The following is a 60,948-nucleotide window of genomic DNA, read 5'->3' as shown; positions in this document are numbered from 1 at the left end:
CTTTGCATTAACATTTGAATAAACGTTAACCCTAGTTTGATCGGATCGGATTTTTTTTATCGGAAACGTTAACCGTTTTTGGTTGAGAAGCAAACTAAACAACATATGTTAGCGTGAGTGTCATTTTGTGTCCGTGTCTTTTTGTTTTTCTTTTCTTTTTTTTCCTGTGCGTGACCATGGAAGCTTTTGGGGATCACAGTTCAGTTGGCAGGAGCCAGGAAGGCAATACACACATAGCCCACTCGTGAGATTGGGTCATAGTAAAAAGAACTCGGCAACACACACGGTGGTGGCGGAACGTCTTGACCTTAACACTGATCGCAACTTTGATGAACCGAGCTCTATAATAATAATAACTTCGAAATGGTAACAGCCCAAAACTTTTAAGCTGCATGAATCATACATATGCATCATTTGTAGCATCTCTGAAAAATATTGGCTTTATTTGAATGCTTTGGACTAGGATTTAGATTAGAAACTTGAATTTTTGCCATGAAGATTGTGAAGGAACTTATGGTGTGTGTTGGTTTGAGAAATGAGGTGATGGATCTTCTCACTCCTTACTTTTTTGTTTAGTTTGTGGAATAGTATGGGTCGATCTATCATCGTTTCATTCCTCACAGGTGAATATATAGTTGACGAATGAGGAATCGTCCCATTCCTCACAAGTGAATATATAGTTGAATGAGGAATGGAGTCATTCCACCAATTTTTGTGGACTGAGGTCATGATGGACCACCTCGTAGAGGGATAAGATGATTCCTCAAACAAAACACACCATTAGATTTTATATGATTTTTCTCCGTACTTTAGAAATCATCCTGTGGGTCAACAACTTAATGTTGTGTTTGGATGCAAGAGTATTGCAGTGGATTAGAAAAAATTAGAGTGTGTTACTTTTCCCTAGAGTCAAAATCTCTTAATTCCCTCATCTTCACCCTTGCCAGCAGACAAATAGATCAGCTCAGAGTTAACGCTACAAAGCATGTTGCGAACACAAGGTTGACAAGTACCCTTGTGTGTTCGTTTTGTGATGAGTGATTGTCAATGTGATCCACGAAGTAGGTTGAGTGGTGACTAACCCTACCATGGCGAAAGCTATGTGTGCGACATGTCTTTTGGCTTGTGTTGTGCAGGTATGGAGCTCGGATGCGGTGGTCGACGGCGAGGTGAAGGTCAAGGAGGACGTGCCGTGCCGACAGACCGGGAGCGGTGAAGGACGGACGTGAGGCTTGGACCGAGGGACCCAGAGGCTGGGTGACTAGCCACGGTGGCTGACACTTGGGACATCGACAAGTGCAAGAAGACATGGAGTGACGGTGTTGAGCGGGTCAAGACGGCAGACGCGTGAGTCGAGCAAGGCTCAGGAGGACTTGGCGGGCCGGCCGGTCGAGGACGGCGGTGACACGCGTCGGATGGTGGGGGACGCGTATGGAGTACGCTACTCGCGGACGGTTTGATGGTTTGGACCTCAAAACCATCGGATGGACGGTTTATGGGTTTGGGCCTCAAAACCCGGGCGGAGGTTCCGAGGAGGGACGGATGGCACGTGGCGGCATCGGGGAGTTCGCGTCGAGGCGAAGCTACCGGTGAGAAGGCGCGGTGGCCGTCGGATCAAGATTACACCGGGTTGGACAACAACGCCCTTGGGCTTAGCGGTTCAACTCATTTGTATCCAGGGGCAAAACTGGGAATGTGTAATAGCCCTGTTAAATAGGATGAGGGAGCCCCCATCTCCCTCACCTCTCTCCCACTTTCATTTTCCCCTCTTCCACCTAGGGTTTCATTTCTTTCTAGTGTTCATGAGAGAGGTCACATGAACTGAAAAATTCGTGGTGTAATTCTTGTGTTTTGGAGTGGGAATGGAGGCCCAAATCCTCCTCTTGCCCTCTGGGGTTCTTATCTTGAAGCTGTGATTTTCGCTCAATTTTTTTTCGTTCTTCCTACGATCTGATTTTCCCGGAGTTTGGGTCAATCCCAGGCGATGAACTTTTGGGGATAAATTTGTATCTAGGTGAATTTGGTCTGTGCGAAGTTTGAGAACGAATCATTTTGATTTGGTCGAGTTTTTCTTCGATTTTGTGGTCAGCGCCTCTTCTCTGTTCTTTCCTGTTCGTCGTGTGGAGGTGCTGTTATGAGGACCCAGCAGCACAGAGGTGCTTCTGCGCCGTGCGTCCAGGCCGGTTTGGTCCCGTGCCCTCGCGTGGCTCTGCAGCTGCTCCTGATGCCGGTCGCCGTTTGCTTGTTGAGCAGAGCAGCGTTTCCTGTGCTTCGATCTTGGCTCTCTGGTTTCCCTTGGCGTGTGCAGTCCCGCGCCGTGCGTCTCTGTGTTCTAGTGCTGTTGCAGGAACCGGACTCCAGGGGCAGCCAATCGTCTTCAGCTGCCTGGTCCATCTCCGATCCCATCTCCCTGTGAAGTCTGTCGTTGCTCAGTGTTCGTCGTTCTCTGTTCCCTATGTTTGTTCTCGGTCCGTGTACAGAGCAGGGTCGCTCCAGTGCCGTGCGGTCTCAGTACCAGTGCTTCTAGCACCAATCAATGCTCATCCAGGAACCACCTGTGCACGCACAGTACCAATAGCAGGAGCAGCAGCTCTCGTGTTTTTCAGTCTTGGTTATTGGAATTGTCTCAATCAAGCAATAGTGTGTGTGAACTAAATTCCTTCCCTCCTGTGTGATTTGAGCAGAGAAGAGGCAGCCAAACTACCATAAGCTCCTAGCTGTATAGGCCCGAGAGGCCCAGGCCTACGTGCTACCTCTTCACTCTCTACTGTGTGATGAACGAATTTTTAGGGGATTTTTCGGTTAATTTTCTCTAGCTCTGGTTTTCTGTTTTGCGTGCAGCTTGGTCGTCTGTGCCCCGAATCGAGTTCCGTCTATTGCGTTGGGTTTCTACTGTTCTGAGGAATTTTTGTAGATACTCTTATCACTAGTTGGCTTGGGTATTTTAGTTCATGAACTCGCTTGTGCTTGACGGTGATTTTGGGACAGCGGCCTAAAAATTTTGTGAGAAATTTTACGGCTCCCATTCACCCCCCCCTCTGGTCACCGTTTTCGGTCCTTCAATTGGTATCAGAGCCGGTTAAGGATCATTCCACCTTAATCGGTTCGTGATCCACGAAGGCGACATGGAGCGTGGTTCTGGCAAACCACCGCACTTCGATGGGTCAAACTATCCTTATTGGAAGATCCGCATGTCTGCGCATCTCTAGGGGATTGATTGGCTCGTCTGGGAAATTTGCGAGGATGCTACTTACGTTGTGCTCCCTACCGCGGCCCGTACCACCCAGGATCACAAGGATCGGCACAACGCAAATAGCAAAGCTCACAGTGTGCTTTTCTCGAGTCTTTCGCTTTCTGAGTTCGAGCGTGTCTCCAATTGTACTACAGCTCGAGAGATCTGGGTGAGGCTTCAGAGCTATCATGAGGGGACCGCACAGGTCAAGACCAGACTCTACGAGACGTACAAGCGCGAGTACGAGAACTTCTCTCAGCTTGATGGTGAGTCCATCGATGCCATGTTTTCCCGCTTTCAGACTATCGTCAACAAAATGAAAGCGAACAAGGCCAACCTACCTTATAGTGATCATGAGAGGGCGCTCAAGCTTCTCTATGCCCTTGATCGAAAGGTATGGGATGTGAAGGTGTCGGCGATCATCGAGTCCGCCAACTACGACACCCTCACCGTTGACGAGCTTTTCAGCAAGCTCAAGTCCACAGAGATCGACTACCAAACCCAAGCCAAGCTCAAGAATCCTTCTGCACCAACCATGGCTTTGGTCTCAGGTAGTGGTTCAAGTTCATTGACTAACCCTTCACAAGCTTCTTTCTCTTTGTCGTGCTTGATGTCAGTCACAGAGGAGTAGCTGGAGTCTCTTGGGGATGATGAGTTGGCACTCGTCATCAGTCGGTTCTCTCGGTTTCACAACAACCGTTTGAATCGCCAACGCAGTGGTGGCCCGAAGGAGGGATGCTATGGATGTGGAGATCCGGACCACTTCGTCGCGCACTGCCCCAAGAAGAAGCCCTTCATCAACAAGTACGACTCCGGCAAGTGCAAGGATAAGCGCGACTACACCTCTGGCAAGCACAAGGCCAAGGGCGGTTTCGACAAGGAGGCGATCAAGAAGGCGTACCGTAGGAAGGCCAAAGCTCAAGAACGCGCCTTCCTCGCCTCTCTCAGCGACCTCGACGATGACTCCGACGATGATCACTCTTCTTGTCCCTCGACCGACGATGAGTCTGAGAAGAAGCGCGAGGACAAGCTCAACGGTCTCTGCTTTGTCGCCGGTGCAAACCGTGGTGGGTTTTGCACTATGGCGGTTGACGGTGGAGCAAAGCTCAAAAAGGACATCGACGTCGACAACGACGAAAATGAGGTACCGCCCACACTTGACTCACTTATGCTTGAGCTTGATACTATGAATGATACATTGATGAGTCAAGATAAGTTGCTTAAGCGTGCTGCCCACGAGAGAAAAGAGTTTAAGGACCAGCTAGAGGTTGCTTTGAAGGAGTTGGAGCTTGCCAAGAGTGGTGTAGTGGTGTCAGAGGAGGAGGAGTGCGATGAGTGTGCTATACACATGTCTAACCTCTCTGACTTGCAATCCAAGTATGCTGTTTTGCTTGATGAATGTGATGAGTTGAAGTCTCGTTCTGGGTTGCTCGGTGCGTGCAAGTCCTGCTCAGGCTTGCAATCTGAGTTGGCAGAGAAGGTTGCCAAACTTGCTGAGTTTGAGAAGGCCAACTTAGATAGCACCACCACTACATGTGTTTGATGTGAAGCTTTGGTGTTGGAGCTTGAGTCCTGTAGGCACGACAAGATGGGAACCGAGGAAGAAAACACACAACTTCGGTCCATCTTGAGCTGGGTGTCGTGCAGTGAGCCCTAGTTGGGCATGATGGTGAGCCAGTTCAAGAGGGGAACTGACTCATCGGGAGTAGGCTTTGCTATAGGTGGGAAGGGTGAGCATGTCTATGGCAAGGTTGGTGAACATAGTGGTTTGAACCCAAGTGAGAAACCCACCAACACTCCCAAATTGATCAAGATTCCTCCACCAGAGCCTACCAAGCCTATGATCAAAGATGGTGTGTTTGAAGAACCACCAAAAGCTCCACCATCCAAGCAAGTTTGGGTTCCCAAACCGAACCACTTTCAGAACTCACTCAATACTCTACCCAACATCTCTAGTGCACCCCTTCCTAAAGCCAAAAAGCCTCAGAGAGTGAACCACACCCACAAAAGAGTGAGTCAACCACCACCCAAGAGAGAGGTGAGGTACCACTGTGACTATTGCCATAGAGATGGTCATTTGGCTGAGTTTTGCTTTAGGAGGAAGAGAGATGAGCGGCGCGAGTACGAGTTGAACAACCGGAACATGTACCGTCCTCCACTTGGCGTACATGTACCACCTGTTCAGAGGCACAGTGTTAGGCCTAGAGGTGCAATGCCTCAAGGTGCTAGGCCTCAGGTGGCGAGACCACGAGGTGGTCGTGCCCGGCGTGGCCCTAGTCATGATCAATATGACTCTGGATCTCGTGATCGTGGCTTTCAGTCCCGCACTCCTAGCGGACCACGTTTCCCCCCACGTGGTGATCGCTTCTCTCAAATGGGACATGGCATGTATGGTGTTTTTCCTAACACTTTTCCAGGGCAAATGACTCAACACTGGTATTCTCCTCATTTCACTAACCCCAGTGTTGTGCCATTTGCTCACCCCCTGTCTTTCTATTGATGCAGAGCGGAGGCCTGGAGAACACATGGCTTGTTGATTCCGGCTGTTCGCGCCACATGACCGGAAGTTCCAAATGGTTCTCCAGCCTCGACCCCATGCAATACAAGGAGTACATCACATTTGGGGACAATAGCAAAGGTAAGGTGCTGTCTCGTGGGACCATTCGGGTCAATGAGTCTTTTATCTTGAAGGACGTTGCTTTGGTTTCAAGCCTGCATTTCAATTTGCTCTCTGTTTCGCAACTCCTTCAAGATGGGTTTGAGGTGCGCTTTAAGACTGGACTTTCTCGTGTGCTTGATTCTCAGGGACATCTAGTTTGTCAGATCATTCCTTTCGGCCGAGTTTTTAGAGCTGATTTCTCTCAGTGTTTCGGTTCTTCTCGCTGTTTGGTTGCCGGATCTTCTTCTGATTTGTGGAAGTGGCATAGGAGACTTGGTCACTTGAGCTTCGATCTCCTAGTGAGGTTGAGTTCTCTTGACATGATCCGAGGATTGCCCAAACTTAAGTTTGAGAAGGATCTGGTATGCCATCCCTGTCGCCATGGGAAGATGGTGGCTGCTTCCCATCCTCCAGTGACTCAGGTCATGACCACGAGACCCGGTGAGCTACTCCATATGGACACTGTTGGTCCGGCTCGGGTTCGGTCAGAGGGAGGGAAGTGGTATGTTCTTGTGATCGTGGATGATTTTTCTCGCTATTCTTGGGTGTTTTTCATGGAGGGCAAGGACGAAGCGTTTTCTCATGCTCGTGACTTGATCTTGAGGTTGCAAACTGAGTTACCAAAGAATGCCATACGAGCTATCCGCAGTGACAATGGCACTGAGTTCAAAAACTCACAGTTTGACACCTTCTGTGCTTCTTTGGGTCTTGAACATCAGTTTTCTTCGCCCTATGTCCCTCAGCAGAATGGTGTTGTTGAGCGCAAAAATCGGACTTTGGTTGAAATGGCCAGGACGATGCTCGATGAGCATAGGACTCCTAGGCGTTACTGGGCCGAAGCCATCAACACCGCCTGCTATGTTTCAAACCGCATTTTTCTTCGTGCTTTCTTGAAGAAGACATCCTACGAGTTGTGGTTTGGGCGTCCACCCAAGGTGAGTCATTTTTGAGTCTTTGGTTGCAGGTGTTTCATTCTTAAGCAAAGTAATCTTGACAAGTTTGAATCTAGATCTTCGGACGGTATATTTCTCGGTTACACTTCTCATTCACATGCGTACCGTGTGCTTAATCTTGAGACTAACCGTGTCGTGGAGACTTGTGAAGTCACCTTCGACGAAACCATGCCCTCTTCTGTTTCCGTCTTTGAGCGTGCAGGTGATGAAGAGATGGGTGACAGCATTTTCGTTGAGGACGACGACGACGCCGATTGGGATGATCCCAAGCCATCTCAACTAGCTGCACCGATTGAGCCAACTTCAACTACCTCGACTCACGGCCCCGAGCCCTCCACCTCTACTTCATGGGGTCCGTGCGAGCCGCTTCCTCAATTGACTAAGGAGGCCCCAGCTATGGATGAGGGGGAGGCGTCTTTGTCTTTGGGTGCACCTCGACACATCCAGCGACGCCATCCTCCTCAGACCATGATTGGTGACATCGACGAAAGGGTAACGCGTTCCAAGTCTTATCATATTTCCCATTTCGCTCATTCAGCTTTCGTAGCTTCTTTTGAGCCTCGAGATATTGGACACGCACTATCTAATGCTGATTGGGTTAATGCTATGCATGAGGAGTTAGAGAACTTTGAGCGGAACCAAGTGTGGGTTTTAGTTCCACCTCCACCAGAGTGTCACCCCATAGGTACAAAGTGGGTTTACAAGAACAAGCAGAGTGAGGATGGGGTGGTTGTGAGAAACAAGGCGAGATTAGTGGCTCAGGGTTTTTGCCAAAAAGAGGGAATAGACTATGAAGAAACCTTTGCTCCTATTGCCCGTCTAGAAGCCATTAGGATTCTTTTAGCATTTGTAGCTTCGAAAGGGTTCAAGCTGTATCAGATGGATGTAAAGAGTGCCTTCTTGAATGGGTACATAGAGGAAGAGGTTTATGTGAGGCAACCCCCTGGCTTTGAACATCCAAAGTACCCCAACCATGTTTTTAAACTCCACAAAGCCTTGTATGGTTTGAAACAAGCCCCGAGAACCTGGTATGAGCGTTGGAAAGCTTTCTTGCTTGATAAGGGTTTTAGGATGGGTTCCGTAGATAAGACTTTGTTCCTCCTCAAGCAAGGCACAGACATCCTTTTGGTTCAGATATACGTGGATGATATAATCTTTGGTGGCTCTTCTCATGCTCTTGTTGCCAAGTTTTCAGATACTATGAGCAGGGAATTTGAGATGAGCATGATGGGCGAATTGACTTTCTTCCTCGGGCTGCAAATCAAGCAAACTCGTGAGGGGACGTTCGTGCACCAAGGCAAGTACGCCAAGGACGTGCTCAAGAAATTTGATATGGGTGAGGCCAAGCCTCTTTCGACGCCCATGTCAACCACGACGGCCCTAGATGAGGACAAGGAGGGAGAAGCCATGGACCAGAAGGAATATCAAAGCATGATCGGGTCCCTGCTGTACCTAACGGCGACAAGACCGGACATCCAGTTCGCAGTCTGCTTGTGCGCGCGCTTTCAGTCTTCTCCGCGCACGTCTCATCGTCAAGCCATCAAGCGGATCCTCAGGTACCTTCGTTTCACACCCAAGTTTGGTCTTTGGTTTTCAGCCTCCTCCTCTCTTTCTCTTTGTGGGTATTCTGATGCGGATTATGCTGGTTGTCGTGTTGAGAGGAAGTCCACTTCGGGGACTTGTCAGTTTCTTAGATCTTCTCTTGTGTCTTGGTCTTCTCGCAAGTAGTCTAGCGTCGCCCAATCCACCACAGAAGCTGAGTATGTTGCTGCTGCTGCTTGTTGTTCCTAGTTGCTTTGGATGATAGCTACTCTGAGAGACTTTGGGTTAGAGTTTAGGCGAGTGCCTTTGTTTTGTGACAGCACTAGTGCCATAAGTGTAGCCAAAAACCCAGTCCTTCACTCAAAGACAAAGCACATAGAAGTTCGCTTTCACTTCTTGCGTGACCACTATGAGAAAGGTGATATCGATCTGCACCACATTGATACCCAAAACCAGCTCGCAGATATCTTCACCAAACCACTTGACCAAGCCCAGTTTGCTCGCTTGCGAGGGGAGCTTGGAGTTTGTTTCCCTTTTTAGAGGAGGGAAACTTTGGTTGTTGTATTCTAGTTTTGCTTTTCTTTGTAGTTTAGCCTTTGTTTTTGTTTTTATATCATACTTGCATATCATATCATCATGTATCATATTGCATTCTGAGCTTCATCATTATAGTAGCTAGATTGACACTATGCTCTTGTTGGGGATGTTATGGATATACATGATGTGCTTTTGGCTTAGGCTCCTCTTGATCAATTGATGCATGTTATGAGCTAAGCTTGTTTTCCAAACTGTGAACTTGATTAAAACTTGTTGAAACATGAAATGTGTTCACCACTACTTGTGGCACTAGCATGTGTAGAATGTGTTGAGATCTTTTTCTTGCTTCATGTATATGCTTAGTTGCTACGGCTCATACTTTGAGTTACACACTTGCTTGAGAAACTTGAATTTGTGCTAAAACTTGAAAATCAAACTCAGTGATTTGAAAAGATCGGGATGGGTCTGTACTATCCTATGTCAGAGTATCGAGACAGCTCCAAATTGCACTTATTGGTGAACTTGAGCTCTGTAATGGATACCAAGATCATTGTCTTAAGCTTCTGATTGCCTTTGGCATAGGCTTGACATGGTCGCTAAGTCAGGTTTTGATGGCACAGATAACCTCCCGCACACACTTGTCTGACAAACTTTGGTAATAAGCTGCATAACTCTGATAAATTTCAATTGGTGTCTAAAATTTGATCAAACCACAAGTTTGTCTCATGACATGATGTGTGAACTTTGTTTGGGGTAGTTCACTTTGCATACATGTGTAGCACAAGGTCGATCTCCTGTCTATTTTTGCTATGTGTTCCTTTGGTGGTGAACCCTCTTTTAAAATTGCTCAAACTTGATCAAAATTGCTTAAATGCCATATTTTGTCTCATTTGGTCACTTTGAGCATTTGCTAGCACTTGTATGTGTTGCTATATATACATGACAGCATCAACTAGAGCCTCTTTTCAATCTACTTACTATAATCTTGAAGCTTCTGCATTCGTGCATTTCTGCATTCCTAGCATGATTTGAGGGGGAGATGCAATCTTTGGGCTCTAGCTTGATAAGTGCATGTGTCAACAAGGGGGAGAAGTTTTCCACACTCACAATGACACAAGGGGAAGAAACTTCCAATTTCAAACTTCCAATTTCACCTAAAGTTGAGAGATATGCATTCATTTGAGAGAGATTGCACTTGTTCAGGGGGAGTTGCATTTGAGGTGTTTTGCTAGATGTGTTGAGCCTTTGCCTCTTCTGGAGGGTCTAGCAGTTTTTCGGTTTTTTGAGCTTTGCTAGTGGTGTTGAGCCCGTTGCCTCTTCTTGAGGGCTAGCTTTGTTTTACTTGGTTGCATCGAGCCGTTGCCCATGTCTTTGGGGACCAAGTTTTGCTCATTTTCAAATGACCCGGTTCTTGGCTTTTCTTTGGCTTTTGGTCATTTGGGTGAGTTCTTTCTTCTCTCTTCTTCTTCTTTTTCTTTTTGCTCAAGCTGTTCGTGTATTGGTGTTGATAATGCACTCATCAAGGGGGGAGATTGCGAACACAAGGTTGACAAGTACCCTTGTGTGTTCGTTTTGTGATGAGTGATTGTCAATGTGATCCACGAAGTAGGTTGAGTGGTGACTAACCCTACCATGGCGAAAGCTATGTGTGCGACATGTCTTTTGGCTTGTGTTGTGCAGGTATGGAGCTCAGATGCGGTGGTCGACGGCGAGGTGAAGGTCAAGGAGGACGTGCCGTGCCGACAGACCGGGAGCGGTGAAGGACGGACGTGAGGCTTGGACCGAGGGACCCAGAGGCCGGGTGACTAGCCGCGGTGGCTGACACTTGGGACATCGACAAGTGCAAGAAGACATGGAGTGACGGTGTTGACCGGGTCAAGATGGCAGACGCGTGAGTCGAGCAAGGCTTAGGAGGACTTGGCGGGCCGGCCGGTCGAGGACGGCGGTGACACGCGTCGGATGGCGGGGGACGCGTATGGAGTATGCTACTCGCGGATGGTTTGATGGTTTGGACCTCAAAACCATCGGATGGACGGTTTATGGGTTTGGGCCTCAAAACCCGGGCGGAGGTTCCGAGGAGGGACGGACGGCACGTGGCGGCATCGGGGAGTTCGCGTCGAGGCGAAGCTACCGGTGAGAAGGCGCGGTGGCCGTCGGATCAAGATTACACCGGGTTGGACAACAATGCCCTTGGGCTTAGCGGTTCAACTCATTTGTATCCAGGGGCAAAACTGGGAATGTGTAATAGCCCTATTAAATAGGATGAGGGAGCCCCCATCTCCCTCACCTCTCTCCCACTTTCATTTTCCCCTCTTCCACCTAGGGTTTCATTTCTTTCTAGTGTTCATGAGAGAGGTCACATGAACTGAAAAATTCGTGGTGTAATTCTTGTGTTTTGGAGTGGGAATGAAGGCCCAAATCCTCCTCTTGCCCTCTGGGGTTCTTATCTTGAAGCTGTGATTTTCGCTCAATTTTTTTTCGTTCTTCCTACGATCTGATTTTCTCGGAGTTTGGGTCAATCCCAGGCGATGAACTTTTGGGGACAAATTTGTATCTAGGTGAATTTGGTCGGGGATAAATTTGTATCTAGGTGAATTTGGTCTGTGCGAAGTTTGAGAACGAATCATTTTGATTTGGTCGAGTTTTTCTTCGATTTTGTGGTCAGCGCCTCTTCTCTATTCTTTCCTGTTCGTCGTGTGGAGGTGATGTTACGAGGACCCAGCAGCACAGAGGTGCTTCTGCGCCGTGCGTCCAGGCCGGTTTGGTCCCGTGCCCTCGCGTGGCTCTGCAGCTGCTCCTGATACCGATCGTCGTTTGCTTGTTGAGCAGAGCAGCGTTTCCCGTGCTTCGATCTTGGCTCTCTGGTTTCCCTTGGCGTGTGCAGTCCCGCGCCGTGCGTCTCTGTGTTCTAGTGCTGTTGCAGGAACCGGACTCTAGGAGCAGCCAATCGTCTTCAGCTGCCTGGTCCATCTCCGATCCCATCTCCCTGTGAAGTCTGTCGTTGCTCAGTGTTCGTCGTTCTCTGTTCCCTGTGTTTGTTCTCGGTCCGTGTACAGAGCAGGGTCGCTCCAGTGCCGTGCGGTCTCAGTACCAGTGCTTCTAGCACCAATCAATGCTCATCCAGGAACCACCTGTGCACGCACAGTACCAATAGCAGGAGCAGCAGCTCTCGTGTTTTTCAGTCTTGGTTATTGGAATTGTCTCAATCAAGCAATAGTGTGTGTGAACTAAATTCCTTCCCTCCTGTGTGATTTGAGCAGAGAAGAGGCAGCCAAACTACCATAAGCTCCTAGCTGTATAGGCCCGAGAGGCCCAGGCCTACGTGCTACCTCTTCACTCTCTGCTGTGTGATGAACGAATTTTCAGGGGATTTTTCGGTTAATTTTCTCTAGCTCTGGTTTTCTGTTTTGCGTGCAGCTTGGTCGTCTGTGCCCCGAATCGAGTTTCGTCTGTTGCATTGGGTTTCTACTATTTTGAGGAATTTTTGTAGATACTCTTATCACTAGTTGGCTTGGGTATTTTAGTTCATGAACTCGCTTGTGCTTGACGGTGATTTTGGGACAGCGGCCTAAAAATTTTGTGAGAAATTTTACGGCTCCCATTCACCCCCCCTCTGGTCGCCGTTTTTGGTCCTTCACATGTTCATGTTGCTGTTCATAAAATGAAATGCGCCCGAAGTGCCTCTCTGGGTCACGGTGATAAACGTCTAGTTACATACTCATTAAGTACGAGGACCATGCATCAAAACAAAATACTGAACCACATATCAAGCGAAGAACCGAAGGACGAATTTATATTCTTAGGGAGCATTCACAGGTTTGAAGGCTTATTACACACATCAAGGATTTCACCAGAACAGACAGACCCGACTTGTTCAGAATAGGAACCATTAGCAATAGGCAGCAGTCAGCAACAGCCAACAGGCTCCTCATGAGCAGGTTGCAGAATCCTCTGGTTCAAACTTTCAGTCATTTCATAAGGTCATCATCCATATCAAAGCCATGAAAGAACCTGCAATAAATGCAGTCGTTAGCATCCATAGAAGAACAAACACTTCTAGCTCAGATTTTAGAAATAAGAACGTCCACTGCAGACTGCAGCAATATCGTTATTGGTGAAGCAAATCTCACTCAAAATTCAATGATAGTAGTAAAAGAGAGCCAAAATTCCATATCCAAATCTAGAGAAACCACAAAAGTGAACAAACATTGATGATGAGAAGGGTCTGTCTGTTCATTTAACACATACAGAGCACTTTCATTTCAGAAACCTAAAATGTAACAGATTATTGAACGTAGTATATTTTCTAAATTAGTTAATGGATTTCAGTGATCAAACAGCAGTCTATTAGCACTGAATAACAGACAATTTGATTTATCGAGCACTGGATTTCAGTGAACAAACATTGATGAGCAGGGGAACGAAATTGTTCCAAAGAATATTTCAGCAGCTATATGCAAATCATAATGGAAAAAATGAGTAGCCTATAGACTATTAGCACTGCAGGTTAACTTCATCAGTAAAGAAAATAAGAACTTGCACAGCAGCAATATCAGCCAACGAAACCAAACCATGGCTTATCAGCCTATTCGCTTTGGTCGTATTTGGCTTATAAGCCATGGCTTATCAGCCAATAAATAGTATTTTTCTCTCATACCAAACCAGCCAATAGTACTTTCAGCCATGGCTTATAAGCCAAATCAGCCCAAACAAACAGGGCGATGATTGGTGGAGCAAATCTCACTCAGAGTTCAATAATAAGAGGAAACCAAAAGAAGTCAATAACCAAATCTAGAGAAGTCACATATAATGAACAAACAGATGACCAAAAGCTGTTTAGCAATTAGTACACAGATCATTTGATACCAGAAACCTAATATCTACCAGATTCTTGTACTTATGAGGCAACATTTTTTTTGGGTTCTGAACTACAGAGTACAAGTCAAATGAACAACCAAAGGACACGTTTATATTCTCAGGGATCACTCACAGGTTTTCAGTTAACAGCAGGAAATCGAAGACCCCGAAGGCTCATCATGCAGATCAAGGATTTCTTCAGAACAGACATATCCCACTTATTCAGAACAGGGACAAACATTAGCAACAAGAAACAGCAGTCAGCAGCAGGCTCCTCATTAACAGGTTAAAGAATCCTCAGGTCAGTCGTGTGATAATGTCATCACCCGTATCAAAGCCACAAAAGAACCTGCGATAAATGCGGTCGTTAGCATCGTCAGAAGAACAAACACTTCTACTAGCTCAGATTTCAGAACAGCCGGCAACTTCAATAGGTTCTTAGTTCTTACCATGTATCATCTGGTTCATCATTCTTCATGTCCATTCCATTTCCACAGTCACACATGGTTGATTGGTGTATAAAGATCCCAGGTAGAGAAGCTCCAACACGTGCTAGGCGAATCGTGACCTGATTAGCCCCCTCTTCGACCTGCCAATCTATGTACTCTCTACGAGTCCATCTAGGAGGGATGACAGACTCTGAAGATGCACCGCCACCCTCCTGGTCATCATCCTTCGGACCATTATCGTAGTCCGCATCCTTTGAGCCATCACCCGCATCTTCACCCTTGTCGCACTCTGTAGGCAGCTCGTCAGGAGCAGGTGCCTCGGATGGCCTCAAATGCATGCACCAAGAGATACATGAAAATAAGTCAGCGTATCACCGTAAGATTATCCCCCTGGATGATCAGCTTGAATACTGGTTCATGGAGATCAATCATAATTTGTAGCCCCATATCAAGTGCCCTAGCACTGGCCACAATCTCATCCACATCTCCTACTGGACCAGCACAGTAGGAGAGAGCCTCGCCTTTGTCATTGTGCAATATGCCAACATTGCAGGCCGGAGTGCCTTTGGAACAGCCAATTCCATGGAAGTTGAGCTTGACCCAACCCTTAGGAGGCGGGGACCATGTCGTCCGTTTCATCGCTGGCAGACGATGACGAAAAACATGCCCCCAGAATGGAGTAACATCCCCCCTGAAAGCACACTGATCTCTGAATGGGCATGAGATTCGCTCTTCCAATTGCATACGAAGGGAAGACACATGACTGAAAAATCAAGGAAATAAATAATGATGTTTCCACTAAAAAGAATCGGCTGTTCAATCTCAATTTTTAATTCAGATGCTGTAACACAAAGAAACGAAGTCTTACTCAAAAGCAAGGAATGAATTATATTCCAGCTCTAATTTGAAGTCAAGGTGAATTTTTTCCTTGAGTGTTAGCCCTGTAAAGTCAGATTCACCATTAAACAAATATACTAAAAAGAAACCAAGTGTAAGCAGATATTTAGAAGCAGAACACATACTTGGCAATTTTGAGTATATGTCCGTGTCATCATCTACTTTAAGAAATTCCAGCTTCAGTTCAGAAACACCAACTAATTCCCTGTCAGATTTTTCTAGAGAAATCCCGCCAACAGGAACCTGTCTCTCTCCAAAGAAAGAAAACCCATGAATCTAGTACATCCACAGTTCCAGTTTTCAAATTCACCAGAAATACTTTCCCCGCCATCCTTAAACCCATAGGAAACCAAAATCATCTTATTTAAGTGCTTATGAGAGGTTTGCCTCGATTAGGTTACCCACAAACTTCAGTCCTGGAACATAGAAAATTGTCGGCTTCTCAACTCTTCTGTGGCGCTGCTCGTTAACAAGTAGAACTCTTATTCCCAAGTCGAAGCAAGATTTGACATCAGCTGGAGAGAGTGCTGGATCATATAATTCTATGTCACCAACTGAAAATATCTTATCTTCCTTGAGAAGAAGAGCGAAAGCCAGCTGATACTGAGACTTCACATCAAATTCAAAGCTCCCAAGGCCATAAATTACCAGCGTCATGTATTCATGATTTCCCAACATTCTTGAAATGCAATCTCCAATGGTCGGATTATCCTTAAGCTGATCAATGAACTTTGTATAAACTGAACTCCTCCTAATATCCAGCATAGTTTCATGTACTTCTTTAATTATGCTCACTGCTTCCATGAGGTCCTTGTCCTCAATGTATGCATCACTAGGATTTAAATGACATCTAGTTTAATGGAAAAAACATAATAGGAAACAATCAATTAGGTTTTTAACGATAAATAACAAATGTAAACTTGTAATGACAGGTAGGACACATTTAATATATTACGGTAGGTGTAAGCGGTAGAGTCCTACCGCCTGTGACCGGAAGATCCCGGGTTTGAGTCGCGGTCTCCTCGCATTGCACAGGCGAGGGTAAGGCTTGCCACTGACACCCTTCCCCAGACCCCAGCACCGGTCCTATGATTTCGAGGGCCCTCTGGCGAACTCGTCGCGACGGCCCCTCTAGACCATAAAATTTTAGAATATATAGACTAATTTTATTTGTATAGGGAAAGCAAATCCAATAATATATTTTTAATTTAATATGTCTAATAATTATCGAGAGCGAGGAACAACGTAGACTAAAAGAGCAATATATTTGTACTTCTAGAACTAATACGATTACCTTAAAGAAGAATAGAACTCCATCATATCCACTGCTTCTTATAAAAAGATACTTCTTCGGGCATTTCTTGATGCAAAATCATCAATGACGGTATCGAGATCAATAGTGTCTAAGATATCCTTCTCGATGGTGCACATAGCCAAGCCATTTAACCTTTCTTGTGACATAGTTGATCTCAAATAGTTCTTCAACAACTTCAATTTTTGCTCAACCTCAGCATAAGTTCATTCCAAGTATTCATGTTTCTTATATGCTCAACACTATTCTCATGTTCCTTGAGTCTTAAACTAAGATGTTTCCAGTCCCTCAATCCATCGTGTGCTACCAAACTTTTGTTCTGATCTGATTTGAACAATTTGCAGCAAAAACAAAAAACTTTATCCACATGTTTAGAGTAAACCAACCATTTTCTATCAACCACCTCACCATTGCTTAACTTTCTGGAATAGTAAGCATATGAAAAATGTCTATTGTGAGCATCTACAGGGAACTCAAGATTCAATTCTCTCACTGGTTCTTTTTCAATCAAAATATCTCTACCCTTATTATCAAGATTCTCCCAAGTTCTGGGATCAAAGACATCATGAATAGAAGGTTGCACATCATCAATTAAATTTTCAGGTTGAGAGGAAGGCTGTAAATTTTCATTCTCTATAGCATCAACTTGTTCACTTAAATTGTCATTAACTTGTTGTTGCTCTTCTTCTTGATTATTAGGTGCATCTATACGGTTGTCATCACGCACAACACTACTTGAAGCTGAAAAAAACTTATCTAAAGCACCTTGTTGTGACTGAACAAACTGTTCTTCTTGTCTTTTCCATTTTTTTCGCAGCCCCTGACAAATGTTTCTTAGGTAACATTCTAAAATTCTTACACCTGACCTAAATTACAAGAAAAACATGACTATATGAGTACAAAGTACTGGATAAAATTTGAAATAAAATTTGAACAAGGAAAAAAAACCCTAAGGCCTATACAATTTACACATGAACTGATTGAGAACCAAGATTCATAAATCACAGAAAGGGCAGAAGGCAATAACCAAGATAAATCTTCAGATGTCGTCGACTCGTCGTCCTCGTCGAGCCCTGCCTCGGGCCCTCGGCTGCCTCGCGTGGTGATCGCTCGATCGGCGCTGCGTCTCATCGTTTGTGGAAGTCTGTGCGTGCCTGCGTCTGGATCGGCGCTGCGTGCCTGCGTCTCGCCGTCTGCGGACTGCCCTGGAAGTCTGAGCGGCTCGAGTCGATCGGCCGTCGGCGGAAGTCTGCGTGAGTGCGTAACTGCGTGGTGATAAAAAAGGGCAGAAAGACAGAGGCCGACTCGGCACGTTGCAAGTCTGGGCTGCGTGACTGCGTGGTGCTGAAAAGAGGCCGACATGCCTGCAACATTGAGTCTGGGCTTCGTTTTTTTACACTATATATTTGGGGTCTTATATACTTCATACTTGGGCTTGGGCCCCCATCCTGGCTGGGCCCCCGGCCATCGCACCTCCTGCCCCCCCCCCCCCCCTAGGGCCGGCACTGCCAGACCCCGCACAGAGCGGGAGCTCTCTGCACTGGGTACGCCCTATTCTATGCTCTCCCTGTAACAGTATTTATATGCCTCATATCCTCATGTTTTACATATAAATCATAATAGAGAAATCAAATATCTCGTATGCGTATACAGTTATTTCTGTTTTATATTTTTTTATTTTCAGATCATTACCTTAAGTAAAAAACTTGCACTGCAGTAATAATATCATGATAGGTGAAACAAATCTCACTCAAAGTTCAGCAATCAGAAAGAGAAAAAAAAATCCATAACGAAATCTAGTGAAGCCACAAATTGAACAAAGACAGGTGATCACAAGCAGCTTAGTGTCTAGCATACAAAGATTCACTCCAGAAACCTAAAATGTACCAAATTCTTGCACATATTGTGGATTTCAGTTACCAAACATTCGGGAGGAAAAACTAATTCCCAAAACATTTCAACAGGTACATGGTCTTACTGACGTCTTTATTAGGAGATATATGCATATTCTAACGGACGGTCGTAGTTCCCAAGATGGCAAGAGGCGAGTGAATTGCCCTATTAAAAAAATCCTACAAGATCACAACACGAGAGCAATTGTCAAATTCTAAAACACCTAAGTTGATTCTACTCCTAGTGGGTTTGCATGCCTAGGGTGACAAGTCCTATTTCTAGAAAAGTAAAAACAACAAGACAGCCTGCCATGGCACCCCCCACGGGCTCCAGGCTGGCATCCCTACCTCCAATCTGCCCAATCACCTTAGGCCCTGTTTAGTTCCATCCAAAAACCAAAAAATTTTGCGCAGTACCCGTCACATCGAATCTTGCGGTACATGCATGGAGTACTAAATGTAGATAAAAAAAACTAATTGCACAGTTAGGTGAGAAATCGCGAGACGAAACTTTCGAACCTAATTAGTCTATAATTAAACACTAATTGCCAAATAAAAACGAAAGTGCTATAGTACCCCAAACCCAAAATTTTTTTGGATCTAAACACGCCCTTAGTTCGTCTTGGTGAGCATCAATGATGATTTGACGTCCCCGGTCTCCTTCACGACATGATGGATGACCATATGTTGTGGTGTGCACATGCTGAGGTGCGCGGTGACAACGTGTAGCTAAAGCGCGGCATGGAGGCGTATTTGATGGCATGGTTTTACAACCAGCTGCGGTAACTGGCTCTGACACCAATTTGGCATCTTCACCACGCTCATGCGCACACAAACACACTGAACACGATGTAATTTGCTGACAGAACACAACTTTTCTGAATCTATTTTGCATATACATACGACCGACACAACTGAACCAAATTGTTTCAAAAAATGGCGGCGATATGTGCACCATGGCCTCCATGAGATGTGCCATCCCGCAACTCAATCGTGACACACGTGACTCAGACGCACAAGGACGCTGTTGATCAAAACACTAGAACCGAGCAAAAGCTACGAACGAAATGACACAAGCAAAAACAAAATTCTAGGAGCTGTGAATATGCTTGGATTATATAACACTTACCCTGTTAATTGTGCATCATAGTTCACCTCGATGTTCACTGTGCTCCAAACCCTCATAGTATGATTATATGCAACAAAGAAACATATAACATCAGACCCAACTCCATAAAGCCACAGACATATATGTTTTATGAAAGCAGTAGGAATAATTATGTGGAAGAACAACCTGGTACAAGATGGTCCATGCCAATTTCAGGATCAATGTGGAACAGATGAACTGAAAAGGAGCTGGGAAGAGCACTAATCATGGCATATCTCTCTACATTAGCAACGCAGTGCATGCATCCACACTCCTCCTGTGAATCGCCAGACTCATTTGCTAGTTCATCATAAGGACAATCATCTCCCCAGAAACCATCAAGCTCCGAGCACAGCTCAAACTCATTCACATACTCCTTAATTGCCAGGAGCTTCCTCACCTTCTCCCTCTGCTCTGTGACACCAAACTTCTCCTGCTTGGATATGCTGAGCTCAAGCATCTTAACCATGGTGCCAAAGCTGTGCCCAAGCAAGACGATCTTGCCGAGCTGATCCGCGCTCCAAGGTAAGCAGATTTTTTAAAAAGACGTGCTCTGCGTACGGCATGAAAGATGAGCGTCGGCCCACGAACTTGCCGGCACTGCTGGACCGACGCGTTAACGACACAGCCCAACTCCTCCATGGCTCGGCGCTCCACGGGGGCAACGGTCGGGCACACCACCTCCACGTCGCCGATCGCGTACGGGAACGCGACGCGAAGGAGGAGCAAAAGAGCAAGGCGGAACCGTGGCGCCCAGCTGTACTGCGCGCCGCCGAGGCCGTAGGCCACGATGCGGAGCCGCTCAGCGTCGGGGCCGCCTCGGACGCGCGCCAGTGCATCGCGGAACTCGGCGTCGGAGTCAAAGAGGCCGTAGAGCTTGGCGAAGAGCCTGGACGACACAGGCGTGCCGCATGGAGGCCACGAGCCGCGCGTGATCCCCATCACGAACTCCTCCATGGTTAGGCCGGACAAAGAAGAACCGACGCCACCTGCGCGCTTCCACATCAAAACGAGGATCACGGCTTCGAAAAGGGTGGATATTTGAGCAAGGGAACGAAAACCCATGATCGACGCGGAAGACGAAACAAAAAGAACAGCTTTTTCTGCATCGGGATAGGAGGTTGATGCTTACTGCGTGCGAATCGTGCCTACGAGATCCTCTGCCGTCGGCCACAGCGACTTCACTCTGCAGTCGGCAACTCTTAGCCCTCCGCTGTAGATCGAACGACCAACTCATCACCGAAGTCATCTGGCAGGCCGGTTTGAGCGGTCCATCTTGGCCCAGCACAGACACGCTTCCTTCGCTGTTTGTCGCAACTCGCAAACGTGCCCTTCGTCTCGGCCGCCGTCTCGAGTTGCAGGTGCGGCAAGAAGTGGCGGCGACGTCGGTGCTGGTGCAGTGGTGCTGGCGTGCTGCTGAGGCTGGCCATGTCCGGCGCAACGCGACGGCGCTGCTACGCCACGTGGAACCTGTGGACGAGGCAGTGGCCTGACTATCGGCCTATCGTGCATCTTGGCCTATACGGCGATGACAATTGACAAGCACGTCAGATTCATGGCCGGCGGTGCTGTGAACTAGCACTGATGATGGCGCTGGCACAGTCGCCACGGGCGCGGCTACGGTGCCTCATTGGTGCTGGCACACCAATTCATTTTTTTTCAAATCACGGCCATTGCTAGTTTTCCTTCATTTCAAATGCTACTTTCCGAGCCAAAAAAAAAAAATCAGAGTTGCCAACTGAGGAAATAACCATGTCCACAGATAATTTGGCAAAAAAAAAAAAATCTATGAAGCTACCAAGTATAATCCACATCACAAGCTTGGAAAACTGGTAGCCGACAGAGAGCATTCGTGATGTAACATTAGTCGCCAAACATCAAACTGAGGCCCCGTTCGCTGGTCTTAAACTTGGCTGAAAAACACGGTTTCGGCTGAGTTGTTGTGAGAGAAAAACACTGTTCCGGCTGAAAAAAGAAGCCGAACAAGCCGAATATGGGGTAAGCCGAGCATGGCCGATCCATTCTCCATGAATACACTTGTGGTAATTCAACGAGCATTTCTTTTCTACGTCATAAGCAGGATAAAGAACACAGACATCTTGGAAAAGAGTCCGGTCAAGTATGTTTCTCTGGTATCTAGACCAACACACAAAAAAAAACAATTTTCTAATCGATTAGCATCAAAAGAAAAATTCAAGGTTTTGCAGCGAGGAACCTGGTAACAAATACTAATATCAATGAGCCTAGTTGAAAACGAACATAAAGTCCCTATAAGCCCATGCATGGCTTCAATAAGTAAGCATAAGTTCAAAGAGCTACCTGAATGAAATTATACTGGTTCATTCAGGAAATAGCTTCATGGCGTAGTCATGCTTGAATTGAGTACAATGAAGCTTTATATGTCTTTAAATCTCAGCTAGATTCTCTGGTTGCCACACACAGAGAAGGTGATCATAAAACGAACAAGTGGCAACAACTGAAGAATTTCCATTCTGCTCCACCTCTTCACTTTTCTGCCAATCTGCGCCATATGCTAAGGACTCATGCTTGCAATATGTTTCCATTACCGTAGCATCTTCAGAACCTACTTTAACAATGGCAAACCCATTGTGCATGCACGCAGCCAATACAATATCTGCAATACTAGGATGATACTTCATCCTCCACACACCACCTCCTAGATTTATCAACTTTTCATTGACAGGTTTTGGCATAAATCTCATGTCCCAAACTCTGAGAAATTCATCATAACTCCCAGTAAGTAGCATGTTCTCCTCCAATGGATTCTGTGCAATACAACAGACACCCATCTTATGAGACTTTTTGTTTTGAAAAACAATGTTTGGCGGGCTTTCTCTCAAGTCCCAGCAACTGAAACAACAGTCATCTGATCCACTGTACAGTAAGTGTGGCCTTGTACGGTCAAAATAACATGTCCAGACTTCGAACTGATGTGCAGTCCACTGTTCGGATATCTCCAGCCGGTCCTCTCTCACTGAAACCACAGACAGTGAGCCATCTGATAATCCAACAGACAGAGACTCAGCAGTTTGGTTCCAGTCCACATACAAGCACATTGAAGAAGAAATATCTTCAGCAGAGACATCGGTGAAGACAATGCCTGTGTAATTTAGTTACAGAAACACTTGAGTAAGCCCTGAAGATATGCAATAATACATGTTGGACTACATATGTGACAAATATAAAGTGTTTAAACTCTTAACTAGAGCTGCATGAGTTAGAACCCATTTCTTGTCAGAGAGCAATATAATACCAGTTCTGTTTTCTGAGTATGGCAAGAATGCTTTATCACCAATCAACTGGAAGTTACCTTTCTTTTCTATGAGGCAACGACAACTACTTTTCTATGAGGCAACGACAACTACAGAAACTACCCAGAACAGCACAGAGTAGAAACATTAAGAACAACTAGTTCTGCATCTAGATTAATCTTCGGTATGAGTACTCGAGTCAAACTGTAATCCAAATGCCAACATCTTAAAATGAAGGGATGCATAGCTCCTGAATTGCAAAATGGTGCCGATGTTTCTGCAAGCATCAATCATCATTTAGCTTTGAGCTGTAATTGTTATAGCTTATAGCTTATGGCATCTTAGCAAGTCCACACTGGCATTTATCCAACTTTAACGACACAATTTTTGTAGGGTAAAAAAAAATAATGCAGAGACAAACATAAGTAACCTGTGTCCGAGCCGTCCTCCTGCTCCAGGCGCCGGAGCGCGAGGCGGCCGTGGGCGTCGGCCTGCGCGAGCAGCGGCGACTTGGGGCTCCACTTCATATCGAAGATGCCGGCGGTCTCCACAGTATGCAGCAGCCGGAGCCGCCGGGACGCGTCCTCCGAGGCAGCGTCAACGGAGAAGAGGGATATGGTGCCCGCCCGGTCGCGCTCCTGCTCCTGCAGCGTGTAGGTGGCGGCGGCCAACACGTGGCGGAACGGGCGGTGCGGGCAGAACTCCACCGCGTCGGCGTTCCCGCCGAGGTAGCACGAGCCTAAATCCATCCCCAAATCTATCGCCGTCGCCCGGCGGCGGCGGGTGCAGTGGCGGCGGCGGCAACAAGAGCGTCAGAAATCGCTTGGCAACTCACACGGCGGGGGCAAAATAGTCAAACTGTTTTCCATGTCTGGCCGTAACGACAGCCACCTATCCAACTGAGACTTTTACATGTATATCATTGAGAAAATTTGTAATTACATATAAGTTATTAAAAAAATTAACCGCACACGAGTGTCATCGTTCTAAACTTATTTGCTCTCCAAGCCATTCCATCGGTGTTCTGTTCGTTTTCACCGTTTGGGGGTGTTCTGTTCGTTTTCACCGTTTGGGAGTCCCGACAAGTGGGTCTGGTCAGTCAAAACGTCCATAATACCCTCTCATCTCTATCCTCTCTCTTTCAAACTCTCTCTTCTCGTGCGTGCGGCCGAGGTGGAGCTCGCCCGTGCTCGCGGCGGCTGGCCGGGGCCAAGCTCGCGCGCGCCCACGACGGCCGGGGCGGAGCTCCCCCGCTGCCCGCGCTCGCGGCGGCCGGAGCTCCACCGGGCGCGGACGCAAGCGGAGGAGGAGATGCCAGACGACGAGGAGCAGGCAATGGCGGTGGCGGGGGCAAGGGCGCCGTGCGGGGCGTGCAGGACGTTGCGGCTGGCAGCCCTCGTCGGGCGTGGCGCGGACGCCCAGGCAGGGGACGACATGCGGGGACCGGATCACAGACAGGATGCCCCCCTCGCGCCGTAGGTGCTCGGCCGCCGCCATCCCCGTGGGCGCGGACTTGACCGCGAAGAGCGCGCCCGATGCGCCGCGGCCGAGCGTGCGGACGCGACGTCCCCAGCTCGCGCGTACATGCCCAGCAGCGCGGTGGCCACGTACGATTCGCTGGAGAGCGCCAGCTTCACGGCATACCCGTGCAACGCGCGCCCAACCGTGAGGCCGCTGCAAGCCGGGAGGGAGACCGAGAGGGTGTGCGCGGTGGGGAGGAGGCCGTGGAGGGACAGCAGCATCTTGGAGAGGAGCGCCATCGCCGCGTGGTGGAGGCCCCGGGAGGAGTGCGCGTGGATGGCGGAGGTGTAGAAGACAGTGGTCGGGTCGGACGTGCGGCGGAGCAGCGCCACGGCGAGGTCCAGGCGCCCGGACGCAGCGTACGCGCGTCGGAGACGGAAGGCCACGGCTTTGTCCTGGTCCACGCCGCCGCGCACCGCCGCGGCATGGAGCTCTGAGGCGCGGCGCAAAGACGCGCAGCCCACCAGTAGCACCGTCGCGCGGTCCGCCGTGAGGGCGCCATGCTGGACACTGCCGTGAGACTGAGAGTTTGAGAGAGAGAGAGTTTGAGAGAGGACAGGGATGAGAGGGGTATTATGGACGTTTTTGACTCATCAGACTCATTTGTCAGGACTCTCAAACGGTGAAAACGAACAGAACACCGATAAAATGGCTTGGAGAGTAAAAAAGTTCAGAACGATAACACTCGTGTACGGTTAATTTTTTAATGATTTATGTATAATTACAAACTTTTTAACGACATGCATGTAAAAAGCCTCATCCTAATTCCTAGCCATGATTCGGGGCCAAGCGAACGGACACGATGGTGGCCTTGAACGCGGGGATTTCCGTAGCCGCCGGCGTCGTGTTCAGCCCCGCCGGCCGCCGGCGCGGCCGCTGCCACGCCTCCTTTCGCTGCTCGTCCTCCTCAGCCGGCGAGCGGCAGGCCCTCTTCAGCCGCATCGCCCCCGTCTACGACCTAGTTCGTACCTCCCGCCCTCCTCTCATCCCCTCGTTGCTTCTACGAGATTGGAGTGCTGCAGATAGCAATGCCATGATGTGTTGCTGACGACAGCACGTTCCCGGGTTCCTTGCAGCTGAACGACGTGCTCAGCCTGGGACAGCACCGGACGTGGAAGCGCATATGCGTCTCTTGGTCGAGGTATAGCGCTAGTGTTAACTGTAGTAGATGAGCAATGTGAATCAAAATGCCCTGTTCTACAATCGGTTGATGCAAAAGTTTGCTCCTATGGAGTTAGAGCGAAGATGGGGGATCGAGTTCTTGATCTCTGCTGCGGGAGCGGGCATTTGGCGTTCCTGCTGTCTCAGAAGGTCGGGTTAGATGGAGAGGTTGGTATTGGATTCGTTATACTATATTCAGACTTCAGATTAGCCAGGCCATTTTTTCCCCCACTGGAAATCTTATCATCGTTTGCACCCAACTGAAACAGGTGATGGCTGTCGATTTTTCGAGGCAGCAACTACAGATTGCTGCTAACCGCCAGGAGCAATGCTGGAAGCTGTGTTACAAGAACATCAAGTGAGCATCCTCAATGTGAGGGTTTGCAGATTAAGAACATCCTGTGATTTCAGTTGAATAGTTTGTGTGCTTTGCTAGCATATGCACTATGGCGTTATGTGGTTTACCTGCATCTGACGCTAGCGCTTGCAGGTGGATCGAGGGTGATGCACTTGATTTACCATTTGCAGACTGCTACTTCGATGCTGTAACAGTTGGCTACGGATTGCGCAATGTGGTTGATAAATCGAAAGCGATGCGAGAAATATATAGGGTCCTGAAACCAGGTTTGGTACAGGTTAAAATTTTGTTCAAGTTTTGCTTTGTTAGCAATCGGCATAAATTTTCTGAGCTAGGTTTTACTGGACCACAGGATCAAGAGCCTCTATCCTTGATTTTAACAAGAGTTCATCACTTTTCACGACATCATTACAGGTAAAATGTCAGCCAATCTTGAGAGTACTATTTGAAGTTGGCGTACACATGAATCTGACTTGTGTTCAATTTCCCTGGTAAAGATCAATTCTTCATTATTAATGTCATTGTAGCAAAGTCAGACCACATGTCTCACTGACCAGATTGATGTTTCTGTTTTCTCTTGGACAGAGTTGGGCGATAGACAATGTTGTGGTTCCTTTAGCTAGTGGCTATGGACTGACTGAAGAATACAAGTACTTGAAAAGCTCCATATCACAGTATCTAACAGGTATGCATGTTTATTTCCTTCTCTAGGAACACATCCATTGCATGGTATTGTCTGTCATTCTGATGGTAGAGCTACACTACACATAGAGATATCTCACTATTCTCACTCTTGGACTGATGAGTTACAAATACAACATGACACCATTTCCCCCCCTCCTTTTTCACACTGGACCACCTCATTTATTTTGTCACAAAATTTGCACTTTGCTGTTCTGGACAGTGGAAGTGGTTTGTACCATTTGGTTAGTGACCCTATATCACCGCAAAATTACATCTAACTTGTATTTTTCTCTCTTTTCTTTTTAGGAGACGAATTGGAGAAATTAGCAAAAGAAGCTGGGTTCTGTGCAGCGAAGCACTATGAGCTTGGTGGAGGGCTTATGGGGAACCTAGTAGCAACTCGATGAGTAGAATATAGAAAGGAAGCTCGAGTTGTATGATTCCTCTGCATCATTATAGCTGATTGTATGCCCCTTTTTTTGTGAACAGATTGTATGCCCTTCTATCTATGTATCCAAATTCATGTTTTGCCGATCACAGATGAAGTTGTGGACAAATGTTGATTCCAGATGGGCCTGAATGGCTGAATATCATTTTCTGCTGTTTGAGCTGTGCTTCTGTAGTGCATCAACGTTTTGACCACATTCAGATGGACCGAGGCGCTGACGCATGCCTATGCAGATTATACTGGCATCCTGTTCTGCAGCACTGGAGCATTCAAGGTTCTTAATTATGCAATGCCTTAGAGCAAGTGGGAATTCCAGCTTTTCACTGCATTGCTCATTTGCTAAGAACTGAATCCTTTTCAGCTTTTCACCGCATTGCTCATTTTACTCTGAACTGAACCCTTTTGCCCTCAAGACTCAAGAGACTGCGTGCAGTCCTCTGCCCTCCGGTTCTCCGTTTGGTCCCCATTACGATGGGTAAGATCTGTTCTACTCGGTGTTCTACTCGGTGCACGTAGTAGTATTTTTCAGCGATGATCATCTTCATAGCTGCTACCTACTTCGCTGCCATGGTATGGTACACATGTATAATTGTGGCCAACAAACCAGCCACTAAAATATACATTGGCAATGAATTCTCGGTGCCTTGTACCAAAGTTCAGGATCTCACTACAAAGTGCAATAAATTTCTTGAATCAATCGGACGGATTAGATAGTACCACTTACTAATTTCAGAAGTTCCTAGCTAGCCCTGCCAAACAATCTGCTTGAATAAATAAAGAAACTCAAGACAATTGTATTGAACCCACTCTGAGGCTTAATTCACCAGTAATTCACGTCATCTAAACCACAAAAAGAACACCAAAGCCTCTTATCCACCAGCCTCATGAACATACAGCAAATCTCTTGGTGTGAACCAACCAATGACGAACTTATACTAGTAGTATCACGCAGTAGCTATGTTTGTCGTAGTAGCTGAGAGTGCCCGGACGGATGGATGTCAGCTAGCCAGGGAGACAGATGGGATGGAGCGAGACAGCACGCATGCAGGCAGGCCTAGTCCCTGTTGTCCATGGCGAGGATGGTGCTGATGTTCATGGGGCTGATGTGGTCGGTGGAGCCGTGCATGAACTGGCCGACGATGATCCGGTTGGCGCGCTCCGTGGGGTGGAACGCGTCCCAGTACGCGTACACGTCCCGGTTGGGGCACACGTTGGACGCCGGCGTGCACAGCCCGATCCCGTTGTACGGGCCCTGCCCGCAGCACGCCACCTTGGACGTCACGAACCCTGCAATATTCACAGCATCATCATCATCAGCAGCAGCAGGGTTTCATTATACTCGATCGCGGCCATGCCTGCTACGATCTCTGATCTGAAATTCTGAATTATAAACAACAAACACAGAAGAAAGAAACAGGTAGCACGTAGTACGTACCGTAGTCCTGCGGGTTGAACACGAAGTCGAAGCTGACCCGGTTGGTGTTGGCGGCGATGAAGACGTCGCCGCCGATGTCGGCGTTGAGTTCGGAGAGCATCTGCACCAGCTGCGGGTTGAAGAGGTCGGCCGCCTCCGTGAGGTCGCGCGCGCACTCGCCGTCGATGCTGTGCATGGCCAGCTCCGCCGGCACGCACCCGATCATCCCCGTGCCCGTCACCACCACGCGCCGGGCCCCGAGCTCGTACAGCCGCTGCATGATGCGCGCGCCCACAGCACACAGCACAGTTCCGTGTTGTCAGGACAAGTCGTCACAACTACTCGCACGCACTGGTCCCTAAGCACGAGCCCATGACGAAAACATTTGCTGCGTGCTTGCACGACGAAGGACGACTGTTCTTGCATGTGGCGAATTGGCTGCCTGGCTGGCGACAGAGTTAAACAACACCCAACCATCTAGCCTACGAGTACACCGTACACCAGTAAAAATGTCACGCTATAACATAAATAAGCGGCCCTTTGATGCATGCCTGTCATCCTGTAGTACGTGTGTTGTTTCACGTATTGACAGCCTTAAGCCAGCTGAATTTTTACTGCGGGGATCAGGTCAGTGTTGTTCTTCAGTGCGGGCTCGGTACATGGCGTGGCTACTACTGAGTACTGACCACCAGTGTGCAGAGTGATTGGGAGCAGGTGACAGCACACGCCTTCACCAGAGGTGCAGAACCAGGGCGACACATCACACCAACATACTGATGCCGTCGTCAAAACTTCGCTGCTCCCTCGGAAACGCCGGGGAATTCTTTCGTACCGCGAGATGCCTGCCACTACTACTCCTAGGTCGGTAAAAAAAAGTTGTTTCATGGCGTATTGTCATTGGACCCATGAATGGATGAATCACCGTAAATGTGATGGGATATCGATCTGCGGCAGTGAGCTCTGGTAGACTGCTACGACGACGACGATCTGCCCCTTTTCCTTTCAAACTTTCAGTTTCAGTGCAGCATTGTGGTGTGGGCTGGAATTAATTTGTGGGGCAATTTTGTGTTGCTGGTTAAGGGAGTAGGCCAACGTTTGTTTTGCATTCCTCTACGGAGAGCGCATGCCTTAAGCTTGTACTACAAGAAGAGCGCAGTGCCTTTTTAGCTACGAACTGTATATGAAGCTTCGTATAAACAAACGCATAGGTACAGTTGTTGTCTGTTCTGCTGAACAACACTCAGTGTTCGGCTGGCTGTAAAGCCGTTGGTGCTGATGTGTATGACTGATTTTTTGAGAGAGAAAAATATTGTACCATGACTTATAAACCAGTGAATAAGCTGGCTGCTAAGACCAGCCGATCACTCCCAAGTCAGAGTGAGTACCATACCGACACTGGGGGCTGCAATTGCGGGTTTGGAGCCTTGCTTCCTGGGGAACATATCAGACTGCCACTCAAACTGGTCATTAAGGGTTTTTGCACTTCTCATCGGCTGATGCCTGATGAAATTCTGTGCAGAAACTGTCTTGTACTACACTTTGGTGTGGAGCAATTAGTGAACTACTGTACTATAGTAGAGGCCATGCCAGTTTATTACTCGGAGCACACACAACATACTGCCCAAAATTACACGCTACCAAGAACCATTCACGTGCTACTGGTAACTGGTTTGTGTCTTCCCGGCTTCACGGAATCCAAGCAACGCCAACAGTCAGCTAGCTAACGACCCATATCTTCTCGCTTCTATTTGAGTCAGTACGCAGCTATTTTTTTTTATTTCTTTCCCCTTTCCTACGGTTGCGTCATTAATCCTTTCACTCAATTTTGTACGTACTGGAAAGCTTGGGTAATATGTCTACTATTTGTTCCAGTTCTGCTAAATTATCTCTAATTTTTTTCCTGGGAATTATATATCTTTGAATAGTTTAGCTTTGAGACTAATTTTATGTTTGATGCATGGGTATGGGTAGCTGGAATTTGAGTAGAGTTGAAGGAGTTTACCGTCAGGATTTTCCTGTACTCGGAGATGAGGTAGGGGACGTAGTCTTGGATGGCAAACTGGCGAGACCGGACGGAGAAGGGCACCAGGTAGTAGTTGTTGACGAAATCGTTGCCGCCGAGCGTGATGAGCACGAGTGCGTTGTTGACGACCTGCCTCGCCGCGTCCTCGCCGACGAACTCGGCCAGCCTCTGATGGTAGTCCTGGAAGTTCTGCAGCTGCTGCCCGATCCTGATGATGTTCACCTGGCGATGCACCAAAGACATCCCGCGCGCGGTTAGCTAGAAGACTGGCCGGTGGTCCGCGAGAATGCAGCCGCAACGACGACTGACAATTAATTGGCAGGGGCTGGCTGGCTGGCCAGCTCTCGAGTTTTTTTTGTGTTCTTACGAATTGTATGCCGGTGTCGTTGAGGATGCCGACGCCGGCGGAGGCGAAGTTGGCGCCGACGAGCAGCTGGTCGCCGCGGAGGTCGGGGCTGAGGTACGGCAGCGCGGGCTGGGAGCCGAGGTGCTCGCTGATGATGTCGGGGATGTTGAGCCCGTTGGAGAACCTCCCCGTGGGCATGTGCGTGTGGAAGTCGATCCCGTAGGGCGGCGCGTCGGCGCGCGCCGTGGTCATGAGGTAGTTGTTGTTGCCGTTGTCGACCAGGGAGTCCCCGAACACGAAGAAGGCGCGCGGCGGCGCGGCGGACGCGGCCCCGGCCCCGGCCCCGAGGAGCGCCACCACCACGGGGACGACGAGGAAGGTCACGAGCATAGCGTCCATTATTGCGCGTGGAAGGGCCGGGCTTCGCTCGGACACTCGCTCACTCACACTGATGAGACGAGAGTGAGGTCGAATTGATTGATTGATGGACCGTGGACGCGATCGAGCGGCCAAGTGGCAGTGGCGTGGCGCACGGGGACGGGAAGGTGGCGTGGCGGTGTCCCTCTTATAGACGGGGGAGAGAGAAGAGAGGCCGGGCGGGCGCGAGTTAAAGACGGACGGGGAGCCCAGGCTAGGCAGCGTCGCGATCAGATGCACGGTGGGTGGTTAGTTGGGCGGCACTTGGCTTTGGGGCGTAGGCAGGCGCGGCGGCCGTGTTTGCCTCGGATCATGTGCGGCGGTGCAGTGCCACTGCAGCAGAGATACTGGAAGGCGGCAAGGCGCCACTGGCGGCGGCAGAGAAGAGTCGCTCGGACATCAAAACCGGCACCACAGAAGGGAATCATCCCCTTTTCCGTATGCGGATGGGTGTCCAGGATTTCCCGAATTCAGAAGCAGGGTCTTGTCCTCCCTTGGTTGGGTATCAACGTGAGAGGCGTGATGGAGACACCATCACACCACTACCTAGCTCGGTGCGTACAAAAGAAATGGTGCCCAGTTTATCGACTTAGACGTGTGCCATACTCCTATATACTACTAGTAGATATATACAAGGCCATCTAAGGAAATGGTGCGTTACATACTTACATTACAGAAAAAAAAAAGAAAGGAGGACGATTTGAAATCAAAAGGACGGATGGCACTATGCAAGCCGTCATTAAAACCGTTGTTAATGGGCATTTAATCACCAAATTAACTCGTCCTGAACCTCCGTAACAGCAGTACCTACCAGTGCCAATAATGCAGTGAAGTTGATGATACGTACTACTACTCCGTGCAGTATAGTACCGAGTGTATCAGTCTATTGCTATCAGCAGCCATGCAAGCGAAGCGAACGTACTTTTGCTGCACCGCTTTGCTCAGCACGAACGAACGAACGAAGGACCTTGTTTGATTGAGGTTAGGAATCAGTAGGTGTCACTGTAACATTTTCGTTTGTATTTGACAATTATTGTTTAATTATGGTCTAACTAGGCTTAAAAGATTCATCTCATAATTTACAATCAAACTGTATAATTAATTATTTTTTTTATCTATATTTAATACTCTATGCATGTGTCCAAAGATTTGATGTGATGGAGAGAGAGTGAAAAAACTTACAATCTAAACAAGGCCGAAGCGAGTATCTCGCAAGTCGCATCGCGCACTGGACTGCACAGTACATACATACTCACTCTCACAAAAAAAACAGTCTCAGCTACTCTTCCTACCCGCGGCTCTGGAAGTACTGTTGGCTGATTTATTGTAAGAAAAATATACTATTTATTGGCTGAAAAAAATACGACTTATAAGCCAAGAGAACGGGGCGTTAATTCTGAGAGCGAAGATTGACAGGTATGTATACAGTAAAAATGGAGCTTTTTAGCTTGTTCGGCTGGCTGACCAGCTTTTTTTTTCAACCAGAGCAGTATTTTTCTCAAAAAAAAAAACCAGCTGGTACAGTATTTTCAGCTGCTACGTGTAAAATTAATGAGGGCCGAACAACTCCTTTATGTGTTTGTACCCTAACTCCCAGCTGAAAAGTAGAAAAGCTTCCAGCGTGTCCTCCTTGAGTTCCACGGTACTGTTCCAGGCTTCCAGCGAGAAGAGAGCCGAGAGGGTACGCACGTGTTCCGGGCAGGAGTTAGCCGAAAATGCGAGGCAGGGCCCCTAGATTCTAATATATCAAAGCAGTTTGGTTTGGTCGTCTCCTAGCGCATCCATGTTGCCCTGAATTCCCCTAACCGTCCGATCTATCGTTCGACGGTCTAGATCGCTCAAAGCGGATTCTTGCTTGCACCCGCTTCTCCTTCTGGTTAGCTTCTCTGGTTTCTCCTCTGCTTCTCCCGCTTCTCGTCAGAATATGGACAGTCAAATATATATAGCAGCTTTAGCTTCTCATTCCAGATCATTCTTCTCACCCCCTCCTCTCTCTCTTCGCTCTCTCTCCTTCATTCTCCCGACGCTACGGCCGACGACGCCAGGGCAAGCGGCGGCGGCGGCGGCGGCGGCCGTGCTCCTCCTCCACCACCTCCCTCCCTCCCTTCCTCTCCTGCCTCTCATCTTCGTTTCTCCCTCCTCTTCTCGCTCTCCTTCCCTCCTGATGCGGCAGCGGGCGGCGCGGCCGGCTCCCCACGCTGCGTGCGGCCGGCACGACGCGACGCTTCGGCACCTCCGCCGCTCCCTCCACACCTTCGCGTCCTCTCTCTTTCTCTCTCCCGACGACCGCGGCCGCGTCTGCCCCGAGGAAACCCTAGCTTCTAGTCTTCATCTCTTCCCCTCTCTCTCTCTCTCTCCCTCTCCTTCAGGCACAGACCTAGACGCAACACGGGCGGCACGGTGGTGTGGCCTCTCTCTCCCTAAGACGCGTGACGGCCACGGTGGGCTCGGATCTGCCGGCGACGATCCCCGGTGTGCGCTACGCCGCTGTCGCTGGCTCCAACGATTGTGGCCGTGGTGCCCCCTCTGTTGCATTCGTTTCTTGGGGTCTCCCAGGTGAAGCAAGACCATCCCTCTCCTCTGTATTGATCCCATTGCAGTCTCCTCTATGTGCCTCTTCTGGATTATAAGTGTGTGACTATAGTGCTGTTTTATTTATTTAAGTCTAAGCATATGACATTGCTGATGATGTGATGATGACTGTGAGGTGCTTCTAATATACCTGAACATATTTTTGTGCCTTTGCTATTTTGCATTTTTTTGGTTGACCATATGTCAATGCCAAAGATGCTGCAAACAAATATCTTTATCTCAAATATACAATGTGATTTTTGCTAGCATGGACGGCCTGCGAGAGGCGGTCATGATTATCACTCTTTTATGATTTTTTGCTTTGTCATTGCGAGTGAGGTATTCATATATGTCAAACCTGACAATATTTACATGCCATTGCTATTTTGCATTTTTTTTCCCCGTACATGTCAGTGCCAATGTTGCTTGACACCAAATATCTTCTTCTCAACTATACCATTTGAGAATATGCGGTCATGATTATCACCGTTTGTGTTTTATGATCTTTTTATTCTGGGGCATCTTTGTATGTTTTCATGGATATTGCTTTCTACACTTCGGCTGTAGTTGTCGTGAGCTCAGGGTGGCACAGTGCCACCGTCAAGCAGGCTGCAAGCCTCCTAAAAGCACACATAGTCTTAAACATTTGATTTGATGCATTCATGTCTTAATTCGATAAACCTCAAATTTGATTTGATACTCAAATGGTACATGTTGCTATGTTCTGGCTTCAGAGATATAGGTAGAACTACCCCTCAAGTTATCTTTCTGTTTAGGTCTGTGCCGAGACTATAAATCAGCATTTATCTAGATGTTTGAGTTGCTTTATAGAATAGTTTTCTCATTAATATATTTGTCTACAAATAGAGTAGCTTTTGTAGCTCAAGTTTCTAGCAGGAAGGTAGCATGATCTTGTGGATTATGAAACAATTATATTTATTTTAACGAGAGATTAAACATTCTGTATAAATGAAGAAGGTAGGATGTTAAGATCTAGAAATAGTTAATTAGTTGCCTTTATATGGATTTAGAATATTCAAGCAAGTTCAGATGGCTCATCACAATTCACAATTTGACTATTTTTATTTCAAAATTGTTTTTTCTCAGAGCTATTGTACGTAAACTTACCACTAAATTTATGACTAATGGCTTAAATGCAGAATTCATGGGTGTAGGCCACGAAGACACAAATACACGGGTAAGGTAAATGGCATTTCCTTACTTCTTTCAATTTCTAATCTCTATGTGACTCTAGAGAAAAAAAACATCAATACTCATGGTTGATGTCCGATGTGAAAACAGAAGCTTTAGAATATTTCTCATGCAGCGTGAAGACCTTAAATAGTTTATTGCATTGGCTTCTATGTTTTTGCTAGGAAATGTGATCTACCACATCAAGCATTTCATGTTTAGAATTCTGAATAGTTTTCCCATATTAAATATAAAAAGAGCTCAAATCTTTTAGTTTTTGTGCATGACATATCTACATTAAACTTCTAATATTGTTTCTGTGCAAAGATTAAATATATTTTTTATCTACGCTCTTAACTAGGTGATTTACTGGGACGCACGTGAGGACGTGCGTAATGGACCAGTAAGTATACTACTAGTAATACCGTCGCGTCTGCCGATCCGATCGATCAACGAACCCGCAGTTTTCATTCACTGCCGGGGCTACCCTACAGGCCTACAGTCGCAGCAGCGCTTGCTCTGCCCGCCCGACGCCAAAGCAAGCAGCAGCAGCAGCGCCATGTGAAATAATGACCTCCTCTCCACCCATCCACCCCTACTCTATGTCATTGTCATGTCCCTAGCTTCTACCGCTGTCCTCTGCGACAGGGCACTGGGCATGTGCGCTCTGCGGTTGTTGTTGTAAAAAAAAAAAGAGCTCTGCGGTAAAATCTCGAAGAAGAGACCGACGCCGGGCACGCTGAGGTGAGATCCGATTCGGTGCTGTGCCTGTGGCACGCTCCCTATCGTCCGCGGATCGTACAAGGTTACGGAGTTTATTTTTGACAATCGTACAAAGTTACAGTTACAGGCGTACAGCAGGCTACTAGAAGCTCTCTTGCAGAACAAAGCTTTATTACGGGGTACGTACCGGTTAAACACACGGTGCCCGTTTCGAACGATGAGTGTAGGTTCGGGATTTCTTGGAAGCATTCTTTCCCATGCGACCAGCACATTCATCCAACTTAGGTCATTTGGTTTCTAAGCGCGCTTCTAAAATTCCTATCACATCAAATGTTTAGACACATGTATAGAGTATTAAATATAGACTAATTATACAACTTACGACTAATTTACGAGACGAATCTTTTAAGTCTAGTTCATGATTTGACAACGTGGTGCTACCGTAAACATATGTTAATGACAGATTAATTAGATTTAAAAAACCGTCTCGCAAATTAGTCTCCATCTATATAATTGATTTTATAATTAATTTATATTTAATGCTCTTTATTAGTATCTAAATATTTAATGCAACATAAATTTTAGGAGCCACTAATCAAACACCCAAGCCTGCACGACTGACTGTGCACAGTAAATTTCCTGCACAAGCCGACACGCGCCATGTTCACCTGCTATGAACAGCGAGCTGCAGGCTGGCCAACAGCTTCTCGAATGGCCACCCACAGTTAGGGCAAGGTGCTAGCTGCAGCAACCCTCACGTAGCTTCAATAATCAGGAGTAGCAAACATGTCGCTGTATCGTAATTTTAATTTTCATCCTATCCATGTGTTTTAATAATTCGGATGGAAAACCTCACTTGATTTTCTACGAGACAATCCTTGTCGCGAGGATTGAATTGGTGCGTGCATACAAACCGGAGGAGATTGGATTAAACAACAAACCACTTAAGATTTCAATTTACAATTCGATTAGTTGAATCATCAATTAAACTAGGTTCTGATAAGATAAGTTCCATTTCTAATTATAACTACATAAACAACTTGGTGGTGAGATTTTGTGTTTTTTAAGGAAGGCCCGTGGATCATGGTCCATAGACATGTGATGTTGTCTCCATTCTTCGTTGTTTTGTATATTTATAGGAACAGACCTAGAAAAAATTGGACTAAAACTAGAAAAAAAAACTGAAAAATCAAAACTAGGGGTAGTGCTCGGAAGCAGGAGGTGATGGACAGAACGAAAAAAAAAAGAACGAAGGAAGGTAAGACGGATGACCGTTTGAATGAAAAAAGATTTTGGAACAAAGCAAGGTAAGACAGACGAAGGAACCACTTTGGTTTTAATATTACAGAAAGGTATATAATAAAGTGTATATAGGCCCCTTGGTGGATTTAGGTAATTGGACCACAAAACAATTAAAGGACTAGTGAGTTTGATGGGTCTTTGAATATGTTTCATTGCAAATTATCATATCAAACTCATGTCTATCTCAAATGAAGAAGAGGCGAGCATGTTTGATAAGGGAAAAGGAGAAACAACATGAATATGGTTTGGTCCCAATTATGACTTGATTTGCATGAATAAGAAGAGATCGATAGTTGAGTTGTATGTATCAAGTTTGAAGAATGAGTCATGAATGCATAAGTGAAGAAATGGCAAGCAAAAATCAAATGACAAAGGAGACAACATATAATGGATATAAGATGGTATCAATAACGGTTTGCTTGTATGGACAAAGATTTGAAAAATCACCATGCATTGATATTGATCAAGTTGGAAGCATGGGGAAGGAAAATTATAAAGAGTAATGGTGTTGTGAAGAAATATCAAGCCAAGGTGCAAAAGTAAAAAGAGACATGGTCATATGCAAATGAAATGGTCTTATTATGATTGCAAGCTCATATAGATGGAATAACATGGAATCAAATGAAGATGAGCCAATCATGCAATTGTGATGGACAATATTCGGAATATGATTTGTATCTATAACATCATCAGGTACTAATTTTCTACACATGGTTGTATAATTTCTCAACTTGCATCTCCATTCTGAGTCTTTCCAAAAAGGCTTGATCTTACAGGCAAGTGGAAACTGATGTATAAAGGATACATATTATTCATCTCAACTTTATAAGATTTGAGAATTATTTTATAGAACAAACTTATAGACTCAAGTATGAATATATGTTATCCATCCCAACTTTATATGATTTGAGAATTATTGTTTGAAACAAACTTATGGAGTCCTTTTTCGTATTTATAGCGTGTTGATTACCATATTTTGTTGAATTGATAGAAGTCTAAAGCCATTATTTTAGAAAAAAAGGGGGGGGGGGGGGGGGGGTGCAGAGGCTAGGTTAGCCCCTATGTTAGAGGGATGCTAATTTTAGAAAAGCAGGGCAAAGGCTAGGTTGACCCTCTGTGTTAGAGGAATGCTAGTACCAAAAGCAGCCAGCTATTGAGTATTCTCTAAATGAACAAGACAAAGGTCGGCCTTCCTATCATGATCTGAACCAGTAGCTTACAACGAGAAAGACTCTGATTCGATAAACAATCTAAGAAAAAAGAAAGAATGACACGGACTTCCGTGTAAAAAAATAAGAGAAATGAGAACAAGGTGTACTAACACCAAGGTAATGTATGGCCGATGCCTATCCTATCTTGGCGAGAGTGGCACCACGGGGATTCGAACTCGGGCTACCTAAGACTTGGTGCAACTGACCACCCGAGCCCTCCACCCCTTCCAGCCCTAATTTAAAAACAAATATAACTTCTTCTTTTTCTTGAGCACGCAAAAGGTTTGTGTGCTTTTGTATTAAGAGAGAAATTTTTGTTACATCTTAATCTATCTAGGTGGGCGAAGGATTATACATAACATAAGTGCATTGGCCCAGCCTAGACAAACAACAAAGCTTTCTAAGGTACTACTCGTTGCAATAGACAACCCAAATTTTTGCGCCGGCTTGCACCCACAACTCGGCTTCTCGCTTGATCGTGGGCAGCAGGTTTGGAACTTGGATGACTGCTCCACGAAAGCACCGCGCATTACGCTCCTTCCAAAGCTCCCACGCAACGCAGGCGAAGATGGAGTCCGCGCCCTTTCTGTAGCTCCCTGATCACTGGGAACACCATGTTTCCCACCAGCTGAAGATTGATCAGGCAGTGCTTGAGTTAAAGCAAATATAACTTCTTACTTCTTGAAGTTCTTATAACAATGAACTATGTTACATGAACATTTCCCTGACATATTTATGTTGGCAGCGTATTTTACACTTTATAATATTTTCTTGCTTACAATAGTCATGTCACAAATTTACAAACACTGTAAAGCAAATTGTAACTTTTCTTTCACTTTGAGTAGGTTTTTTTTTTTTTTTTGCGTTGCTTTGCGGCACAACAGTCGCTATCTTTCCATTCTAAGTTTTTGTACAGCACAAAACAGGGAGCAGCGCTACAGCCCTGGTTTTGGCAAATGAATAATGCATACATGCAGAGTTACAGTGCTTAGGCATGAGATTCGTTGAAAGCTGCATTTTCTACTAACACATCCTGGTTCATTTCTAGATCCGTGCGTTTTCTTCGTCTCGCTTTAAAACCTTATATAATCTCCAATCAGTTCTATACCATGGGTTGGTGAAATGCAGAGTATCTACGACTCCTCAATGGGCATCTTGATGCCCTTGATCTCGCGTGCCAGAGTTCGTAGCTCCTCGACCTCGTCTCCTGTCAGGCTCCAACCGAGTGCGCCGGCGAACTCCTTGGCCTGGCTGGCATTCTTGGCTCCGGGAATTGGCACCACGTTCCCCTGGCAGGTCAGCCAGTTCAGAGACACCTGAAACGAAGGAACAAAGGGAAGATCAACCGTGTTCATGCATCTCGTTATGATCTCAAATGTTTTTGATCTGGAGATGTTCCAAGCTTTTTTTGGTGAAGCAGCGTACCTGGGTTGGACTCTTGCCATAGCTTGCTCCAATCTCTTTAATCCTGTTCATAAGTGGTTGGAGCTGTACATATATGACATGATGCATCTTCAGATTTCGGATAATAAAGTTGAATTGCAGAGATTGAAGCTGTGTGTCAGTGTAACCAGCGAGCTCTAGTTTACAGAACACTAACCTTGGTAAGGAACTCAGGTGTGTATGTATTCGCTCGAGGACCAGTAGGGGGATTTTCTGGAGTGTACTTACCTGTCAGAACACCTGAATTATGGGAACAAATTAGTGCAGGAATGAGATTGGAAAACAAAAAAAAATTGTATTGGGCTTACATCAATCCAAAACTGTTTAATTTAACATGGTCGCATAATTGGGTAAATAATTAAGAGACTAGCTCCTACCTTGGGCAATCGGGGAATAAGCAATCAAGGTGATACCGAGCTCATCACAAGCTGCCTTCACACCATTCAGCTCAGGGGTTCTGTATATGAGGCTGTAATTCACCTGGTTTGCAGCAAGTGGAACCCCCCTCTTCTTCAGGCGAGCATGTGCATCCCGAAGGCGCTTCTCTTTATATAAGTCATAGTAGATATTGTTATTTCAATGAGAACGCAATATCATTTTTGCGAGTTCAAGACATGATACAAACCATTGTAGTTTGAGACTCCAACAGACTTTACTAGGCCTTGCTCATAAGCATCGGCAAGGCCATCAAGGTATCCTGCATCATGCATGCTCAGTCATGTCAGAACAACGAAGTTCACTGATTAGTCAATCAGATTTAACTTTTGCAAAGGGTATGCTGCATCGGTTACCTTCGTTCCCCCAAATCCCTGGCCTGGCAAAAGATAATGAAAACATAAATAAAAACTTGCATTTTTACGGGCAAGAAACATGTATCTGCAGAAAGAACAGGAAAACCAACCAGTGGAGTTGGTAGAGCTCAACTGACGATAGGCCAAGACGGTCTAGTGATTTCTTCAGCGCGGAAAGAACACTACCCCTTCCGAATCTCCAAGGAAGGGCAGCGAACTTTGTTGCGACGGCCACCTCGACCGGTTCCTTCTGTTGCCTTTCCTTGATGAATCTGATGGCAAGGCATACATCACTTGATGAAAATTACTGTTATACATAATCTCTTTTTTTATACAAAATTTTAAAGTATCAAACAACGGAAGATAGGATATTACCCTCCTAGTAAACTTTCAGAATTGACCGCTCCCATGAGCTGTAGAACAGAAGGATCCCTAGTTAGATACAGCTGTGCCTTCCTTCAGAACTGAATTTGGGAGGAGTGAGTGAGCTAGGTAGTTGGTTTATAGTTTAGTTTCTTACCGCTGTACCGTATACTTCTGCGGTATCGAAGAAGGTCATCCCGTTATCGATGCTCGCATCGAACGCGTCCTGTGCCTCCCTCAATCTCCTATCTGACAATTCAGGTCAAAGAAACTAATCACATAGCGCTACATTCGGAACGGAGCAAATTGGCCATTGACATGCTAAACCAATGCTAGCCGAGCAATAGTATGTGATGATTCGGTCACGGTTAAGGCAAAGATCGAGTAGGACTTTTCCTGAAGCAGCGGGATCATCGTACTATAGAAATTAGAAAGACAAGGGATTGGCAAACATGCCAATCTCGTTGCTGGCTATCATGCGTGCAAGTTACACACACAGTATGCACGTACGATTCATTGTTGGCAATGCATCGGGCAGGTGTGCGCACTGGAAGAAGCATGGCCAGGATTTCAGGAAACGTTGACGTCCGCGCGCACCCCCGAGCAAGAATGAGAACGAGAACAAGCATCACAGCAGCGCGCAGCAGGAGGTGAATTCCCACGTACCGTCCCACTCGGAGTCGTTCCAGTAGGTGGTGTCGCCCCAGGACCACGCGCCGATGCCGAGCTTGGTGACGGCGACGTTTGAGCCGCCCAGCCTCACCTTGCCCTCGTCCTCCTCCACCACCGTGGTCGCGCCGGACACTACCGCGCGGGGCGGGCGACACAGCGCCGCCGCCGCCTGCGGCAACCGCCGGCCACGACTGCCCGGGAGAGGACGAGGGCAGCAGCAGCCCACGCCGCCGGTGACCTGCAACTGCAAGGCCATCGTGTCGTGTCCTCTAGCTAGGTAGCTTGCTCGTTGCTCAATCAGGAAGGGAGGAGCACGCGTTCTGTGTGTGGTGTGGTGGCGAGCTGAAGGATGTGTGTGCGTGTTGGCGTGGGAGAGCGGGGCGAGAGACGATGGGCGCGCCTGTTTTCATGGTGCCGGGAGTGCAACGGGTGTGTGTGGGAGTCGCTGCGGGACCGGGGCGGCGACAGGCCTAGCTTGGACTGCCCGGTTGGCGTTGGAGGCTAGCGTTGATAGTTTTCTGTACCCTGTGACCTGAGTGGCTGCAGGCCCCTTGTTTGAGACTAGCCTTGGTACTTGGTAGTTTCTGTGCGTTGTCTGTGTGGGTGTGGCTGCAGGCGTCTTGTTGTGTACCGGGTGTTCCGACCTCTGCCACGTGAGGAACGTTGCACTTCGTTGGATCAACTAGATATTGGATTGTGCGTTGTTGCATACACATAAATTTGAACAGAATAACAGTTGTTTTAAAAAATGGTATCTGTAAAGAAGGGAATAACCGAATAAGGAGTATACAAATGGCTGACATAACAAATAAGAGAAATCATATTCAAACTTCCAAGCGCCCGGACACCCGATCCGGACGTTAGCGTAGAAACGGTGCCCGCACATGGAGTGAGCACCTAGTGCGTCAGGCTTACAAGCGAGTGCACCTGCAGTGCCCCCGCGTCACCCCGGACGTCACCCACACCGCCCTGAATGTCGCCCGCACCGCTAGTTGCCTCCCACGCGCATCTCATGTGCAACACTCCAATTCACTTTTGAAACATCCAGATGCAATAGCTGTACCATACAAAAGAAGACAGATAAAACACTTGAAACAAGCGTATGAAAACAGACGTGAAAACGTCTAAAAACATTTGAAAACCATTGCAAACATATGTAACGTCCATATGAAACACCTGATAACACTTGAAACATATGCTTGCAACATGCATGTATATGCAACGTCTAGATCTAATTTTGCAACATTAAAATAAAACACTAAGAACATACGTATGGAACAGATCAAAGTATGAAACATTTGAAACTTACACTTGATACATATGTGTATAGCTATTACAACATGTGCAACAACCTGCTATACTTTTGTAACATCGATATACAACACTTGCAACATACCTCTGAAACATCTGAAACACTTGAAACATACTCTTCCAATATGTGATTTTCACCCTTCTTCCGTACGACGCAACACAGGGCGGGGAAACAACCAATTCTGGCAAGCCGGCGGCCGAGGATGGTGGCGCGGCCTGGCTGTGGCCAGCTGTGCCTGCGCCCGACCAGCGACGGGCACCTCTCCTAGCCACCTGGCCACATGCAGCGGTCGGCGCCTGTGCGCCTACGTGACTGCTACTGGCAGTCACGAGCAGGTAGGGCCGCGAAGGAGGAAGCGGTAGTGATGGCCGAATTTTTTGTTTTTAGCCATTTTTTAAAAAAAATTCACAAATATGCCCCTGAAGGTATGCTTTCAAAATCTGGACCCTTAGCTCGGCGCCATAGTTGGTGGCGCCGAGCTTACATGTCTTGGCACCATAAATTTTGGCGCCTAGGTCTTGGTTCGACGCAGACGTGACGGTGACTTGGTAGACACCTTGGCGCCGTAGATCTTGGCACCGAGCTTGGCGCCGTAGATCTTGGCGCCGTGGTTATTGGCGCCAAGCCCTGTCTTACGTATGGGCCCTCCATTCCTTTCTCTCTTCCTCTCTCTCTACCGCTCCCGAGCCAGGGCGCCGCCAGCGCTGCCGCACCGCCCCGCCCGTCGTCACGCGTAGCCCTGGCCGTCCATGGCCCCAGCCCGCACCCACACCCGTGCTGGCCCCCGCCGTGCAGGGCGCTCGTGGCCCCAGCCCGCATGCCACCCCTCCCGGCCCGCGCCGGCCCCCGTCGTGCTGGCCGCGCGCCGCCCCTCCCGGGCGCCACCTCATCCCGGCTCACCGCGTCCGCCGCGCGCATAGGCGCTCCCTCCAGTGGCCCCGGCCATGACACGGCCCCTGCTCCCAGCGCGCCGTGACCTTGTCGTCGATCCCATCCTCCACGTCCCTGTCCTGCTCCGGTCCCGGCATCCGCATCCACGTTGCATCGTTGCATTGACTTGGACAGGTAAATTTTTTGAATATGCAATGTAGGTACTTAGTTAGCTTTAATTGTAGTGCTACTTTGATTATTTGGAAGTTTCTAGTAAATTTGATGATGCAGGTAGTTGATTTAGTTAGTGAGGTAGATATAGTTAGATAAATATAGTTAGATAGCTAGTGACATAGGTACATAGATATAGTTATTAGATAGCTAGTTGATTTAGTTAGTGAGATAAATATAGTTAGATAGCTAGTGACATAGTTATTTAGGGTGTAGTTGGTTAGTATCTATTAGAGAGGTACTATATAGCAGCTAGTTTGGACTAAACGAACTATATTTCAATTTTTGTTTGAACTACTAGATGGACAACCTAGTGAGCATATATCATGGAGGCACCGTGGAAAGAGATCGGTATGGATATGTTGAGTTTGTTAAGATGCAAAGTGTGCTTGTGTTATTTAATGAGAAGCCTTCATTTAGTGAGTTGGTTGCAAGGGCTTGGGAGGAGCTACATTGCCATAGAACTGATGATGATGGTGGCATCGCAGTGGAGGGTGTACTTCACCTAGGTTCCCCTCCCAACATCCTAAGGAAGACGATCCCAATTGGGTGTGTAGACCAGTGGAAAACTATGTGAGATCGGCTATGAAGTGTCAGATCCAAAGTTTGGACGTGGTTGTGCGTCGGGTGTTAGTTGATCCCATCCCTCATGGGTTTTCCCCACCAATGGGTTAGCAGGCACACTTTGACCCTCCCATCCTGAAACCTGATATGGATGTGGAGGTTGCACCTACGGTTCCCGATGCTCAATTTGTCCCCAATGAGCTAGTTGGAGATGCTTGTTAGACTCATGATGTTGTGGCTGATCCTCCTCATGAGATCCCTTTGATACATAATCATCCGAGTAAGTGTCTTATCTGCATGGTTATTGAGAGCTTACCCCCTTCCTTACATCCATTTTTCATTCTTTCCTCATTTTTCTACTTATGTTACAGGAGACATTCCTCACAATATGGATGTGCCCACTGTTGCTGCGCAAGTGCACTATGGAGATGGATTCTGTGGCTCCAATAGTGTTGAAATTATGAATGATTCGAAGCCATATGAGATGGCAAGGGCTCTTGATTCTGATGATGATCGTCCTGTTGGAGAGCTGACAAAGAGTGATGTTGAGATGCTGAGGTGTATCTTTTCTAGCCGCCGTCATCCAAGAGTTCATGAGTTTAGCGATCTTGCTCATTCTGATCAGGCGTGTGCAGAAGGACGTGATGATGAGCTCCTAGAAGCTCCTAAGGCTGACCCTAACATGGTAATTGAGAAGGGTAGGGTATTCAAGGACCTCCCTGCATTGATGAGGTGGTTGCAAGTGTTTGCAGTGATATGAAAGAGACCTTACAAGGTCTTGCATTCATATATGGAGCGCCGTTACACAGTTGTGTGTGACAAGGAACGCTGCCAATGGAGGGTTTGTTCAAGGAAGCAAAAGGTCACCGAAAAGTGGAAGATCACAAAAGTTGTCGGGCCACACAATTGTGCTGACCATGTGTTGACACTGAAGCATCGACAGTTGACATCTACCCTCATTGCCAAGCGGTTGATGGGAATATTGCAGAGAGAACTCAACATAAAGGTTAGGACAATTATTAGGACCATTGAGGTATTGTATGGAGGTTATGTGATAACTTATGGTAAAGCTTGGAGGGCTAAGCAGCGGGCGTGGAAGATGATATATGGGGACTAGGAGGATATGTATGAGCAGCTACCAGTACTTTTTAATGCAATCAAAGCGGTGAGTCCAGGCATGCATTATGAGTATATCCCAAAAACAAATGGATGGAAGGATGAGAGACAGATATTCTTCTGTGCTTTCTGGTGCTTCCCTCAATGTGTCGAAGCCTTTAGTCACTGTCGTCCCGTCTTCTCCATTGATGATACATTCTTGATTGGCAAATACCAGGGCACACTTCTTATGGACATATCCTGTGACGCGAACAACAAGTTGGTTCCTTTGGCATTTGCTTTGGTTGAGAAGGAGAACAATGACAGTTGGGGGTGGTTCTTGAGGCTAGTCTGGGTACATGTGGTTGGGCCTGTCAGGGAGGTTGGCATCATATCTAACCCTGGGCATTTGGGTTACCCGAATTTTTTGGGTCGGGTAGTTCGGGTAATAAGAAATTTGGGTAATGGAAAATGTTACCCGAATTCAGCCTCGAAAAACCACTACCCAAAATTTTTGGGTACCCGATAATTCGGGTTCGGGTATTCCCGAACTACCCGATATTCAGAAAAACCAGCATTTGTACAGAATTTCAGCAGCATTCAGTTAATCAGTTTTTTCCAAGTTTCCAGCATTTCATAGAGAAAATGTATAAGCAAAGTACTAACAGTGCCAGATAGCATAAGACCATAAGTTCACACTTCACAAGTACAAAAATATTAAAAATAGAGTCAAAACACAATGTCACATAAATATTACAGAGAAACAGTCACACAGTATCACTTGAAGCACTGAACCATTTCAAATTAGAAATAGAAGAGGAAACATGAAAGATTGGAGGTAGGGCTATTTGTTCTTGCTGCTCTTTTGCATATATGGAATATGGGTAAATCGGGTAATATGGGTAAATCGGGTACCGGGCGGTGTTACCCGAATTTCCCGAACTAATTTCGGGTTTCTGGAATCACTATCCAAAATTATAACCGGGTAGATCGGGTTTGGGTAGTTTGGGTTCGGGTGGTAATTTGCCCAGGGTTAATCATATCTGATAGGCACCAGGGCATACTTAATGTCGTGCGAGAGCAGATAGAGGGGTATGCACCTTTACACCATCGTTGGTGTACTCGGCACCTTGCCGAGAATCTACTCTAGAAGGATGGTGTGAAGGATAACTTTGATCTGTTCCAAGAGGCTACTCGACAGCTTGAGGACAAGTACTTTTAGAAAAAGTTGGAGTAGGTTAGAACCACATCAAATGCAGAAGGTAGACAATGGCTCGTAGGTTTGATGAGGGATTTGGAGAAATGGACAAGAACTCATGACACTGGTGGATGGAGGTACGAGTTTTAGTGCAGCAACATGGCAGAGTCATTCAATAAGTTGCTATTGGGGATACGTGGTATGCCCATGAATGCAATCGTTCAATTCACCTTCTACAAGCTTGTTGCCTAGTTCAACGATAGACATGCCCATGCATTAAAGTTGCAGAGTGATGGAGAGATATAGGCTCTAAAACCAAAGGCACACCTAGAGAAGGCAAATAAAAGGGCTGGCACACATGTGGTTATATGTTTTGACCACGCTATAGGGACTTATCAGATTGAGCATAGGGGCAGTACAACGTCCAACGGTGAGGTCTGAGAGTGAGAATGCATGTGGTAATCCTCCAAGATTTCACATGCACTTGTGGTAAACCAAGGCAGTGCCACTTTGTATGTTCTCATTTGGTGGCAGCAGCTAGGCATCACAACTTTAATATCGAGAGCAGGATACCTCATGAGTTTAGTGTCGACACGCTTGTGCACACATGGAGCCCCCGCTTCATGCCTTTCTGGGACCCTTGAGAGTGGCATCCATATGATGGGCCAAAGTACATTACGGATCCAGCTTACCGTTGGAACAAGTGTGGATCAAGGAAGAGGATGATGTACAGGATGGTTGTGGATCAGATACCCAGAAGAACGAGGCGTGGGAGAGGAACCCCATTTCTTACTAACCCCGAGCAGTACGAGTGCGGCAAGTGCGGTAGACTGGGCCACAATTCACGCACTTGCCATTAGCAGATTAGTGAGGTGCGACTATTGGTTGTTTTCATTATTTCATATTTGTCGTATTCATTCAATTAATTATGCATGCCTCAATTTATGCTTGTAATTGTGTCAATTACTTGTACATTTCTAAGTTTATATTTTATTGTATATTGAATTTCTATTTCATTTACTTTTTTGTAGGATGGCGCAATTCTATCCGCTCGACCCGACGTACGAGGAGACCCACCGAGGACGTCTCATAGCAGAGGGGTAGGTAATAATCTATATGTCTTGTTCAAATTTTTGTGAGCGTACATGTGTTTGTGAAGTAACGGGAGACTATGTTTTATTCCATGCAAGACCTTCTGCTCCTTCATCCTAGAACCCACAATGTGTTCTTGGACATGCAGTACGATAATAGGTACACTCCTTCCCTACAAAGAGCTGGCCTAGATGTCATCTCTTTTTAGGTTCATCGTGGGTTGCCCAAGTTCACCTCAACGGCCATAACTGTGTTGGTTGATAGGTATTATCTTCAATCATTGCCTCCATTCATGGCCATTTGTTCATGCGTTTGCCTTTTTGACATGCAATCTTACTTTGTCTAAAATGTAGGTGGCGGACGGAGACTCACAACTTTCACTTGCTTTTCGAAGAGATGATAGTCACGCTCTAGGACTATTCGAAGATGCTAGGTCTGAGGATTCACGGCAACGCAATGACTGGACAGTGTAGGCCAGAAGGTTGGAGAGCACGAGTAGAGGCCTTCTTTGGGCATGAGGTTGGAGAGCAAGGGGCTCATAGTTCTAGAGTTCTAATCTCCTAGCTCCGGCAAGAGTTCACATAGTGCCTCGAGGAGGTAGATGAGGAGACAGTTGGGTACTACTGCAAGGCGTGGATCCTACACCTGTTTGCCTATGTTCTCTTCCCTGATGCCATGGGTGACATTGCGTCGTGGATGTGGATCCACTACCTCACTGACTGGGACCAGGCGGGTCAGTACAGCTGGGGCTTTGTAGTGTTGGGTTTTCTTTATCGGTAGCTTTGCGAGGCGTGCCGTCAGACTTCATCCTCATCGTCACTTGGTGTATGCGTGTACCTACTCTAGTTGTGGATTTGGGCTCGTCTACTAGTTGGCCATCCTGAGGTTCTGGCTGGTTGTGAGTTGTTCCCAGGTCAGCCTCCATGTCGGTAGCCGACATGGGTGTACCTTTGGTACTAGGTTAGGGTTCCGCACGTGAGGTTAGAGTGGGTGTACATTGAATTCATGAACGAGCTAGACACGCTCATGGCGTCTAGTGTAAGTAAATTTTATTTCCCATGCTGGTTTGAAATTGTTTAGTATAACATCTAACATCTTGTTGAAGGTGTCGTGGGAGCCGTACGATGGAGCGGGGGCACTTTCTTTTCAGTTGAGCAACATGTGTGGGTGCGACGATGACTTCAACAAGATGAGTTGCCCTCTAATCTATTTCTATGCTATCGAGTTCCACCTGCCAGATAGAGTTGCACGTCAATTTAGAGTGAGACAGCTTTGGCCAATGGCTCCATTCTCGACTGGCTTTGACTTACACAAGTAAGTGTTTTGCTATTTCAATTGTCTCGTGATGTTCCATTTCCATTAATTCCTATATAAGATGAAGTAATGATGACATACATGTACTTTTAATATGTTGAAATGTACATGGATTGAGATGAATGTGCGTGTATGGGCATTTCTTGTTCTCATCATTATGGCAAGTTATAGGACTATGGGTTCAACCCATGTCATGATCTATTTTCTCTTCTTTCTTTGGAACCCACATGGTAACATTTTCCATAGTGAAGCTTACATATGATGATACTGTTACGCATGATTTCTTCAATCACTCTGTACCTTTCTTGAGAAGCTCACATCAAATAGTCACATCATATAGCTTAGGCGCCATCGGTTTACATCATCAATTTCATACATGCCAGAAACTAACATCTTATGTAACGTGCAGGTTGGATCGTCAGAAGAACAGGAAGATTTTTTATTGGGAGAAGTACCACTGGTACTACATTGAATAATGGGAGCTATTGCATGACAACATGGACGAGAACAATGAGCCGCACACGAACCGTGAGTACAGGTGCTACCAAGCTTGGTACCAACGTGCAACACGTTGCAGACTGAGGCTACAATGGACAGAAGATGACTACGCCGACATTGAGTCCTCCGACAATGAAGACACGACGTACAACCAAACTACTCGTGTAGGAAGGCAGGTGGAGGCAGGACCAATCTTGGACAGAGTGGTAAGTCAATTGCCTTATTTTTCTATGTTAAGTTGCATACCAATACATTCTGCATTTGAGGTCTTAATTTTAGTTAGTGGCACCTTCGAGTCGTAGCATCCTTATAATTCAGTACAACAGATGGAGTTGAGGAACTGGTCAGGAATTAACTAGTACTCCATACTAGATTAGTAGCGTCCTCATTTTTCAATGTCCACCACAATCTTACTGTGAACTTTGTTGTAGGGCAATACCCTCAAATGCTCGGTTGATGACATTGAGCGCTTTCGTCTAAGAGTCAGGGACGATGACACGCGTAGCTTCCTAGACGTAAGATTCAAAATATTCTTTGAAATATATTATTAATATGTTAAATTCTTTCAGTTAACATTATTTTATACAACAGAGACTGTCATGTCGGCTACGCCGTGTGGATGCTCGTTGTGGTTGTAGGATAGCCACGACGCAAGATGTGCACGTTCCTTCCGCAGGCAGAGGAGGCTTAGGTTCATCTAGCTAAGCATCTACATGGTCCATAGGCATTGCGTACGAGGACGATGATGAGGATGAGGTGGACCAGAGGCACGAGGAGCTTGGCTCATCTTAGCTCTAGGATGGTCCCTCGACTCAGCCTACACAACCTTTAGGCACTAGGCAACACCGTCCACCTGACCCTTACATTCCAGGCACCGACGCTCTTGGTCACAAGGGTAAGGGTAAGACTAGGAGGCAGTGAGGGTTTGTGGTAGATGTTATTATATAGTATTATGGACTTTGTGGACTTTCATTATGAACTATTGTGGACTATATGAACTATTATTTTTGAATATGAACTACTATGGACTATAATTATGGACTATGTAGACTATTAATATGCTCATGTATATGGTTTTAGATGAATGTGGCATATATTTGTATGTTTGTACATGTTGTATTGAGGTTAAATATTCATCTCATATTTGTGTATGGATGGCATAAAAAATAGAGGAAATTATGGTGTAATTTTCTGCCTAAAGTACGTATTAATCAGCGGCATCAATTTTTTTGGTTCAAAACAGTGATTGAAGTCTAAAATCAAATAGGCTTTTCAGTCATGGAATCTAGGGGAAATAGCCTTTATAGTGATTTGTCATATCACCATCGAATAGACTTTTTAGTGTCCTTTGAAATAGTGATTGTCGGTGCAGAAAGTGACCAACACGTAAATATTTATAGTTTTATCGTACGTTGTGATCGGATGTGGCCTAGCACTCAATGACATAGGGTTTATACTAGTTTAGGCAACATGCCCTATGTCCAGTTTGAGTCGGTCGGTGACTTTATTCCTGAGCCTAGGTGCTCGAAGTTTGCTGTGGGGTTACAAACAGAAGGGAGAAAGATGGGGGTGCAAGAGGTCCGATCGGACTCTGGTCTGAAGGGCCGAGAGTGATAGGAGCTCCGCTATGCACTAAGTGTTTGAGCATGTGCTCGAGGTTTGAACCTAGTGGTTCTGCTATTGTGTGTGGGTGAACTTGGGGATCTTAGGGATCTCCCCGTTGGGAGAGAGCGCATCCCCTTTTATAGATAAAGAGGATGACCTTATAAGCGCGCGAGAGAGAGTACGTATGCTACTAAGTCTTGTTACTCACGCCATCGGGTACAAGATGAAGGTAGGCACCCATAACATTGTTGTTGTCAGACACATGTGGGAGATTTTCCCACATTTACCATGTATGGTAAATGACGGCGCCTACAACACTGTTGATGCCTAGAGGCTAGAGGCATGTGAGGGGAGCCTTACCATGTTTGTCTGGTATGGGAGTTGATGGCGCCCACAACACTATAGGGCAAATGTCGGCGCCCACAACACTGCTTGGGTTCTGGCATGCCTGGAAGGTTGTAGGGCACCCTTCTGACATATCCTGTAGGTTACTATCCTGTAGGTGTGTAGGGTACAGTCCTTGGTATTGTGTTTGAATTGAGTGCCCTACCTTACTTACTCTATCAGTTTCCTGGTCCTCATCTAGCGGGTGTCTCCAGTCGGTTGGTCCTAGTCAGCTCCGACTGCGCTAGTCGGAGAAGAGCTCTAAGCAGGGGTACGATATATCCCCGGTCGGAGACGTGGGTCGAAGTTGAAAGTGGTGTTTGGCCAGGCCTTCCTATCAGAGAGGCAGGCCAAAGTTGGAAGTGAACATTGTTCCTCCTTGGCCAGGCCTTCCGGTCGGAGAGGCGGGCCGGAGTCGGAAGTGAGCACTGTTCCTCCTTAGCGAGGCCTTTTGGTCGGAGATTGGATAGCCCTTCAGCCTATCATTTAGGTATTTGGGCTGGCCCAGGAGTTGCGTGTCGTTCGCAACGCCGTTTGCTAGGCCAAACCTTTGCTGGGAAGCCGCTCCATGAGGGACCCTGGGTTTATGAACCCGACAGGAGCTCCCGAGCCTCCGGGTGATTCGGGTAGAATCGTTTAGGTTTTTTTGTCTTGATGGCGGGTGTGCATGAGTACACCCACGGGTGTAGCCCCCGAGCCCCCATGCGATTCGGGTAGAATTGTCTAGGGGAGTTTTCGTGTCGCTAGCGGGAGGATTTTTTGTTTTGTTAGCGGGTGCGTGCAAGCACACCCGCGGGTGTAGCCTCCATGCCCCCGGACAATTCAGGCAGAATCGCCTAGGGGTTTTGTCAACGGGCATGAGTGTGTGCTCTTTGGTGGGCATAGCCTCCCTTTTCCAATTCCTGAACCATCATTTCCGTGAGCATGGTCCCAGGTGTTATGGTCACGGCCGAGGGACTAGGCAAGACGCAGTTTCATCTACTGAGGCATCGGGCATGCCGAGGGTTCGAGCGAATCGGAGTCAAGGATCTAGGGATCGATCGAGTCAGAGTCGCTAACCAAGGCGTCAGGCATGTCGGGGGATCGGACGAGACAGACTCGTGGATCTAGGCATTGGGCACACTGTGGGATCGGGCGAGTCAGAGTCGTGGATCCAGGCGTCGGGCGTGCTGAGGGATCGGACAAGATGGACTCGCATATCTAGGCGTCAGGCGTGTCGTGGGATCGGGCAAGTCAAAGTCATGGATCCAGGCATCGGGCATGCCGAGGGATCGGGCAAGCCAGAGTCACGGATCTAGGCGCTGGGTGCACCGAAGGATCGAGCGAGTTAGAGTTGCGAACCTTGGCACAGCCGAGGCATTTGGGCATCTTGAGCCCCGTTGGGCTTAGGTAGGGGTCGGTTGAGTTTTGTGCGTTACTCCGTCCATGGTCTCTCACAACTAGAGGGGCTGAGCTAACATCACTTGCCTCGATGGCTCGAGTGACATGCTCGGTGAGCTCGCTAATGGGCATGTTTGAGTAAAGTCTAGGTCCATCGTTCATGACAGGGTCGTCATAGCCCTCATGTGGCACTCTGCTGCTCCTTAACCCACAACCCGATAGATGCCTAGGTCATTCTAGAGACCAACCCAGGTGGCCCACTGGCCTCCCCTCGATGGAGATTATGTGGGCATGGCTAGAGGTTAGGATCGAACAAGAAGGTTGACATGACCCTGTCTGCTTCGAGATAGACTAGGCGAGGGCCGCTCGGGGCTCATCTACGTTTTCTCCCCTAGCTCTATTTGACGCGAGGTGGCCTCGAGCCCTTCATGGGTAGGCCTTCAAACCTTGGTTGGTCGTTGCTCATGTTGAATGAGGCAACTGCCGCTTCGTGACACAACACGGAGTGTTGTGATGAGTTTAACTGCATATGCAATGCTCCAGATGTATGGAATGAATGAATGCGTTGTATGAATGTATGAATAATAGCAGATAAATGAATGATCATATAAAGAATTAGTGAGGGTCGGTAATGTTACCTTGATGACTCGAGTGACGGGGTTTGAGGAGCTCCAATCGAAAATGTTTGATCGGGATCCACGCTCGTCGTTTGTGACAGAGTTGGCATGGCCCACATGGGATGTCCCTCTTCTCCTTACCTATCTCTCGTCATTTGCCTGAACCGTTTGATCAACTCAAGAAGCCCATTGGTCTCTCCTGAGCAGAGATCCCATAGTTTGGGCCTTCCCAAGTCTCGCCTGGGAAGGCAGAGGGCTGAATGCATGCAGTTGCACCTTGTTTTCTCATGCTCGATGTGTGGTAGTGGTGGGTCATACCCAGACCACGTCCCATTTGACCAGGCACCATTTTGTTGGGCAGGGTGCGTCCCATCGTATCCCATCCGCAATGAATGGGGGAAGGGAGAGGGTTTTTCGCCCCCATCATTTTGCCTTTCCCCAATCATTACGCCTTTCCCAACTATTGTGCACCCTTCTTTAAGTAGGGGAAGAGAGAGGGCTTTCGCCTTGTTCCTTCGCCTATTCCTCATCTACTGCCTCTTCTTCTTGCCAAGAGCGTCTAAGCGCCATGGTGGTTCCTAGGAGGAGAGAAAAAAGAGGGGGGAATGAGGGAGAGGAGAAGACTCATAGATCCATTTGCAAATCCAAAGCGAAATGTTGAGCTAGAGGACATCCATTGTGAGGGAGTCAGTGCTGGATGCTTTCGCTGAGAAGGGGGTGCTACCGCCGAAGGAGGTGGCACACTGGAGGGCTCCTGCGGGGGAGGATTTCCCACAACCTCGGGCCAATGAGGTTGTTTCCTTCCTCACTTTCTATGAGCGTGGGTTAGGATACCCCGCACATTGGTTCCTGTGTTGGCTCCTTAATGAGTGGGGCCTAGAGCTATAGCACCTCAATTCGACTAGAGTGTTGCACATCGTTGGATTCATCACCATGTGTGAGGCCTTTCTTGGGATGGAGCCGCATATGGATTTCTTCTGGTGGATGTTCTTTGGGTGAGCATTGTCAGAGGGGAAGCCACTCAAGGTCGCACCGGTGGGGGGCTTCGCACTGCAGAAGAACCCAAGCGTGTCAGGCTTGTACCCCATGTACACCCCCCTACGATTATAATCGAGGATGGCATGTGGAATGGTTCTACATCAAGAACCCGACAGAGGCGTTGTTCCCTCCTTTTACCGGCAGGAGGTTGGAGAGGCAGGAGAGCTGGTCATGGGGCCCCGCTAGCTGGTAGAAGAAGAAGTTGTAGATTATCGAGGTGGAGCTCCAAAAGCTAGTACGGCGTGGCCTTGATGGGGGTGTGGGTGTTCCACACCTTCTTCCGCCATTAGGTTGCTCCACTGGCGGAGAGGACACGGTCGATGTGGATGTATAGCGGCCCGATGGACCCCGACCATGCATCGCTAGAGGAGCTGGTGAATGATGAGGTATGGAGTCATCTTGACCGGGTGCTGTAGCTAAGGCCTAAGGAGACCCTTGATGGAAAGCCCAGAGCTCTTAACGCCGCAAAGCAGTCCAATCTGGTATGCTCCCCTCTCCCTTACTCCATGTTCTTTTTCCCTTTTGCTCTCTAGTACCTTGGTTTTGAGTTGTCTGTTTCATAGGGACTTGGAGTTTACCAGTCCCGGCCACACCTCCCAAAGGGGCTAGAGGGCATGGTCCGGTAGGCCATCCTGAAGGAGGCAGTGGTTGAGAGGAAGAAGAAGAAAGCCGAGGAGGTTCGGCAGAAGCATGGGAAGGAGATAGAGATCGCTCGGCGTGTGTGGGCTGGGGAAAATAGGAGCAACATCGAGTCAGAGCTTGAGTCAGAGGACCCCATAGAGGTGGGTGATGACGTGATCTTCTCCGAGGAGGAGGAAAGTCGAGAGGTCATTATGACCTTGGTAGAGCGTCGCGAGCCTATGGCCACGTCCGCTAGCGGCAAGCAGGAGGTGGACAGGCGCGATGATGTTCCCATGCCGAGGAAATGCACCGCAAGCTCGGACGTCGTTGGTGAATGGGGGGTGAAGCGGATGCGGTCACCGCGCCCTTCGGAGGCATCACCGACCTCATCCCCGCCTGCTGTGGGCGCGGCGGTATAGGCCAGGTGGTCGGAGGAGCAAGCTCGCACCCACGTGTCATTGGGGCCAGCACTAGCATGCGCCTCACAATGAGAGGATGCCCCGCCAGCTACTCTGGTCGGTGTGCCCCAAGCCAAAGGTCGTGGTGATTCGAGTTCTGATCAGGAGCTGGCCGGATCGACACCCACCGGTCGAAGTGAGGGGGCATGGGTCGCATCCCGCAGGAGGTCCTTGTCCAACAAGCCCATTGCCAGTGGGTTAGGGCTATAGAGCCCTACCGCTTGCGTCTCGGTATGTATACTTTGTTCCCTACTGGTCTCATAGTTGAGTTTTTAGAGTGTGACTGACCTGTTCTTTTCGACAGTGGCTAGAAGCTGATGGGACTGAGCATCGCCCCATCTTCCATATGGGAGGATTGGAGGCCCACCCTACAGCGCGCCGTGGCGAGCGATGGGAAGAGCAGTGTGGTGGTGGCACGTCCTTCCCCTCCGGGGGTGGTGCCTTCCCAGCTGGTCGCTACTATGGCGGCCACGGCGGAGGTGATGGTGGCAATCCCGGTGGTGGTGGTGGCTGCGTCAGAGGTGACCCTTGTGGCCCCTCCACCACTGGCTATGGTAGAAGAGGAGAGGGAGACCAGGCTCCCTGCCTCGCTAGGCGGAGGGCCGCACGACGCACCCTCTCGGTCAGAGCTAGAGGTGTTAGGGGGACATGCGGCTGGGCCGGAGCCAGAATGTCTACCGGTGGCCTATGAAATCGAGGTGGTGGAGATCCCCTCCGATAGTGAGGCAGGTGATGAGGTGGAGCTACCGGCTCCGTCCTAGGAGCTAGCGGTGGTCTGGTTATCGGTTGGGTCTTCCAACGGGCTGGGAGCCACCGACCTGGTGTGGCCCTGCCCTAAGGACCCGAGGAAGGTTCGGTTCATCCTTTGGGATGAGCAGTAGTGTCAGCTCTAGGATGTGTTTGGGGGGAGAGGACTTGCGATGGAGTCCGATCTCACCCTAAAAGGATCAAGATGCCCAAGAGGGGGGTGAATTCGGTTAATTCTAAATTTTCTTGTAATAATCAAATCCTACGGATAGCCCAATTAACCCCTTGTGCCTAGAAAAGTGTTTCTATCAAACTAACACACAAAGGACTTGCAACCTATGTTCCAAACTTACTCTAGCATGGCAATTCTATGAATGTAAAGACAAGTATTGAATTGCTCAAAGTAAATACTCAAAGTAAATGCTCAACGTAAAGAGAGAGAGGAACGCGGTGATGTTTTGCCAAGGTATCGGAGAGTCACCACTCCCCACTAGTCCTCGTTGGAGCACCCGCGCAAGGGTGTAGCTCCCCCTTGATCCATGTAAGGATCAAGTGCTCTCTACGGGTTGATTCTTCGACACTCCGTCGTGGCGAATCACCCAAAGCCACTCACAGCTTGAGTTGGGTCACCCACAAGCTACGTCGGGTGATCACCAAGCTCCCAATCACCACCAAGCCATCTAGGTGATGGCGATCACCAAGAGAAACAAGCACGAACTCTCACTTAACCACACGAAGCCTAATGAGAAGATGGATGCACACTTTGCTACTCTTGATTTACTAATGTGGCTACTCTCTTGGATTCTCAAATCTTAATCACCTCACTAGGACCTTGCTCCTCTTGGCACTCACAAATGTGTTTCTCAGCTGTTGGAATGAGCAAAAGTGACTCTACATATTAGTGGAGCTTCTATATATAAGGCAGCCTGAAAAACGAACCGTTATGAGTTTCTGTGGGGTGACCAAACGCTCCGGTCATGTTGACCGGACGCTCCGGTCAGTTCAACCCATGAACCAGTAATAAAGAGTTGACCGGACGCTGGCAGGGTCCGGTCACCACTGATCGGATGTGTCTAGTCGCATGAAACCCTTACTGGATGCTTACTAGACTCGACCGAACGCTGAACCCTTAGGGTCTGGTCAGTACTGACCGGACGCGTCTGGTCACAGATTCCCTTCTCTAGAACCTTACTAGAGTCGACTGGACGCTGCCTCTCAGCGTCCGGTCACTTGACCTCTCCAGCGTTTGGTCGCACCGAACGCTGTCTATTGATCAAATGAACTGACCGGACCCTGCGGCCAGCGTCCGGTCGCACCGGAGCCAGCGTCCGGTCAGCATTTGACCCTCCATTCACTTCCAACTCTCGATCATATGTGAATGAAGTTTGCTCCAAAGGATCTTAGGCATTCATAGGAGCTACCTAGAGCTAGTTTTTACAAGTGTGCACCACACCTAACTCACTAGACTCAACTAGGTCAAGCTACCTGTCCATACCCCCCTTAATAGTACGGCCAAAGGAAAAATAAAGTCCTAAACTACTCTAAGTGTCACTCCAACTCCAATCGACACTTAGAACTAGTCATCCTTAACCTTGTCGTCCATCCTTTGAAAACCGAAATGATTTCCATCGTAGGGGCATGACCACCTCGATTGCCCAATCGATCTCCATTACCATGACCTAACTTAATTGCCTCTACAAAACACACATTAGTCATAGTAATATTGTATTGACATTAATCACTGAAATCCAACTAGGGGCCTAGATGTTTTTAATCTCCCCCTTTTTGGTGATTGATGACAATACCACCTCAAGTATGTGAAAGAGTGAGGTTTTTGATGGGCTTGGTTCATATAAGCTTTTGTCAATAAGAACAAAAGTGTTAGGTAAGCTTATATGACCCAAGCCAACACAATGTACTCAAAGGATATGAATTAAGTATGAGTACAAATAACAAAGCTCATTTGCATCATTGTATAAACGTGGAAGCAAAGGCAAATGAGCATTACACAAGTGATATGACATATAGATAATGCAAAGTAGAAAGCACACATGTCATTTATCACAATCACATAGATAGCACTATCACATATATATAATAGTATGCAAGAAAGTAAACACACGAATGCATAAGTAATAGTGTATCACACAAATAAAACTCCAAATGTATATAATAAGCTAATACTATAAAACTAGCTCCCCCAAAATATCACTCCCCCTGAGTCTACATACTCGAACCCTCTCCTCCTTTGGCGTCAAACACCAAAACCTAGGGGTCGATCGGCGGGGCTGCAGCGGATGAGCCAGGCGCTGAAGTACGTGGAGCAAGATGAAACTAGGCGCCATCATCATCTGACCCAGAGCTCTGAACTGACTGACCCTCTGTAGTAGGAAGTGTCGCTGAAGTGGTCTAGGTCTGAGCTGGGGCAGGTGCTGCCTAGGAAGCTACTAGTACGTCTGTCGTAGGATCTAAAGAGGCGACAGACGATGGGAGCCTCTGAGTAGTCACTGCAACTGGAGCTACTGTAGAAGGACCAGCGGTATGCATGTGTGGCAGAGTAGGCATGCCGGTCAACTCACTAAAGGATGCTTCAAGACTCCTGGAGACTGACGTGTCAGGCATGAATAGCGAGGGTGACTGCTCCGGTGAGAAGCCCATGTGATATGGAGTGAACTGCAGGGCAACCACTGGTGAGGACAACCACTGGGACACCTAAACTGTGGGTGAAGCAAATGGAGCTGGAGGCTGTCTCTGACTCTAAAGCCCACTGGGCTATATAGCTAGAGTCGTCGAAGTGGTGACAGGCTAAGCAAGCTGGGGCAAAGGCTGTGGCTGTGGGGCACCAAGTGCTGTCACTACATGCTGCATAAATCCCATAAGCTGCTGCTACATGAGTAACTGCTGCTGATGCATCTGCTGCTGCTGCTGCTGAAGGAGCTGCTACTATCTATGAAACTCATCTTGATGAGCCTGGAACTGTACGAAGTTGGTAGCAGTCTCCTGTGCCTGTCGTGCCTGATCCTGCTGCATCCGCTCAAGAATGGCAATCAAAGCAAGGTCTGTCTGTGGTGCTAGTGGAGCTGAGCTGGAACTGCCGGCCTCTGCATCATGTCTGCGTGGAGGCATATGAGGAATCGGTAGATAGTCATCATCCAAGCTATCACTGGACTCGATCATCCCCTGCTATGCCTCAAGCTCCTCCTCCTCTGTAGCGGCTATGCCTCTAATAATCTCGTCCTACTGAGCTGCTGACTTAGGAACATCTGGACGACGACTGGGCTGAGCGGGTGCCTGTGGAGTGCTGTTCCTGATCCTCTGTGCCATGTTATATGTGGGAAACTCTGTGGTGGCAGCCTTGTACTCTGCAACCATCTCAGGGGTCCTAACTTGCATAGACTTGAGCATCAAGAATGTGACCCAATGTGCATAAGGAAGCTGTCTGCGACCCTTGAAGCCCTCAGCAATAGTATCCACCATCTCTGATAGAAGGAGGTCTCAAATGTCGAACATGGTCTGCTGCATCAGGGCATTTAGAAGCCAGAGCTGTAGGCGAGTCAGACCCTCTCTGTAACCCAACTTAGGAAGTAGTGTCCTCCTAATAATGGCCTCTAGCACACGAGCTATAGGAGTCAGGTCACTAGGGTTCCTGCTCGACCCCTCACCAAAGGGCTCCTTGAAGCAATATCGCACCAGATCTATAGGGGGCACCAATCCTCCATGAGGACGCCTAGGAGGCTCCTGCTGTCCATAGCATACCTCATGCAACTTGATAGGCTAATCCTATAGTCTTAGTATCTCCTAGGCCCTGAAACTCATCACCCTATAATCTCTGTCGTTGAATGCAAAGTGAATGAAGTTGTGATGCGGATCAACATAAAGTGAAGCATAAAACTACCGGACCCAAGATGGTACATATACTCCTGTCCGGCCAATCAGATCTGTGAGCCCCGGCAAATATGACAAGTAGGGGTGGATGTGCTCTCCGACAGCTGCCACAATAGAATCTAAACTATAGACTCTCTGAGATCTAAACACTACCCCACTGTTCAGATATGCATTGTAGAAGTCCTCCTAGAGCGGTGTATAGAACCCCTCAGCTGCTCTCTCATCCCTCCTCAAAGGGAACCATGCATCGAACTCAACAAACCTCAACTGGCAAACCTATCTAGCTAAGGCGGCCCTCAAGTCAAGGTGTACCACTGGAGGCGGACCCTATGGTATGGGCAGAGGGCGTGAACCCCTACACTGTGTAGCTGGCCTCGCTGGAGCTATAGCACTGGTATGACCAGAGCGGCGAAGTTGGGGTGCCGGATCAGTCTCCTCAGCCTGCTGGCCCTCCTGAGTCTCCTGAGCTGGCTGAGGCTCTACTGGTGGGGGCTGCTGTTGTGGCTCCTGCTGAGACTCCCCCTGACATTGAGGCTCCTTAATAGCCAGACGACGTCCTGTCATCATGACAGTCCTAGGTGGACTACCATGAAGTCGCTCAATCTCCCTCAGTCTGCCCTACGCATCTGGTGCCAGCTGATCTACTATGAC

At 47.6% G+C, this 60,948-nt stretch overlaps 4 protein-coding genes and 1 pseudogene across 7 annotated transcripts; 1 reads left to right on the top strand and 4 right to left on the bottom strand.

Moving 5' to 3' along the window:
• Positions 1-14,017: 14,017 nt before the first annotated feature.
• LOC136495933 (uncharacterized) lies at positions 14,018-20,542 on the bottom strand (annotated as a pseudogene).
• Positions 20,543-21,563: 1,021 nt separating this feature from the next.
• LOC136498209 (uncharacterized) lies at positions 21,564-23,617 on the bottom strand. The gene is made up of 2 exons (XM_066494159.1): positions 23,180-23,617; positions 21,564-22,598 (listed from the first exon to the last, which is right to left on the bottom strand). Exons 1-2 carry the CDS (start codon positions 23,496-23,498, stop codon positions 21,883-21,885), a joined length of 1,035 nt encoding a protein of 344 aa, XP_066350256.1. The 5' UTR covers positions 23,499-23,617; the 3' UTR covers positions 21,564-21,882.
• A 1,449-nt stretch (positions 23,618-25,066) lies between these two features.
• On the top strand, positions 25,067-27,037 carry LOC136498436 (2-phytyl-1,4-beta-naphthoquinone methyltransferase, chloroplastic-like). 2 transcript variants are annotated; one of them, XR_010769624.1, is made up of 8 exons: positions 25,067-25,231; positions 25,347-25,411; positions 25,509-25,599; positions 25,701-25,789; positions 25,922-26,055; positions 26,142-26,280; positions 26,375-26,474; positions 26,780-26,816. XR_010769624.1 is itself a non-coding variant. In XM_066494370.1 (8 exons), exons 1-8 carry the CDS (start codon positions 25,073-25,075, stop codon positions 26,878-26,880), a joined length of 801 nt encoding a protein of 266 aa, XP_066350467.1. In that variant the 5' UTR covers positions 25,067-25,072; the 3' UTR covers positions 26,881-27,037. The 2 variants fall into 2 exon arrangements, 1 of the variants encoding a protein (XP_066350467.1); XM_066494370.1 differs by having other exon boundaries at positions 26,142-26,203; positions 26,780-27,037.
• A 676-nt stretch (positions 27,038-27,713) lies between these two features.
• LOC136496817 (GDSL esterase/lipase LTL1-like) lies at positions 27,714-31,250 on the bottom strand. The gene is made up of 4 exons (XM_066492573.1): positions 30,726-31,250; positions 30,338-30,580; positions 28,357-28,609; positions 27,714-28,208 (listed from the first exon to the last, which is right to left on the bottom strand). Exons 1-4 carry the CDS (start codon positions 31,101-31,103, stop codon positions 27,976-27,978), a joined length of 1,107 nt encoding a protein of 368 aa, XP_066348670.1. The 5' UTR covers positions 31,104-31,250; the 3' UTR covers positions 27,714-27,975.
• Positions 31,251-38,411: 7,161 nt separating this feature from the next.
• LOC136496506 (uncharacterized oxidoreductase At1g06690, chloroplastic-like) lies at positions 38,412-41,780 on the bottom strand. 3 transcript variants are annotated; one of them, XM_066492202.1, is made up of 11 exons: positions 41,383-41,780; positions 40,874-40,965; positions 40,729-40,766; positions 40,464-40,625; positions 40,354-40,376; positions 40,188-40,259; positions 39,940-40,107; positions 39,720-39,802; positions 39,545-39,607; positions 39,228-39,435; positions 38,412-38,747 (listed from the first exon to the last, which is right to left on the bottom strand). In XM_066492202.1, the coding sequence occupies exons 1-10, from the start codon at positions 41,642-41,644 to the stop codon at positions 39,253-39,255; spliced, it is 1,146 nt and encodes a 381-aa protein (XP_066348299.1). In that variant the 5' UTR covers positions 41,645-41,780; the 3' UTR covers positions 38,412-38,747; positions 39,228-39,252. The 3 variants fall into 3 exon arrangements, with proteins under 3 accessions (XP_066348299.1, XP_066348300.1, XP_066348298.1); XM_066492203.1 differs by having other exon boundaries at positions 38,413-38,722; XM_066492201.1 differs by lacking the exon at positions 38,412-38,747 and having other exon boundaries at positions 38,828-39,435.
• Between the last annotated feature and the right edge of the window lie 19,168 nt (positions 41,781-60,948).

The sequence above is a fragment of the Miscanthus floridulus genome, chromosome 12, assembly GCF_019320115.1.
Source record: "Miscanthus floridulus cultivar M001 chromosome 12, ASM1932011v1, whole genome shotgun sequence".
Classification (NCBI taxonomy): domain Eukaryota; kingdom Viridiplantae; phylum Streptophyta; class Magnoliopsida; order Poales; family Poaceae; genus Miscanthus; species Miscanthus floridulus.
This window is presented reverse-complemented; position numbering and strand designations above follow the sequence as displayed.

Coding starts and splice junctions, on each gene's coding strand:
- LOC136498209 (XM_066494159.1), bottom strand. CDS start 23,498: ATGGATTTAGGCTCGTGCTACCTCGGCGGGAACGCCGACGCGGTGGAG. Junction 22,599..23,179: donor GGAGGACGGCTCGGACACAG/GTTACTTATGTT, acceptor TAAATTACACAG/GCATTGTCTTCACCGATGTC.
- LOC136496506 (XM_066492202.1), bottom strand. CDS start 41,644: ATGGCCTTGCAGTTGCAGGTCACCGGCGGCGTGGGCTGCTGCTGCCCT. Junction 40,626..40,728: donor TCTGAAAGTTTACTAGGAGG/GTAATATCCTAT, acceptor CCTTGCCATCAG/ATTCATCAAGGAAAGGCAAC. Junction 40,260..40,353: donor AGGGATTTGGGGGAACGAAG/GTAACCGATGCA, acceptor TGCATGATGCAG/GATACCTTGATGGCCTTGCC.
- LOC136498436 (XM_066494370.1), top strand. CDS start 25,073: ATGGTGGCCTTGAACGCGGGGATTTCCGTAGCCGCCGGCGTCGTGTTC. Junction 25,232..25,346: donor TCGCCCCCGTCTACGACCTA/GTTCGTACCTCC, acceptor GGTTCCTTGCAG/CTGAACGACGTGCTCAGCCT. Junction 25,600..25,700: donor AGGTCGGGTTAGATGGAGAG/GTTGGTATTGGA, acceptor CAACTGAAACAG/GTGATGGCTGTCGATTTTTC.
- LOC136496817 (XM_066492573.1), bottom strand. CDS start 31,103: ATGGACGCTATGCTCGTGACCTTCCTCGTCGTCCCCGTGGTGGTGGCG. Junction 30,581..30,725: donor ACGACACCGGCATACAATTC/GTAAGAACACAA, acceptor GTGCATCGCCAG/GTGAACATCATCAGGATCGG. Junction 28,610..30,337: donor AGTACAGGAAAATCCTGACG/GTAAACTCCTTC, acceptor CGCATCATGCAG/CGGCTGTACGAGCTCGGGGC.